The sequence below is a fragment of the Camellia sinensis genome, chromosome 6, assembly GCF_055761805.1.
Source record: "Camellia sinensis isolate YWXY chromosome 6, ASM5576180v1, whole genome shotgun sequence".
Taxonomy (NCBI): Eukaryota; Viridiplantae; Streptophyta; class Magnoliopsida; order Ericales; family Theaceae; genus Camellia; species Camellia sinensis.
The window spans coordinates 192,528,194-192,600,282 of NC_138966.1; the positions used below are offsets into that span (position 1 = coordinate 192,528,194).

The window sequence follows — 72,089 nt, forward strand, 5'->3', positions numbered from 1 at the left end:
TTTTTTTAAAATATTAAAAAACGTTTTAAAAAAATTTATTTTTTATTTTAAATATATAATTTTTATTTAAATATTTTATTTTATTTTGTAAATATTTTAATATTTTAATTTTAATATTTTAAACTCAAAACTCAATTCAAAAATTATTTTCAAACCTCATAACCAAACACATAACTCGACACTCCACACTATTTTTAAAACTCTACATTCAAATCGTAATCAAACGCATAACAAAAAAATAAAATATTTAAAAATATATTTATAAAATAAAATAAAATCTTTAAAATAAAACTATATATTTAAAATAAAAATAAAAGTTTTAAAATTTTTTAATATTTAAAAAATATATTTAAAATATCAAAAAAAATGCAACACATAGATGTATGAAATATAATGCACATTAAAATAAATAAATAAATAAATATTTAAAATATAAAATATTTACCCTAAAAAAGTAAATTCAAGAAATTATTTATATTTGAATTGTGATTCTATGAGTTTTGAAAAGATTGAATTGTGATTCTATGAGTTTTGAAAAGATTTTTGAAAATTTCTAATTAGAATTGTGTATTTGGTTAACACTATGAGTTTTGAAATTTTTTTTGAAAATTTGTAATTGGAATTGTGATTCTAAAAGAAAACCAAACATGTTTCTAAAAAAAAATAAAAATCGGAACATGTTTTTATTACTCAAAACTCAATTCAAAAATTATTTTCAAAACTCATAACCAAACACAAACTTAAAACTTAATTCAAAACTTTTTTCAAAACTCAAAACTCTTTCCAAAACTCAAAACCAAACTTTTTCAAAAACTCTATTTTAAAAGAAAAAAAATTTCAAAAAAAGTTTATTTTATTTTTTAAAATTATTTTTAGAATCATGGTTTGAGTGTGGAGTCGTATTTTGAGTTATGAGTTTTGAAAAAAAAAAATTTGTTTGGTTATAAATTTTGAAATTTTTTGAAATTATTTTTTTAGGATACATATTTATATTTTAAATATTTATTTATTTATTTTAATGTACATTATATTTCATACATCTATGTGTTGTATTTTTTTTAATATTTTAAATATATTTTTTAAATATTAAAAAATTTTAAAATTTTAATTTTTATTTTAAATATATTGTTTTTATTTTAAATATTTTATTTTATTTTATTTTATAAATATATTTTTAAGTATTTTATTTTTTTGTTATGCGTTTGGTTACGATTTGAATGTGGAGTTTTGAAAGTAGTGTGGAGTGTGAAGTGTGGAGTGTTAAGTTATGTGTTTGGTTATGAGGTTTGAAAATAATTTTTGAATTGAATTTTGAGTTATGTGTTTGGTTACGATTTGAGTGTGAAATTGTGTTTTGAGTTTAAAATATTAAAATTAAAATATTTACAAAATAAAATAAAATATTTAAATAAAAATTATATATTTAAAATAAAAAATAATTTTTTTAAAACATTTTTTAATATTTTTTAAAAATAAATCTAAAAATACTGTTCCAAACACTCTAAACTTATCCTCCAATCCAAAAACATTTTTTAATATTTTTAAAGGGAAGGGCAGTAAAGTAATTTTTGAAGGAAAAAGTGACACCGTTTAGCGATTTTTGACAGCAGGGGGGAATCTTGATATTGTCAGGTAAAGTAGGGGAGGTTACTGTAATTATTCAAACCACAGGAGAGGTCCTTGTATTTGTCAGAAACCTCAGGGGAGGTAAATGTAATTTACCCATAAAATTTTGATTTTTATAAAATTTTGATTTTTTAGGTGTATTACCCTAGTATATATAAAATTTTGATTTTTTAGGTGTATTAGCTTATGGCCAAACGTGTGGTGTGTATACTTGTATAAATCTGTGTGTAGTGTGCTCAGCATCTCCATTGGAGATGTCCAAAGGATCCTAATAATGAGCCAAGGCCAGTAGTATTGCCCCAACTAGGAATGGTGTAGGAATAGAACACCACAAATTCAATCCCACTCTACTTCATTGCTATTCCTACTTTTGTTCTAAAATTTAGCCCTATATTCCCAATACATTTCCAAACACAAGATTATATCTCAAGATTTCAATATTTCAAAATTCCACTACATCTTGTGGTTAAGAGTGTATTGAAAAATAGAAAAATAAGGATATTATATGATAAACAAAAAAGGAGTGAACAGATGAGGGTTTTCAATGCCCTAGAAAATCGTATAATATCCACAAACGTGAACTGAGATACACTGAATCGTATAATGCCCTAGAAAAGTGAATTGAGATACAGAAAATCGTAAACTATATCCTACGAATAACAAAATTTGTAACTTTTCAATGCCCTAGATTCAGCAATGAAATGAAAACCCCAAATTTGGAAATTTAATGCCCTAACTTTTCAATGCCCTAATTTCGAAATTTAAGATCCCAAATTTTAAATGAAAACCCTTATTTATGCGATACAAACCTGAATGTGGGTGTTTGATGAAGGTGTTCCTCGTTTTTCCGGTGGTATACTGTTGGCCGTTGTTTGTTGCTTTCTCTTCGTCGTCGGTCTTTCCTTCGGAGTTCGGCTGAGTGAGGGAGAAGAAAATGGGCTGGAAAAGAAAAAACGACTTTCGTAAAGGGAGAAGGAGATGGATTTTGTGTAAAATGAAACGGCTTTCCGAAAATCGTTTTTCATTTATGATAAAATTCTTATTTTAGGCAAACAATATTTATAAATTGAATTTTTTTTATTAAAAATAAAAACGGTTTTACAAAAATCATTTTCTATTTATTTTCAAATTATTATTTTAAGCAAACAATATTTATAAATTGAAAAAAAAAATTAATAAAAATAAAAACAATTTAAAAAAAACCGTTTTATATAAACCATTTTTATAAAGGAAAATTTTATTATTTTTTTATTCATCAAAAATGACTTTACTAATGCCATTTTAATGAAAACAATTTTGATAAAACCGTTTCACCCTATATTAAGAATAAAATAAGAAACACAACCTACTAAAATATTCAAAATGCCCCCAGACAGGGAAATTGGCCCACAGACATAATACTCGCGGCCAAAGCCCATCTCTGTAAAAAGCCCCTTCTCATTCGTTGCTCTCTCTCTCACTCTGAAAAAGAGGAGGAAAGAGATGAGCTTTTCATTTTTAGAGAGAGAAACCATCTCTTTCTCTCTCTAGGGTTCTCCCTCTCGCCATTTTTACGCTTCTCTGTCTTTCATTAATCTCGAGCTCATCGAATTCCACCTGTGATCCCCCGCGCTAGATTCGCTTCAAATTCCCTGAATTTTGATGTGTTTTCGCTCAATTGAGTCGGTGTTCCATGCTGTTGAGACCGAGGTAATGTATGCATGAAATCAATTTGATGATTATATAAAACTTGAATTCATATATGTTTTAATTCAAATTGTAGTACGAACTAGTTAAACTGGATTTGTTCCTTCATTGCACAGTAGAGTTGGATTGAAATTGCTTATGCTAATTACCAAAGGAAGAGAAGGAAAAGAAAGCATGCGTGTGATCGAAATTAGTTGTGCATGTCAAATGCAGATGATATTAGCTTTGTGAACCCTTATTTTCTTTTGAAGTTGCTATTTTAATCTGATTGTGAACTTGATTTGGGGTTTTGGGCTTTATTTGGTTTATTGGCCTTGTATTTGTTTTAACAATATTTATTCAAAGAGTACTAACCAAGTGGTGAAGGGTTTTACGCATATTGAACGATTACGCTTCTTGTCATTGGTGCTACATCATCTAGGCTGGTGTGGTAGCATTAGGGTACCCATTGGATGGGGGACTTGAGGCATAGGACGTGCTCTAGAGGAGGACTTCCTTGGCTAAGCATCGGGGGCGGGGTTTTAAGTGTGCCATGGCAAGTGCCTTTGGAAATAATTTGTGTGTGCGTAGGCCTGAAGCTAAGACGCTGCGGGCATTAATCTCACTTGAAATAGGCATGGCTCGATCCAAAGAGGGAGCTGTCAGGCCTTGTGTTTTAGTGGTTTGCATATCACATCATGAGGCTGGCAAAGAGGGAACGCGTAATGATGCGGAGATGACATAACATAGTGCGTCTATCTACCCACACTGGGACATTTTCCAAAATTGGATTTTATGTATTTATTTTTATTGTTTTTCTTCTGCACACGTGCATACCTATATGTTTTAGTATGATCATATCCAGTCCATTACTCCTTTATGTAATTCTTGCTCATCACTATTTGACTATTTTTTATTCATAATTTTAAGTTAAGCTCTAGTGATGCATTGTCTAGTTGTGCTGCCAATGCAGCCAATAAGTATTTATTGTTGAATGCAGCTCATCCCATGTTCTGTAACATTAGTATTCATAGTTCTGAAATGTATTTCTTTTTGTGCACTCCACTTAAATGCATGGAATTTGTTTTTTTGTGAGCTGACATTTGCTCATGCTCCATAGGTGTACAGATTATATTAGTCCTGATGGTGTGTTCACTTGGAAGTGGGAGGATGGAAGCCATGGCAAGGCTTCTGGCAGCAGGAAGTTTCTCACAAACTATTGCAGGTAGGAGATTTGGTGTATGGTGGCTTGTATCAAATGTTGCAATGTAACTCCGGAGCTGTTAATCCCATGGATTATATGGGTGAACACTTTACATAATATTCAAGTTAAGATAACGGGGTGTTTATGGAAAGTGGTGGAAGAATAGGTAAGGTAGGTGTATCTTGCTTTAGAAGTACTCAGTGAGGCAAAAAAAAAGAACAGATTAACAAAAGAAGAATCTGCATCCTGGTATGATTAACTGTGTAGAAGGCATTTTTTTTGGGAAGGAGCCATCCAACAAGGATCAAACAAACATAGAAAAACTATACAAGGAATCACATTTTAATGAGATTAAAACTAATTAAACAGTAGGTTTACAGGAAGTATCATCGTCGAAAGGCCATAGCTGTCAAAATAAGTTTTTAAAAGGCTAACCATGGCTATCCAAACCGAAGCAACTGGAATGGACATCAATCTAAATGCATCCTCTGTTCTCACTGAAGCCATCTATTTGACTTAGTATCCTTAATATGCCTGTAGTTGATGTAAATGACCTTGCTTATAAGTTAGTGCTTGAAAAGATTTAAAAAGCTGAGCATCCCATCTGCCCTACACCAGTGAACCAGAACATACTGGTCTTCACACAGACACAAATGTATATTAAATAATATGGTTCGCAAGATCATTGTAGTACATGTTGAAAAAACTTTTGTTCATTTGATTTGGACTTAATTTTGCGGCGGTCATCTAGTATGAGGATGGCATATAAAGACCAAGACAGCTGATCTAGGAAGTTATTCTGTATCTATAGTATTGAGAAATAGACATTTTTAATTTAATTTATTTAATAACCTACCTTCTCCCTTGCTTCCTTTGACAGAGGAAGTTGGCAACCAGAAATTAGCTGCTCAGTACATCCAAAGAGAGTTACGTGAGGCAGATGACGCAAATTTGCTTGATGAAGAAGGTGAGTTTTTATTTTTTTGTCAGATACCAATTCATGCATGCTTGCCTTGTCTGATTTAACTATGGTTCCCCTTCATTCAAAAGGTATAGAGTTACTTTTGTATAGGTTGTACATCTTTAAGTTTTTTGTATAGTTGGGAGTTGAGATTGTTTACCCCACTCTTGACCAATTATTGGATTTTGTAGAGTTTTTTGTTAAACTAGGCGATGGTGTATAAGTGATTTCCTGGTTTTATTTCCTTCTTTTTATATATGGATGGTATTTTGTGCCTTCTCTCAATGAAAATATTATTTATCAAAAAAGAATATTAAATTTTGGTTACTTTTGCATTGATTGGTGTTAATACTTCATCAACTATCTTGATAATTTTGTGTTGCAGACATGCATGTATTTGATTTGAAGCCCATGACGGATTCTTTGCATTTGGTAAGTTTTGGAAAATCTCGTTCTTTAAGTAGGTTTTCGCATAGTAGTATCTTAATGCTTTATGATGTTGTGACAAGGGAGCCTATCCTGTAAGTATCTTTTCCTGTTCATATGCACTTTACTTCCTCTGAGATGTCCCTTTGTGAAGCTTGTAAGAATTTATGTATTATTGATTGATGTCTTGATTGATAGATTACAAGATTGATTATATTCTGTATATTACAATTCCTATATATAGAGGAGAAGATGGTAGTGGAGTGTGTGATAGTGGAGGTGGTAGGTGTGGAGAAAGATAGTGGAGGTAGTAGGTGAGTGGTAAATTCTAACAGCCCCCCGCAAACTCAAGGAGGATAGAAACTAACCAACTTGAGTTTGAAGAGAGGAACAAAACAAGAAAATACATAAAAAAAAGGATAGGAGACACTGTATGGTCGTGTCAGACCGTTGGTGAAGACACTGTATGGTGGTGTCATAACGTTGTAGAGGACACTGTATGGTGGTGTCATAACGTTGTAGAGGATAGTTTATGGGGTCATGTCGGACCGTTGTAGAAGACAGTTTATGGGGTCATGTCGGACCGTTGTAGAAAAACAGTTTATGGGGTCAGGTCGGACCGTTTGTAGAAGACAGTTTATGGGGTCATGTCGGACCGTTGTAGAAGACAATGTTGTGACAGTTTACGGAGTCTTGCTGGACCCTTGTAGAAACTAACAGTTTATGGGGTCATGTCGGACCGTTGTAGAAGACAGTTTATGGGGTCATGTCGGACCGTTGTAGAAAAACAGTTTATGGGGTCATGTCGGACCGTTGTAAAAACTAACCGGAATCAATGTCGGGACAGTTTACAGAGTCTTGTCGGACTCTTAAAAAGTTGCACCCTCAAAAGGTGTGCCCAATTTTGTCAAAAGGCGTGCCATCAAAAGGCGTGCCCAATTCATCAAAAAGGCGTGCCATCAAAAGGCGTGCCATCAAAAGGCGTGTCCACTTTGTCAAAAGATGTGCCATGAAAAGGCGTGCCAGTTTGTCGGGCGGCAAGAGGCGCGCGATACGCGTGGCTGCCTCGGCTATTTAACCAAGACGAAGGCTGAGGCTGAGGCATACCATTCTGAAACCTCTGAAACCAACCCTTCGCTGAAAAAACTTTGCCTCTGCGGAGAGAGAAACTGTGGAACACTTTGTTGCCATTCTGTCACCAACCCTTCCGAACATTACCAGTCTGAAATTGCTATTTCGCTGAAACACTTAGCAACCCAAAAACATGGCCTCTTCTTCCCGTCCAGCTACCCAGAACCTGCTCACGCTCTTTCCAGAACTGAACGAGCCCACAAGAGAAATAACTGGTGCGGTGGCCAGTGAACCTCAACCAAACACCTCTGGTTTTGCTCCATTGAACTTTCCGATGCGGTCGGTGGAGCAAAAAATGGCGGTGCAAACTGATATTGAGGCTAATCAGTATACTCTGAAGTCATGCGTGGAAACCATGACGGCGGTCACAAATTTGTCGAACCGGCTGCAGAGTAGGACAAATGAGGTGCAGCATTTAAATTCCCAGCTGGCTCTGCTCCAACGCATGTATAAGGATGCGCGAGCAGAGATAAGTGTGCTGAAAGCAGAAAATAAGGAGCTGAAGTGGAAGGCCACTGTGATGTTCCGATTTGGAGGTCCGCCGTATGCTGCAGTGGAGGAGTATGGAGGAGTGAACGTGCTCGGCGGCGTAGGAAACACGGAGGTAGCACCGTCAAGGGCCGCCCAGGACGGAGGAAAGAAGAAGAGATCTGCAGCAGAGTAGAGAAGAAAAATCCCACTGTGGGTGTTGGGTGTGTTATGGTGGTTTTTTTTTTTTTTTTTTTTTTTTTTTTTTTTTTTCTCGTGTAAAATTATGATCGGGGTTGATCCTGACATGAATAAAATAAGTGTGTTTGGCAAACTCGAATGGTAGGTGTGGTAAGGCAGAAAAATCAACTGGAATGATTTTTTTTTTTTTTTTTTTTTTTGTGAAAATAATAATAATAATAATAATAATAATAATAATATTAATATGGAAATCATGGAGTGGGCGGTGGTACAAAAATATTGTGTAGAAAAAGAGGGAGATGGTGGAAAAGAGAGGCCACTCATGTTATTAAAATAAATTAAGGAATTAAAAAAAGTGATATTGGTTTTGTTTTCAAAAAAGATGGATTAAAATAAATATAAAAAAAGAAAAAGAAAGTGGAGACCATGATGAAAGGTGGGAACAAGTGTGCTGGTGCTGTGTTGTAATGGTCAGAAAGAGAGATAAGAAAATAAAATAAAATAAATTTCAAGGTGCTGTGTTGTAATGGCATTGAAATATCCACCATCATAAAGAGTATCAGTGGTGCTGCATATGTTTATGAGCATTATTTGAGGCCTTTCTTTCTTAACCCACAGCAGACTGTTAACGTCTAGTATGTCCCAAGGAAGAAGGACATCTTCAGTAAGCCAGATGACATTCTAACTGCTGCTGAGAAGTACATAGAAGAACATGGCCCGGAAGCATTTGAGAAGCTTGTTAGCAAGGATAGGGAAACCAAGTTCAGGAGTAGCAATTACACGTATTTTGATGAGGACCACAGCTATTGAGCCTTGTTTGGCTGAGGGAAACACCTTTTTTCCGCTGCTGTTAGGAGTATCTTTCCGGTGGAGAAGCTGCTATGGACTATTTGGGGAGAGTGATGTCGAAAGCCGGAGCCTTGGATCTCGCCACCGGCGTCGGCGGAAAGATCGAGAAAGACGATGTTCTCTCCGCTGTCCAGAAGTATGAGCAGTATCACGGCTACTATGATGCCGAGAGAGAATGAGATGTTATGAAGATATGATGAGGAGGTAGGTATGTAGTAGACAATTCTAGCGGACTAGGTTGAGGTCCGGCGGGCGGCCAAGGCGAGGTTGCCGCCCGCCGGTGAAGCGAAAAAATATTAAATTCTTAACCTTGCTCTGATACCATGTAAGAATTTATGTATTATTGATTGATGTCTTGATTGATAGATTACAAGATTGATTATATTCTGTATATTACAATTCCTATATATAGAGGAGAAGATGGTAGTGGAGTGTGTGATAGTGGAGGTGGTAGGTGTGGAGAAAGATAGTGGAGGTAGTAGGTGAGTGGTAAATTCTAACAAAGCTGTTTGTTTGCATATAGTGGGCCATGATAGGAAGTGTTTCAAGTCCAATTCTACTTGTAATGGGCCCAAGATAGGGTGGTATGCATGTCCACAAATGACAAATGTCTGAAAAATATTTAACTTGAACATAGGAAAATTTATGAGAAGTGTCTGCAAAATGAGAAATGGGGTCGGCATACAGCCATTTAATGGGACTTAAGGTTTGGTTTGGTTTATAGGAAAATTTATGAACATCTATGCTTTATTTTTGAATCTACAAGGAAAATACATTATGCATGTATCACTATAACAATTGTGCTAGAGCAATCTTCCTTAATGAATATTGTCAACAAACATTACACCAATAAATCTATTTGACTCGCAAATTGACTTGAGGAATGCTGAAGCAAATGTGATGGTCATTAATTCTTCTGAGTTGTAACTCTGAATCATTTGTGTGATATTGATACGATAGCCTCTTGCAAAAAAAAAAAAGAAAAAACAAAAAAAGGAAATATATTATACAATTTTGATGCAATTACCCAAACTCTATATTATACAGTCTAGTGAAATGTTGAAATTGATAAAGTTGAATGATGGCGAGTCACTGAATAACAAAGATATATACCTTGTTTTATGCCTGGCTTGCTTCTTTTCTTTCCTTTCCTTTCTTTTCTTCTTCTTCTTGTTTTATGCCTGGCTTGCTTCTTTTCTTTCCTTTCCTTTCTTCTTCTTCTTCTTCTCTCTCCCCCTCCCCCCCTCCCTCCCTCTCTCCCTCAATATCTTCTTACCTTAGCTGCAAAGAATGCCTTCACCCGATGGGAAATTAGCAAATGCTGCAGCTATTTAATTATAATATTTGCTGAATACTTTTTCTCCAAAATATCTGTTCAGTTGAAAATGTGCCCATGAATTGTGGCATCCTAAAGTTCCCTAGTATCTGTATGTGCATGTTCGTGTATGGACTTTGATTTTACTTAATTTATTATTAATATTGTTTTGAAGGTCCGTTGCAATGCTTGTAAGAAGCCAATCAAGGCCAGCCAATACGCAGCTCATGCAGGTCACAAGTGTTTCTTTTTCCATGAACTATTCTATTAAAATCAGACAATGAAAATTTGTTTCAGAATCATCGGAGCTGAAAATCATAATACAACTGAGTTTAAAGACGTTTTGTTTTATTTTGAGATGTATTATTTATACCAATAGCATCAGTGTTGTTTGAAAGTTAAGACATGAGTTGAAGCAAGCGCCGCTGATGTCTGATAAAAAATAAAACCACTGCTTTGATGACTACGTTTTTACTTTACAAGATGTTTCCCAATTAATCTCCAATGGTCCAACCCTAATTAGTTGCACGTTAATTCCTAAACCACAATCCTTCAACAATTGCGCTTCACCGAAATGGGTTCTATTCTTTTTTATTTTTATTTTTTATTTTTTTTCAGAGCTCTGTAAATCTTTAAGTCCAGCAGAAGAAATTGTTGCGGAACTTGATGGTGGTACTGGGCACAAGAAACCTCCAAGGAAGGAGAGAAAAAAGTTACTAACTGCTTATGCTAGTATCCTTTTAACTGCTTTAACAGAAGTTGTTTAATTTTTATAATTATGACAATCATGTCACATTTCATTTTAGAGGACTTTGCTTTCCTTTACTCCATTTGTCTAAAGCTACATTAGGTGGAGAGCAAGGAAGGTTTGAATCTGCAGAAGCCAATGATGTAGCCACATTAGAATTTCATTTGGATGGACAAAATCAACTGACTTCTTCCCTCTCCATGGAGACAAAACGTATCTTCTTTTGCTTTGGTTTCATGTTTGTTCATCTCTAATTGATTCCTTTTTTCCTGTACATTCCATCGGTTAATAATATTTTCTCATAGAAAAACATTGACAATTCGTGGCCAGTATATGCTGTGGTGTGTTTAGTTACAATTCTGTTCCAAATTTAGATCATTATGATGAACAAGTATTGTCCAATTGAAGTCATTCTGTCTTGATGGAATATTAGCATTGTTCCTGTCGCTAGGGTAGGAAAGGTTTTTCATTCCTTTGAAAGGGTTACTGTCTAATTGCTAGCGGTACTGATAGGAGTTGTTAAATTGTTGTGATATTCGAATACTAAAAATTGTGACTCAGGGCATCCTTTATTTGGCATTCAATGGATGGATTTTACTCTGAAAGGTGTCTGCTGGATAGGATTTTGTAAATATTTAGATTCCTCTTGTCCCAATACTGTATCTGGCATGTACTAAAGAAGGAAAATGTTAATTGTGTTTATGGAGTATACTGATCCTTTGTGTTTCTTGAGTGAATTAAATTTATTTTGTTCCTTCATGTCATCTCATTTTTAACTAATGAACATTTCATTTTGTATTACGTTTCCTGATTTGATTTTAAATTGAGAATATGTTGTAAAACGGTGAAATTGTTCGCCGCGTACTTCTGTAAAATATATTTTGCATGGCGTTGTCTTCCTTATATGGTCTTAATTTTTGATTGCCTTCTTTTTCTCCATTTGGAAATTCATCTTGTGTAGATGGGGCATTTATAACAGGTGGTTCAGGAGTTAGTCCTGGAAATACAGATTACTCAGCAGGTGCAATGCCACCTCCAGCAAAGCGTTCTAAAATGTATGCTCCTCTCCATTGTTAATTATGATTTTCCTGCATTGTTTCAGATAATTATTGCACTTTTTTTTTTCCTTTTCCATTTCAATTTCTTCTCTCCATATACCATTCTCATTGTTCCATTTGATGTATGCTAGTTATTCCCAGAAATAAATTATTGTGTGGTGTCTTTTCATGCCTTTAGAGAAGAATGATTTTTAATGACGGAACAACTGATTCCTAATGGTTCAGTTTTCTTCCCTACAGGCAAATATTTAGTAGATAACTAGTGCATAGGCATGTGACTTCTGGCGAATATTTCTTTCTGTCCCCTAATACTACTTTTTACTCCTTGGAAAGAGCTGGTGGTTTGCTCTCCTTTTAGGAATAATTTGAAATTGGGATTTCTTGATTTGGTTCAACAGTACATGTTTTAGATTTCTACTTGAAATTTAAATGGGAAGATTAACAGGACAGTTTCAGTTCGAACTCGTTCTTTCTTAAATTTTCTTCTAGACATACTGAGGACACCTTCTTTTGTTTCCACATTGAATGTAAATTTGTCTTGATCTTGTAGGATGGAATCTGAGGGTCTACCAATGCTAGATCATTTAGAAACAGCCAGTGGTGTAGCCAAAAGTTTGTGCATAAGTACTCAGGAGGCTCGTACCTGTAAGGCTGTATTTATTTTACGTGAATTACAATTTTCACTCAACTTCCCATATAGTTTCTTTTTGGAGTATCATTCAAAACCTTCAATGTGTTTCTGTAATAATTTTTTTTTTCCATTTTTAATCTTCTTTTGGAATTATAATGCAAACTTTCAAGTTCATAGTGTATGTTGCTTTACAGTTTCATTGTCAATCATTGAAAAATTGGCACCTGGGTTTTCAATATAGGTGGGGATTTGTCATCCACACATAGATTTCGTATTCTTTCATACACCCTTTTGCTGTAGAATGGCAGGGGAAACACTACCAAGGATAAGAGAATTCTAAATTTTCTCACTCTTCCTACTTTTCTACTCTTTATTCTCTCATATGAATTTTGGTCCAAATATCTTTTATGTTTGTCTAAGAAGTACGGACACTTCTAAGAAGGTGACGTATCCGTGTCGTGTCCGTGTCGGACACCGCCATTCTTTGAACACTTTCCTGACACGTGTCTGACACTCTTCAAAACATGTCTTATTTTTTATTGTTTTTAAAAAACTCGGACACTCTTTGGATACTTGAAGGACACATGTGTCTGTCACTTAAACACATGTGTCTATTGATTAGACACAGGTGAAACTAATTATAAATTTGAACAAAATAACTTAAGATATAAGAATAAAACAAAAACCATATAAATTTATAGGAGTTTGTCATATTGCATTATATATAACATATAATAAATGTATAAAATTATATATTTCATGCGTATCCTGCACGTGTCGTGTCTTGCATTTTTTGAAAATTAGCATGTTAGCATGTCCATGTCTTGTCGTGTGTCCGTGTCCATGCTTCTCCATGCAAGGCTGGTGGGGATTTTTTTGTTTTTATTTAATTTTCTTAGGTTGTTTGTATTCTGAGAGGTGTTTCTCATTTTATGAAATCCTTGGGTGAAATTCATGTATATGCTTCAGATAGTGGTATTTTATGGGGATTCTGGGTGTGAAAAGCCACAGCACTTATGGTGCTGCTTTTTGATGCATATGTTTTATTAGTGTTTGACATATTTTCCTCTGTTCAGGTGGAGGGTTTCCCAAAGAGTCAAGTGGCAGAAGCGAAAAGACTTTTGATTGTGTTGTTGGAAATCAAAAACCTAGTCAAGTCCATGATCGTTGCGTGCTGAGCAAAGGTATGAGTTTATCAGACACTTCGACCCAATCTGTTTATTTCTCATGCCCTCTTTTATTGACTGGAAAATGGGAAGTCATGCCTCTGACTTTCTCATAGGAAGTTAATTGAGATAATTGTTCAACTGATCAGAATTTCTATTCTGTTGATTTTGGAAAGTTCTCCTGAAACAAATTTTTTTTTTCTTTTCTCTTTGCTTTGTAATTTTTTTTTGGGGGGTAATTATTGTCATGCACTAAAATCAGATGCTCCAGCTCCCCTTGCAACCAAAGTGTTTTACTCTCAAAGGAATCATCGTCTCCGATCAGCACTTACATATCTTTATTATGAGGCATCCTTTGAGGAGCACTCTGGTGATTTGGTGAATCAGAAAACATTAAATGCCATGCCGTTACAAGTTTCATCTCCTAAGAATTTCTCTTATGAACAAATTAATGTCCAGAGGGGAAAGGTTTGCCATTTTTTATTTCTCTACTCTCTGAAATGGTCTATTCTACTACCTTGGCACGTTTTCCTGGACAATTATGTGGCATATTACATGCAGATAACATGGATGTACAAAAACGGTATCCTCCCTTTTTCAATAAGAGAAAGTAATGTTAATGAAATTTAACTTCGAAAACTTGCCACAAGGCTGTCTATGGTGGGTTTGTGGTGATGTAGGAATATATTATAGAATTAGGGTTTTAAAAGGTAGAAGAAAAGTTGTAGGGTTTGTAGAAGGAAAAGGCTGTAATTGATTGGGTTCAAAATTGGCAGCTTGCTGAAATTTTCAAATTGAGGCTATTTGATGGCCTAAACATTGAGTAATTTGGGGTTTTAGCATTTAATTTGAAGGCCAATGTTTGAGGTGTCAGGCTTGATTAGAGTTTGATTGAGGAGGGTTTTAAGACTGAAAAGTTCACTTTTTAGGGGTTGAGAACAGTTACCTAAGTATGTCCAAAATACCCTTAACTACTAGAACTGAATAAAAATCCATTAAATCTGTCCAGCAATATTCTAATCTATAAAATACATAAAAATAATACTCGGACTAACCCCAAAACATGATCACATAAGTCCTAGCCCGTAGGTGTAATTGTGAAATTTCATATTTGTTCTTTTCTTCGTTCTATGCTCGCCATCAAGAACATAGAGGGAAATGTTAAAGTGGAAAGAATGTGTGCAGTGGTTAACTAGATACCGCTGTCAGACCCCAACCCCAAATCAAAGGAGAAATTCTAGCATAACATATACCAGTATTGGCAATTTACCATGTTAGGTTGAAGGAGTGTGGAATTAATATTCTATTAATACCAGGTTTTAAGTAAAGTACATAAATCAAATGGAAATGTAAAGTTAATACCCTCGCATCTTCACCAAACATAGCCTAGCATGAGCAGCATTATCATATGAAATGTATTAAATGAGTAATAATCAACAATGCATATTACCAATGTGTTATCTAATGTACACAATGTAGTTTTATTTCTCCTTTGAGATCGTGTATCATGCTTCATAAGCTATGAAATACCTTGAAATCGTGTATCTTCTTCGTCTTCTTTTTTTTTTTTTTTTTTTTTGGCAAGGGTATTGGTAGTGTTTGGTAGTTACACTCATTTTTAAAATTCCTGTAGTGGGCCCATTAATTGACTAGTTCTTTTCGTACCATTTCTTGTAACATGCTTATGGATATCAAATAAATATTGCTTTTGAATGTTCATGAAGTGATGGCCTCTTTTACTTGAATTCCTCATAATATTTGCTCGTGAAGCTTTTGTATGTAGTTCACACCTTCTCACCCCCTTTCAATTAATGAAACGGAATAGAAAAAACAACGCAATTGATATTCTACTTGGAATATTTAGTGATTGAGAGATTCATTAGTATTCGTCTAGATTTATGAAGTGTTTTAATGTGATATGTTTGCATGGCAAATATTGCTGAAAACTTAGTTAGGTACAGTATCGTATTTTCAATTGAATAGAAAAACGAATTACAAGAAATATATATATATATATATATATATATAAGACAACTATGCTAACCTTAATTGCTACCAATGACTAAACTACCCTTAATACATATGCTTAACACCCCCCGGCAAACTCATGATGTAATAGCAGGAAGCATCGAGTGTTTGTCAAGCAGAAAACGGAAATGCATGATAGTATGAGACTTGGTGAAGAAATCAACAAGCTGCATAGTAGAGGAGACAAAGGGCAAGGACAACGTGCGAAGCTGTATGTGATGGCGCACAAAGTGGCAGTCAATCTCAATATGTTTAGTCTGCTCATGAAAAATAGAATTATGAGCAATTTGAATGGCACTGGTATTATCACAATACATAGCAGTAGGACTAGGGGTGGAGACACCAAAGTCGGAAAGCAACCAACGCAACCAGACAATTTCAGTAGTGGTAGTAGCCATAGCACGATATTTAGCCTCAGCAAAAGATCGAGCAACAACAGTTTGCTCTTTGCTTTTCCAAGAAATAAGAGAACTACCCAGAAAACACAAAAGCCCGTAGTAGACTTACTGTCCATAGCATCACCAGCCCAATCAACATCAGAAAAAGCACGAAAATCCAAAGAAGTAGCAGAGAACAATAAACTCTGATGCAAGGACCCATGAAGGTAGCGCAAAATACGAAGAACAGCAACCCAATGAACAGTAGTCGGAGAAGAAACAAGCTGACTAACAATATGAACAGCATAGGCAATGTTGAGCCGAGTAATGGTAAGATAGACAAGGCTGCCCACTAGAATCCGATATAAAGTAGGATTAGGCAAAGGGACATTGTTAGTGGAAGTATAGTGCACATTAAGTTCGAGAGGAGTGCCAACAGTGCAGGAGTTGGTCAACTTGGCTCGCTGAATAACATCAGTTGCATACTTGGACTGAGATAGAAGATAATCCCGAGGCGAAAAGGCCACCTCAATGCCCAAAAAATAACGAAGCGAACCAAGATCTTTCATCTCAAACTGATGATGCAAGTGAGCCTTGAGAGCAGAGATACCATCAAGATCGTCGCCAGAGACCACCATGTCCTCAACATATAATAAAAGAATAATGAGCCCCGCAGAAGTGGAGCGTAGAAAGAGAGCCAAGTCATGATCACTGGTACGAAAACCTAAGTCACAAACAACAATAGAAAATTTCTCAAACCAAGTTCGAGGAGCTTGTTTGAGACCCATATAAAGCTTTGCGAAGGCGACGAACTTCACTAGGTGCATGAGGGAGCCCAGGAGGAGGGACCATAAAGACTTCCTCAACTGTGTTACCTTTGAGAAAGGCATTCTTGACATCCATTTGAGATAGATGCCAGTGACGCACAACAACAACGGCAATCAAGGTATGAACAGTGGTCATCTTGGCAACCGGAGCAAGGTCTCCTCATAATTAAGACCATATTCTTGAGCAAAACCTTTAGCCACCAAACGGGCTTTATAGCGTTCCACAGAACTATCGGCTTTGGTTTTAATCTTATACACCCACTGACAACCAACAGTATATTTACCAGAAGGCAAAGCAACAATATTCCAAGTACCAGTCTTATGTAAAGCAGAAAGTTCCTCATTCATAGCCTGTTGCCAAAGAGGGTCAAAAATAGCCTCCTTATAGGAGATGGGCTCAGAAAGAAAGTGAATGGAAGATAAGAAAGTACAAAATTCAAAAGAATAACTAGAGTTAGAAGATCCATAACGAGTAGGACATGTACATACCCGTTGAGGATACTAAGAAATAGGAGCCTCATTAGCAGCAGGTAATGGAGAGACAGTCAGAGGAGGAAGGGGAGGTGTACCTGCAAGCAAAACATGTTGTTTCTTACGAGCATAAGTGTGAATAAGAGGAGGGGGGACAGTAAGAGTGGGAGACGAGGAAGAAGAGGAGGGAATATCAGAAGGAGACAAATTGTGAACATAAGAATCAAAAGGGATAACATTAGGAAAATGATCGAGATAAATAAGATCAGATTTAGGCTAAGTTTGGGAAGTCCCAAATAAGCTAAAAAGCTAAAAAGTTACTCAAAAAGTTAAAAAGTTAACACTATTCACCAAAAGTCAACAATTACGGCTGCACAACTCCCAATTCAAATTTTCCTCTACAAACCAATTTTTACAATTTTTTATTACACATTTTTCCATAAAAAGTCAAAAAGTTAACCCAAACATCCATATTTTCAATCTCAATTTTTTAGTCCAAAAAGACAAAAAGTGCACTTATTTAGTCTTCCCAAACTTGACCTTAGTGAAAGGAGCAGATGCAGAGGGAATAGAAAAGAAGGGGATATGTTCAAGAAGAACAACATGGCGAGAAACATAGAGACGTTGAGTTGTGGGGTCATAACAGCGATAACCCTTTTGACCGTCACCATGCCTAAGAAAAACACACATGGCAGAATGGGCAGACAACTTGGTATGGGTTGCACAATGAAGGACAAAACAAGTACAACCAAAAACACGAAGAGAGAAATAGTCAGAAGGAGTACCATGTAAACGTTCTAAAGGGGAAATGCCGCAAGTCACTTCGAAGGGTATGTGGTTAATAATATGAACAGTAGTAAGAAGAGCCTCCCCCCAAAATGAGCTAGGAACAGAAGAAGAAATCAAAAGAGAGTGAGTTGTTTTCATGATGTGACAGTGCTTGTATTCAGCCACACCATTTTGCTTAGGAGTTTAAGCACAAGAAGATTGTTGAAGAGTACCATCTGATTGTAATAAGTGAAGGAAATCACTATCACGATATTCCCCACCTAAATCACAGTGAAAACATTTAATAACAGAAGAGTATTGGGTTTGAATCATGGCACGAAAAGCAATATAAATAGGGTAAAATTCAGATCGGTGCTTCTTCAAATAAATCCAACAGTGACGAGTATAATCACCAATAAAAGAAACATAATATCGGGAACCCCCTTTAGTGGGAATGGGTGCAGGACCCAACACATCAAAATGCATAAGATCAAAAGGTTTAGACGAAGTAGTGAAACTTTTATTAAATGGTAAAGCAGTAAACTTTGCTAATTTGCATCCACTACAATCGGAAATATTATGACTACTCAAAGAACCTAAGACACCAGTAGAAACTAAATACTGTAAACGAGAACTAGACACATGACCAAGGTGAGAATGCCATAAATAAAAAACAGACGACTTAGGACTCAACCAAAAAGAAGACAAATCAATTGAAGATGCAGCAAGGGGAGGAACATGCATCGTCTCCAGAACATATAAACCTCCCAACCTACGGCCGGTCCCAATCAGCTGCTTGGAATGAGGATCTTGCACAACACAACCAGATTCAAAGAAATAAACACAATAATCAATGGCACAAAGTTGACTAACAGAAATAAGATTTAAAGTTAACTGAGGAATACAATAAACATCCGAAAGAGAGAGAGTATCAGTCAAAATGGACCCAACCCCAGCCAAAGACATAGGAGTACCATTGGCGGCCATAATAGTAGTAGTAGAAGGAGGAGAAAAGATAGACAATAAGAGGGAGGAATCATGAGTCATATGATGTGTAGCACCAGAATCAAAAACCCATATGGAACGAGATATACCTGGAGGAGATGAGGGGAGGAAGACAAACCAAGAGGTGAGGAGACAGTTAAGGCATTTGGTGTATGAGTAGAGAGGTGTTTCTGCAGTTGTTCAGCAATAACAGTCAAAGATGGAGAGGAGTCATCCACTGAAGAAGTCGTGGCAGCTGTATGTCCCTTTTTCCAAGAGGATGATTGGCCAGAATGCCTATCAAAATTCTTTCTCCAAGTCGGTGATTGCCCAAATGGTGGACAGCCCAAAAGCTGAGGACACTGAGCCTTCTAATGACCTTTTTGATGACAAAAGCTGTGTTTATCCATAGGAGCATGAGCATAGGATTTGCTGGGAGAAGTAGAAGAATGACTAGTAGGAACGGCCAGAACTGTCTGAGTTGGCAAAGGAAGCAATCCTTTGCCAGGTGCTCTTTTGAAGCAAAGTTCTTCAGCCAATAACTCATTAACCACAGAATCAATAGAAGGGAGAGGACTCCGATGCATAATAGTGCCGCGAAGCCCCTCAAAATCAGTCCTAAGGGCCATTAAGAATTGAACCAGCCGCTGCTCCTCCCGATAAGTACAATATGCCGCATGAGTGCTCAATGACTTAGGCTCGGTAAAAGCTAATTGATCCCACAAACCAATCATGGTAGAATAAAATTCTTGGATACTCTTATCGCCTTGTTGAGTAGCACGAATCTCATGTTCTAACTGATACCGTTTAGCAAAATTTGATTGAACATACAACTGAGATAGATGATCCCAAATTTGTTTCGCAGTAGTAAAGTTGGCAAAATGAATCCCAATAGACTGATCTACAGAATTATTAATTCAAGTAATAATCTTGGCGTTAGTAACTTGCCAAGTAGAGAGCAAATCTTGAAACTTTTCAACATTGGCATCGGTGGGCATAGCAGAATCACCAGTAACAACATCCCAAACATTTTTACCCAGAACAAAATTTTTTATGACATAGGCCCAATAAACATAATTATCTCCCACTAACTTCATGCTAATGGCTTGAAGTGAATCTGACATTCCACTAGACATGATATTAAAATATAAAGAACTTCATAGAGAAGACCATAGAGAAGTCACAAGGAACCGACAACACAAAAAAGAAGAGAAGCTGAAGCAGATTACCTAAGTATCACACCTTCAAACCAAACGAGCCAATATCAGTCGTGGTTAGAAGAACCAAACGCGATTTTGAGATAAGAGGGAGAGTCGTGAGGAAGAAACGGCTTAGACTATGAATCGCGACTTCGTGAGGCACAAACAAGCCCACTCGACTTCGACTTCGCAAGGCACCAACGCGACTGTGAATCGCGACTTCATGAGGCACAGACAAGCCCACTCGACTTTGACTTCGACTTCGCAAGGCACCAACGCAACTGTGAATCGCGACTACGTGAGGCACAGACAAGCCCACTCGACTTCGATGCAAGAGTGTATAGCGGCAAACGAAGAGAAGCAACCAATGCGACTGTCTTCAGTTCATACCAACACCAACGAGAGGTTAGCTGTCAAAACCTGGCTTTGATACCATGAAAACTTAGTTAGGAACTACGTATCGTATTATTCAATTGAATAGAAAAACAAATTATAAGAAATATATATATATATATATATATATAAGACAACTATGCTAACCCTAATTGCTGCCAATGACTAAACTACCCTTAATACATATGCTTAACAATTGCTAGTAAGAAAAGTGATGCTCATATTATCTTTATTTTGACATCTTATATCATAAATAGCTGATTATGTTTGTCTTCTGATATTTATATCTGAAAATGCCAATGAGCTACATCTGCTTTTGAGAAAAACTTACACCACTTTTGTTTCCTGGGGTACAGAGAGAAAAAAGCTCTTTGCCTTCTGTGCAAAAACCTGATCAAATTCTTGCAGATAGTTCGGATGCATACTTGGGTAAATTAGGAGGATGCATGCCAGCCGTGAACTGCTCAAATCATGTTTCTTCTGTGAATAATATCTTAAGACCACAAACTGCATCCATCGGAATTGCGAGAAGCAATTATCATTCAAAGCCTTATTCTTTTGCAGGAAACACAGGTAGACCATTTCAAATTTTACTGTAGCTTCATATACTTTGCTCTTTATTTTTTCCAGGGAAAAAAAAGGAAAAAGACTAACGTAGACTAAGATATGAAAGCCATATGAGAATAAAGTTTCTAATGGTAAACATAATGTTTAGCTGATAAACCAGTGTTATATATGTACTATAAGATGGGATAACAATACTCATCATTGACTTTGATTTTAATTGAACTGCAATAAAATTGATAGGTCATCTAAAAAGAACATCTATAATTTCTAAAAATGAAGAAGAATAATTTCCACCTATTTTTTTTTAATATTATTATTATCATAATTTTAATGCAAGTAGATGGGAGATTTCATTCTTGCCTTTTCTATTTTTACGTTTCATTTAACTGATTTAAACTATTGTGGAGATGGGGTAGAGTTTTTCACAGGAGTGATGGCTTCTGGTTTTGTAGGAATGCAGCAGCCTAAAGGAAGTGTTCCTGTTATATAGGAGTCCTGGTTGGAATTTTTGGTAGGCGAAATTTATATATATTACTCCAATTTGTGAGTTTAGGATCGTATTTTCGACATAGAAAAAACAATATGTTGAAAATTTTCATTCTAGATTTTGCACTAAAGTGGAAAACCATACTTTGTTATAGTTGCCTGAAATACAAAAATTAAATTTCTCTGCCTCGGTCTTAAGTTACCTTTTTACTTCACTATTTTTCTGGGATTGGGGCCTAGAGATCTCTTAAATGTAGAATATGAAGAATCTTGGGAATGCAGCGACATAGACCCCCTTCCTCCAGAAATTAAGTTTTGCTTGTGTGACAATGATGATACCAAAATGCAGGGCTTGATCCCTTGTTTTTATCATGAAATTTCATTTTTCCTGAAGGAAAAACACAGGAAAGATATGATTAGAGGATATGATTAGATATAAGTCTTTGTTAACCCTTGTGAAAATCCTTTTTCCATGCTTGCATTCTATAGGCTCTTCTTCTAAACATGACAAATACCCAACTTGCAGGAATGGTTTTAGAATGATTTTGATGTTTTTGAATTTGTATAACCGTTGTTTTAGGTTTTAGAGGTTTGGTGGGAGTGATGGCCTGTTTAGAATTAATTTTATTTTTTATGTTTTCATTGTTATTTTATTTTTATTTATTTATTTATTTATATTTTTTTTGTGGAAACAAAAACCATAGAAGTTTCAAAAACACATTATTTTGATATCATTTTCATTATTGTGTGAAAACAATTTTAAAAAATTTAGAAAAACAACTTAAATGTGTTAACAAAAAATTGGGTGCTGTTCTACAGGAATATATATATATATATATATATATATTTCTGAAAACAACTTCCACAAATAGTTTTCTACACAAGTTTTTTTCTGTGTCAGTTTCATATTTTCTGTTTTAGAGAGAGACAAATAGAAAACTGAGGACTTTAACAAAGGTTTTGCTTGTGTTTCAATTTAAGGGGGAGTTGATTATTGTCCCAAGTAATAATGTATGTGTGCTTTTCCGTGATATTGCTTGCAGTGTTCACTTTGTTATATTGCGGTACTACTACTAAATTTTCTATAGTAATTTTTTTTCTTATTTATTGATGTGACATATAGCATATTATTGAAGCGGGTTTTGTTCAGTTAGGAAAGTTTATATTGTTATAAGGTTCAAATTTTAGTTTTTTTTTTTTCAACAATAATTTTTCCTTAAAAAAATTAAATAACAATGAAATTTTGAACAAAAATTCAGGGAAGTTGACTATTTCGCTATTTTAGCTTGATTAAAATAGTTGTTTTTGGGAAGTTGATTATTTTTTTTTAGTAATTGATTTGATGGTTGTGAGAGAAAAAATAAAATGAATATGGATTAAATGTGATATTTTGTCGTATTAGTTATTTTAGCTTATCTTATCTTTTAGGGGTTATTTTAACTCAATTCTCTTTCCAACGTTTATGAAAAAATCTTTGTGTGGCTCTTATGTGCTGTTGTTGTTTGGTCCAGACATTTTATTTTATTTTATTATATACACATATATATATATATATATATATATTTAAATTTAAAAAAAATGTGTTATGCATTCATGTTGTGCGGGTGGGCGGTCACTCTCATGGTCTCTTGTGTGCATAATGAATAGTTGACAGCCACCTAACAAGAGAGACTCCCACAACAAAATAAATAAAAGATAGAATCCTTCGTTTTCAGCCAGTCTGCCTGTTTTCGTTATCATAACTTCCATTGTGTGTGTGTATATATATATATATATATATATGTATATGTGTATTATATTATGATTGAATTTATTTATTTTTTAGATAATATATGTATATAGCATGTACTGAATTGGCAAAAGTTGAAATGAGTTTGTCCTTTGCTATTGCAATAGGCCATTAGGTACACCTAACTTTGTTGTGCTAAGGGGTTACACCCCACTATTTAATGGGCTAGTGTTTGATTTATTGGAAGAGAAGTTGAAATGGAATCATTAATATTTATTTTTATGTTTGGTTTGGAGTAGAAGAAATGAGTCCTCGTTTGGGAACAGGTTAATTTAGTAACTTTTTGGCTATTTGGCTAAAAAGGTAGGTAAAAAAAACTTGTATATTTGGGATGACTTTTTGGCTAATTACGAAAAAATGTGCAAAAAGTAGAGAAAAAAGAGAATCTTTGACTTTTTGGTATGGATTGTTAGCTTTTTGGCTAATTTTAGTAACTTTTTGGCTAATTGGCTAAAATAGTCTCTTGCCAAACGAGGCCTGAATATACATTCTAAGTGCTCGTTTGGGAAAGAAGGTTTTGGACTCTTTTTGGTTAAAATAGTCACAAAAAACAAAATAAGCTTTTTAGCCTAATAAAAAAGAACATCACATTCAATCTATAATCATTACATTCTTTCTCTCACAAAAAAGTCAAAAGTTATTTTCAAACAAGATTTTTAAGTCTCAGGCTAAAATAACAAAAAAAAATTAGAAAGTCAAAAAATCAATTTACTTTTCAAACGAAAATGACATCACTACACTTAGATGAAGAATGATTATTTCAATAGCAAATTTCGATTACTGATATTTCATTCCATCTTAAGATCTAAGGCTTTGTTTGGTAAGTAGTGACAAAAAAATCAAAGATTTTTTTTTCTTTACTTTTTTTTTTACATCTTTTCGTAAAAAGTTAAAAAGTCTTTCCAAACATATTAATTTTTTTTACATCATATTTTAATTAAAATATCAAAAAATTATTAAAAAAAACCTTATTTCCAAAAGAGGCCTAAATATACATGTTTGATTGCCGAACTAAACATTGCATGTTGTGCACATCCTCTTGTACAAAATGCAATTGCACTAATCTTGAATCCCCCATGTGGAGCATTCCTCAAAATAACTCACTCACTCAACCATTTTTTTTTTGTTTTTGTTTTTGTTTTTGTTTTTTTGAAAAAAAAAACTCCACCATGTTTATGCTTGAGGAATATTTCATAGTTTGCACCCACCAAGTATTAGTGTAATGATTGTGATATACTTTAATTAAACTGGAGATATTTATCTCAAAAAAGTATTCCATGGATGCATTGTTGTGATAGTGACAAGCTTTGACATAGAAAAAAAAACTTAGGGTACACCACCAACCCCACTACCTCTTCTATTCTACCGCCTACCCCTCACTTTCCAGTTATTTATCAAAATCATTTTCTAAAAAATAAATAAATTTTGCTAAATTTAAGTGATTTTAAGTTTATTTTTTAAACACAAGTAGTGTATTAAAATTGCATTTTAAAAACACAACTTAAGTCTTAAAGTCGTGTTCCACAATATAACAAACTTTACAATAAACTAATTGAAGTGTTTTTAATGAAACTGTGAACGCTAACTTCACAAAATAACATGATTTAAAAATAAATTAAAAACTGATTGGGTTTTAAAAATTGAGTTTTAAAATAACAGAGTAATATTCTCCAAACTAATAAATTTTACAAGTTTTTTCTAGTTACATTCGGTTTATTTAGACAAAAATTATTTTTAAAAAATATTTTTTGGTGTTTGGTACAATGGAAAACGAAAGTCAACGGAAAACATTTTTCATAGTCAATGGAAAACAAGTTTATTTGGATAAAAAATGTTTTCCACTTTTAAAAGGTAAAAAATATTTTTCAGATCAAAATTTTACCAATATTACTACACTACCTCCACCACCATCACCATGGCCACCATAACCATCACCGCTACTGTCGCTCCATCACTATGCTGCCACCTCCACCTTCATTCCACCACCATCAAACATAGTAAACATTTTTTGAGAAAAGTTTTCCGTCAAAAATATTTTTCACCCAAACAAATGGAACTTATAGCATTGTTGTTTAGCCTCTCACTTTCTGTTTATTTATTATCTTACCTTTTACAATATCTTACCTTTTACAAAGGAAGTGAGCTTGTTTGGCTAAAAATGCACAAAAGATAAAATATACTAAATAAGTTAATAAGACAAAATATCACATTTAAACTAAAATTATTTTATTTTTTCTCTTACAAAAGTCAAAAAAGTCAGAAAAATCAAACAAAAAAACTTTTAGTCTCAAGACAAAATAATCAAAAAATAAAAAAATAAACTAAAAAAGTCAATTGCCAAACGACAACTTATTTTGTATCATTTTACCTTTCACAATGGGATATGAGATGAGAGCATAATATCCCATATTAGGTCTCTATATTTAGCTTCAAATTCAATCCCAATAGATTGTTATAAACCAGTTATTGATTTATTTAAGAATTATCAACCAAAACCAACCCTGCTACATCAATATAAATAAATTTAAAAATTACAGTTTCTACTATAACTCTTTCAACAATCTCTTCAGTATCGTAGGACGCAATGACATGATGTTGATGTTGAAATTGAAGCACCAACAACATTCACCTTAGAGGTTATGCATTCATTCCAAGCACATGCCTTGCTTTTTCAAAAGTAAAAATAAGAAAGCAACCATTTTGTGTCATTGCCATCATGGTTTTATTGAATGTATCAAACTTTCCTCCTAAATCATAGGATTCAATGAAGCAAGTATTTCTTACATGAAAATATGAATGTGTTGTTTGCTGTTGTTGTTTAATATCTTATAATGAGAATATATCTTTTTAATTGAAACACTCTCTTAGGGTACTTATTATTATTATTATTGCTATTTGAGGTAATTTTGAGTCAATGTGTTGTTACATTGGCAATAAGAAGATAAAATAGTTCTTTCAATAATCATTTTCCATAATGAGATGTTTTCATCAAATTGCCTTGATTTAAAGTTAAGATAGGATAATTAGCCAAGTTGTCTCAATTACTTGGGTTATTTTGAAAGAAAATGTACATGTTGGCTGGTGCTGCCCTTGCATGTAGTGAAAGTTTGATGACCTATGTTTGAATTATTAGTTTGGATAGAGATTTGAAAGAAAAAAATGTAAGTAAAATATAAATGAAATATAATTATATTTTGCTTATATTTTATGCGTCGTTTTTCTTATCATTTTCAAATTTCTTTCCAAATATATGTTCCACACACAACTTAAAGAAATATGTAAATCCCACACACATCGGTTTTTTATAAAAATGTTAGTAAAGTAATTTCTAATTGTAGTAAAACTATAAAATTAACGTCCTCAAGAAAACTTGACGTATCATTTTCACATGATAATTAGAGATTAGATCACACTCACATTAATAATTAGGGATTAGTTCACACGTGGAGGACTTAATCCTATCTCATAATGAACTTGCTCCCTCCTAATGATGATGAAGTGCAATATTGTTGAGAGTGATATAATTAGTAGCTAAAATATAGTGCATAATTTATTTATAAAAAAACTAAGAATTGCACAAAATGACAAGTAAAAAAACAAAAACAAAAACAAATAAAAAAAATTGTACTTTCACCTCGTATTGTTTGTTGAAATTAAACTTTGAAATAATCGAAAAACTTTATTCCTTTTAAGTTTTGTTATTGTCTTACATGGCAATTTGAAAAGAATAAAGGTTTTTGTTTTTAATATTAGGCAAATAATTATATTGATTTCAATAAAGTATATTGAAATGAGTGAAAAGTGTATTGTATTTTATAAATATTTTATCTTTTACTTATGCATTAAGGTCTCATTTGGGATACACATGTTTTAGCTTAAAAGTTAAAAAGTTACTAAAAAAAATTAAAAAAACTTATAACTTATACCAAAAATTTAAATATTCTCTTTTATCTCTAATTTTTTACACATTTATTTGTAAAAAACTAAAAAATCATTCTAAACATATTAATTTTTTAATCTTATATTTTAATAAAAAATTAAAAAATTACTAAAATAATATGTTGACAAATAAGGCCTAAGGACACTTATTAATAAGGCTCTTAACACTGATTTGGCTTTTGTCACACCAACTTAACTACTTTGGTTATACTTTTTGGAATTTTAAAAAGTCAAATCTACCATGGCAATAGAGGGATTTATGAGGGGAGAAATACATGGTACACACTATTCAATGTGTATTTTATAACTAAAAATAATAATATAATTTTAATTTTCTTAGTTATAATTAAAAAAATATCATAACTAAATATAATATGAGATATAATTAAAGAATTCATCATTTATAATTGAAAAAAATTAATAATAACTAAAAAAATAATATAATTAAAAATGCATAAGTTATACCTTTTTATAATGATGTATATTAAAATTTCCCTCATAAAGGTCACAATGAGATATTGACATGGCAAAAAAGACAAATCTACTCTCTAATTGCATCTTTGTGGACCCCTCTCACCTATCATATGCTTAGGTCAAGTTTGGCAACTTAAAAATAATTCATCTTTTTATCTTTTTTTTCATTACATCACCTCTTCACTTTTCTGTACATCTTTTCGTAAAAAACAATCCCTTACTAGAAGTCTAGAACTCTAATATTATAATAATTACATTTACTTATCATATTAAAATTAAATTAATAAAATAAGTTTTATCGATCAAATCAATTACTATCTTAATACTGATACATCAAATAATAAACAATATATATATATATATATAAATATAATAATTAATTATTTTAGTTATTTTTTAAATTTTTTTACAAAAAAAAAATTAAATAAAAATAGGGAGAAATTTTTTTTTGGGTAACTTTTTTCATTTTTTTGATTATGATATTATCAAGAATTATTACATCATTATTACCAATTTAATAATGATACATTGGCAAATAAAACAAAATAAATAAATAAATATAATCATTATTGTAATATTATTAACATGAAGCAGATTTATGCTAGTTGACGTGATATGTGTTTGATTTATGACAAATTATTTAAAATAAATCAAATTTAAATATTTTTAAAATTTATTAAAATTTAAATAATTTGCTACCCTATTTGATTTGATTATATATTATATTAAAAAAATCCAATTATTCCAAGTCATAATCAACATGATTAAAGTAGGTCACTTAAAAATAATTAAATTAAGGTAATTAAACATACTTAAAATTTTATTAATATTGTAAGTTAAATAAATCGATTCGACTATTTCTCTCTCATCATATATACGGCATTATACACACGCCACCACCCGTATCTATCACCCCAACCCAGCCGTCTCTCTAGAAATCGAAACACACACCAAAACGCATAAAATCTCACACTTCACTCACACTCACACTCACACTCACACATCAAAATTTTCCCGGGAAAAACGTTCACGATTCTCGGAAAACGCTCGTGTGAAATCCAGAGTGTTCTCTCAGCTTCTCTCCTCACGCGTAGAACCAAAAACGCATCGATCCGAAGAGTCTCAAATCAGTTACCTTTTTTGATCTCCCAAGCATATATGTATATTTGGTGTTTGTATGTAAAATTTTCGAATTTGTGACTCGGATCTGACTTAAAGTAAATGATTTAGTTTTCAATTAAGGGTGATTTAGATGTTAGGCATAGGAAGAAGAAGTTTCGATATGAGGTTAGGTTATGGATTGAAATCGAGGTCGCGCCGTGTGGTTCAGGACAGTTCTATGGCGGCTGCGGAGGCGGAGATTGATGAGTTGAAGGGGAGTTGTTGGGAGAATTTGCCGGAGGAGCTGTTGAGGGAGGTGTTGACGAGGATAGAGGAATCGGAGAGTAGTTGGCCGGTGCGGAGGAATGTGGTTGCCTGTGCCGGAGTGTGCCGGAGTTGGAGGGAGATCATGAAGGAGGTTGTCATGACGCCGGAGGTCGCTGGAAAATTGACGTTTCCGATATCGGTTAAACAGGTTAGATTCTTGATGCTCCATTCGAATTTTGACAGTTTATTGTGCAAGTGTTGATTTTAGTGTTTGTTTTTTCTTTAATTAGTGTTTGCTTGTTGATTTGATGTTGTATAGATTAGTTTTTTTGATAGGTTAGAACATGAATTGTTAGCTTGGATGAGCATAGAATTGCCCCTAATTGTGTTGTTTCCTAGGCCAAGTTACATTCCATGATTATTGACTATGTGGAAGCGCGGTATTGGCGTGTTGAGCTGGTGCTCCTGAACTACTGAATAAATTACAGGCTAACTACTTGTAAAAACCTGTGATTGATGAGAAAAGGGTTGAACTAGAAAGAAAGTCACCAAGTTTTGCACTTGTGGTTAAACTATACACCTATGGCAATTTGCTCAGCTCTTGTAATGTCTTAATGTTAAAAAGGTTGTAAAATTGTTTATATATATATATAGTTTCTGCTGAGTGACTTAGAGTTATGTGGCTAATGTGGAATGAAGGAAACATCGTCTTCACATTGTCTGATCATTTGGATTTGAAAACATTATCCACCTTTTCAGTCATGCCTTTGGGCTCACCCCTTCCTTTGCCCTTCCTCTTTGGTTTGCTACGCCCGAAGCCCCACTTCATACCAGTTTAGCCCTTCAGCCTTTGATTTGTGTCGAAAACGATCGAACTCATTGTCTCTGGGGTGAAATCACCTGCAGGACTCACTCACCTGTTTAGGCAGTTCTCTTCGTCTACCCTTGACCTTTTCCCTTTGGGTTCTCAGACCTAGCTATGCTTGTTTATCTTTATTATGTTTGCACTTATGGCATGGTAAAACCCCTGGTGTAAAATGTTTACTACTTAATGCTTTGCTAATATAATAATTAATAAAGCCTTTTTCCCAGAATTACTACAAGCACTTTTAGAAAAAGGTGGGTTAACTAAAGAAAGATGAAACCAGATGCATTCTTAAGAGAAAGTACTTTGCATTACCTATGATGAAAGGAAAAATAGACTTGCATTACTAAAAGGAAAGTTGCACCTCGATACCGGGGGGCTTTTCTCAAAAGAACTTGACCATGAATTGAATGAACTCATAAGAAGATGACTTATGGGAATTAGATTTATCCTCTTCACACCTCCAAATTCGGTCAGTTAAAACTGGTTCACATGTTTACGACTTGAAACTAATGAGACATGGCAGGAACGCCTGGAACCACTTTGTACTAACCATTTATGAGAGCCCCAAATCTCAATATTGATTGGTTTTGTTTGTATTAGTGAACTTGCTCAATAATCTCTAAGAAAGCTAGTATGAGCCTTTTGGGGACCATTTTAAGCTTGTATAATTTAGAACCAATTTCTAATTTTCTGTTTGACTGTTTATTATTTTATTGGAGCTATCTTACCCAGTCTTATACAACAATTTCCTGTTAACTGTTATGGTTGTGAGAATTGTAGCTGTTCTTGAGATGCCATGAAGTATACATGGGACAATCATAAGATTAGTGAGCCAGCTATAATTTAAATCTTGTTTATTGTAAGAGACTATTTCTTTTTCTTTTCCTTTTTTTTTTTTTTTGAAGCTGGGATCTTTGTAGTTAAGTTATTCAGGATCAACTAATTGCTTTTGTTGTTTGATTTTGCACTTGTGTATGCTTATAAGCACTGGCTATTTTTTCAGCCTGGTCCTAGAGAGTCTCTCCTCCAGTGTTTTATAAGACGGGATCGGTCTGCACATACATATCATCTTTACCTTAATTTAACTCAAGGTGAGCAAAGTATCTTTCTTTGTGCTTCTGTGCCGTAATGACACTTTCTAATAGGCTTGTTTTGCTAGGCATATTTGATTAATTGGTAGATTCTCTTTTCCCAGTCTTTTGCATGGACCAATTGGAGGATAGTTGCCCTATTTTCAGTGGCAGAGCCAGAATTTTTACAGTGGGTGCAAATCAAGAGCTAATTATTTAATAAATTTTTAGTTTAAAGTTTAGGAGTTCATGGATGTTTGTTATTTTACCAAACAACTAAACACACTTTCTCACTCTTTCTATTTGTCTTTCACTTTTAACACACAGATGGACAACAACATAAATATTATGTGCATGTATATCCTTTAAAATAACTTAATATTATTTTAGAACAGTAATTTGAAAAAAATCAAGATGTTTCAAAATTTTCTTTAAATTTTGATTCAAAATTTATGAAACCAGCATGTGTCTTTTGGTTATAAATAGTTAAATAGCATGACACTTTTCGAAATAAATTCCCCCCCCCCCCCCCAATACCTTTATTTTCAATAAATCATTAGTGGGTGAGTTTTTTTTTTTCCTTTTTTTTTTATTTTTATTTTTAAATTTTAATTATAAGTTGATTTATGAAAAATAAATCGGCCTAAAATCTTTTTAAATTATTGAACTAACGTTAAAATTTTTTAAAATTTGAGTGGGGTCCGGTAAACGTACTAAAATATATGTAGCTCCACCCTTGCCTATTTGTTTTACGGCTTCCACTTTTTTCCATCTCTTTGGCAGCATTGGCTGATGATGGGAAGTTTCTTCTTGCTGGTCGTAAGTTTAGGCGCCCCACTTGCACAGAATACAACATCTCTCTGCATCCCGATGATATGTCAAAGGGAAGTAGCACATATATAGGGAAATTAAGGTGTGTTCTCTCTAAGTCCTACCTGGCTTACTGTTTGGTCATCAATTTTTATGTGGGTTATAATAGTGCCATTCTTTTTAGGGGAAAATACAGAACAGTGGTAGTTTGAAAAAACAATTGCAAATTCATGAAACAGTTTTAAGATTTTAATTATTAATATTTATAAAGTTTACCATTGATTTGTAATAATTTTTTTAAAATGTCACTGATGTGATATTTCTCCTTTTTACTCTTGCCTAGATCAAACTTTCTGGCAACCAAGTTCACAATCTATGATGGCCTGCCACCTCATGCTGGAGCCAAAATGATGAGAAGCCGTTCAACTAGGCTAGTGGGCTCAAAACAAGTTTCCCCCAGAATTCCTGCCGGCAACTATCCAGTAGCTCACATCTCATATGAGTTGAATGTGTTGGGATCCAGGTAACAAAAGGGCTCATGTGTGTACTTGTAGACTTTGTATTAAGCAATTGAATTGTCTATGTATGCAAAGGTTTGGTCAGAAATAATAAAATCATTTTTAAAAATGTATATATATGGATGAGACTTTGCTCCTCATGCTTTTTAGCATAACCGCTAGTGGAAATTTGTGGATTGTAATGATTTGTTGTTTGGTTTTACTTTACATAACTTCATAGAACAATCTAGCTAATGCTAAATTAGTTTTTGTTTCATATTTTTATTTTTAACAAACAGGGGTCCTAGAAGAATGCACTGTGTCATGGATGCCATTCCTGCTTCTGCTATAGAACCTGGTGGTGTGGCTCCCACACAGACTGAGTTCCCTCTTAGCAACATAGATTCCTTTCCATCACTCCCATTTTTCCGATCAAAATCAAGCCGCAAGGAGAATTTTCTTTGTGAATCAACTGATCAGAGAAATGGGGAACTGGTTTTGAAAAACAAGGCTCCCAGATGGCATGAGCAACTACAGTGCTGGTGCTTAAATTTTCATGGACGGGTAACAGTTGCTTCTGTGAAGAACTTTCAGTTGGTGGCTTCTGCGGAGAATGGACAGGCAGGCCCACAACACGAAAAGGTCATCCTCCAGTTTGGGAAAGTAGGGAAAGATGTGTTTACCATGGATTACCGGTATCCACTATCTGCATTTCAGGCATTTGGAATCTGCCTTAGCAGCTTCGACACCAAGATTGCTTGTGAATGACAAATTGATAGGTCTGGATCTGATTACTCTATTATGTACACACAGTATCCTATTGAGAATATTCACATGTTTATCTGTTAACTTTTGTGTCAGGTCAATTAGCATGTAGTTTGATTATAACTGCGTTGGAATATATGTGTGTGTATACATATTTATAAAATAAAAAAATATTTTAAAAAAAGCTGGGAATAGGTCAATCAACTGATCTTTTACTGCAAAGTTTTATCACTTTCAGATAATGAATGGTTTAGGATTATCTCTGGAGTGTTGGTTCTAACCTTGTACATCATGTTGCATTTTAAGCGAGGGTCGTGTTGGAGCTAGTTCAGACTCTTCTTTGCCACCGTCATCTTGTTTTTATATACACTTCAGTAATTTGAGTTGCATGATATCTAATCTTTTCATTATACTTTGAACTTGTAATTGTGTGTTAATCCTCACCACCATGACCGCAATCTTGCTGCCCCAATCAGCACTACATCACTCGACCAGTGCCGTGACTACCACCACTCCATCCACCTACCCAAGCCATGCTGCCCCAATCAGCACTACATCACTCAACTAGTGCCGGGAGTAGCACCACCCCAGCCACTCACCCAAGCCATTCTCATCCGCACTACAGACTCAGAGCACCGTTACCTCCCCCATTGCCGCCATTTAGGACATTTCTCATGCACTGCATCTGTGAATGCTCTAGTTTTATGGCTTTCAATTGATTCAGATGAAACATAGAGAAGATAGCAAGAAACCAATAGCAAAAGGTTTTGAAAGGCACCGTGGTTGAGCAAGAAGGGTTTCTACTTCTATTGGGAAATATCAATACTCGTGTTTTGAGAATTTTATATAAGTGGTATATCAAACCAATAACAAGGGTTAAAGAACTACATAACCCTATAAACAAGAAAATGATGGAGAAATAAGAAAATATTATTGAATGGGCACACGACTACGCTGTCTTCTTGACTCATAAGATAATTTTTTTTTTTTTGAGAATACAATAATTGGATAGAGTCCTCTTATATGAGTGAATCTACACCTTTGATGGAACTTAACTTAAAAAATTTCGTTTGAATTTTACTTAGATTTTGAATTTGTTTAGAACTACAATTTAACCTTTTACAATAGGTATTGTTGGGTTGATTAAATTTGATACCCCAAATTTTCAATATATCTAATGTGCCATCAATAAATAAATCCGTGGTCTATTAAACCAATGTATTGATATTCAAATTTGATGATGGAAGCATTATTAAAATTTTAACATTTTGTTTAGAATAATGTTGTAAATGTTAGACGAATCAAATATTTCATAAATTTTTTTGTAACTTTGTTTCACTTAAATTTGATAGACTTGTTAAAAATTGATGGAGATCAGTATGTTATAGTCGACGTATTCTAAAAAGTAAACAATTCAAATTATCGAAATCAATTTTGAAATGAGCTCATACGACCACACAACAATGGTTGTTGTGCCTCCACACAACAGTTACCAAATTTCCTTTTGTATTATCTTCGTTTAATATTCAATAAATAGGGTAAGATCATAAATAGTTTCCTTTTGTATTATCTTCGTTTAATATTCAATAAATAGGGTAAGATCAGAAATAGTCATGCGGACGCATTGGCCAGCTTGGCCTCGGCCATTGAACAAGCAAGAAGCCGAAGATCATGGTTGTGAACCCTTGAAGTGAAAGTTGATCAGTGGATATACCCATCACATACCCAATTCATGTTCAATTCTAGGATTAACTTGATCAAATGGTCATCATTAGCCTTCTAGAATATTCCATGATTCTTTTACCCTTCCACTATATCCTAAAATTCTCTAAACTATTATAGTACATAGTGAAGTATTCTATACTTTTTTTAGAATATTTTACAATCTTTCCGATTCGTTTAGACTTCTATAATGTTCTATTAAATTATAAATTATTCTAGGGAGCTTTTTAGAATGTTCTAGATACTCCCAACATCATAGAATGATGTGAATACTTTAGATAGTCTGTGTCGATTCCAACCAAAAAGAACATATATTATTTTTCTCCAACTCAGACTTCATTTTTGGAAAGCAAATACTCTACCAATCAACTCCAGATAATGATGATTTTTTGAAGCCTTTGTCTAGCCCTGAAATTTTACAAGCTGTGAAAGACATTGGTGCTTTTAAAGCATCAGGGATTGATGGTATCCAAGCAACTTTTTACCATAATTATTGGAGTACTGTTGGTAAATCTGTGTGTGATTTTGTTATTACTTGTTTTAATAATAATTCTGTGCCTGTGTCTGTCAATGAAACTCTCATTGTTCTTATCCCTAAGATTGATAATCCTGAAAGCATCAAGCAATTTAGGCCCATCAGCCTCTGTGATGTTACCTATAAAATCATTTCTAAAATTGTTATAGGTCGTATTAGACCACTCTTGGACAGCCTAGTGAGCCCAAACCAATGCAGGTTTATTCCAGGAAGGAATACAACTGATAACATCATCATCACCCAGGAGATCTTCCATACTCAGAGGCATAAAAAAGGTAAGAGTGGAGGTATGATTTTTAAAATAGATTTGGAGAAAGCCTATGATAGATTGTCTTGGGAGTTTATTAGAGACACGCTCTCTGAGTTTCATTTGAATGATAGTTGGATAAACCTTATCATGAACAGTAAGTCTGCTATCCTATGGAATGGTGAGATTCTGGGAGGTATTAAGAATGAGAGAGGTTTGAGACAAGGGGATCCTCTCTCCCCTTATATTTTTGTTCTTTGCATGGAAAGACTTTCTAATATGATTAATTCCAAGGTTGACAGTGGTCAATGGAAGGGTATCAAAGCAGCTCATAATAGTCCTCCTATCTCTCATCTTTTCTTTGCCGATGACCTTATTTTATTTGCCAAAACTGATAGCTCCAACTGTGATGTTATTATGGAAGTGCTCTTTGATTTTTGTGCTGTCTCTGGGCAAAAAATCAATTATTCCAAGTCCAAACTTTTTGTTTCTCCTAACCTTTCTCATAACAAAGCCTTATCTTTGAGGTTCCAGAGTGGCATCCCTCTAACTCAAAACCTTGGTCATTATCTTGGTTCTCCCATGATCCATGGTAGAGTCAATAGAAACATGTTTAAGGGTATTATGGATAAGTTAAAGAGTAGACTGTCTGGTTGGAAAGCTAGAAACCTTTCCTTAGCTGGCAGAACCACACTCATTCAGTCTGTTACATCTGCTATACCCAACTACATCATGCAAACCATGGAGATTCCAAGGAGGCTCTGTGTTGATATGGATAAACTTAATAGGAATTTTTTATGGCGTGAAACTGACTCCATAAAAAAAGTTCACCTGGTTAACTGGGATAGTGTTTACAGGAGCAAGGCTAAAGGTGGGCCTGGCTTGAGAAAAGCAAGGAATCAAAATGCAGCTCTATTGACTAAACTTGGGTAGAAAATGCTGAGTGACACTGATAAATTATGGTGTAGAGTTCTGCAAACTAAGTATTTGAGGAGGAATTCTCTTTTTAATTGGTCCCTTAAGAGGAATTCTTCCCATATTTGGAAAAGCATATGTAAAAACAGGAAATTTCTCAAGAAAGGTGTCAAATGGAATGTGGATAATGGTGAAAAAATATATTTGTGGTGTGACTGGTGGTGTGGTCAACACCCACTAGCTGAAACATACACTTCCCAAAAGGATAATGTTCTCCCAAAAGTTAACACAATTCTGGATGAAGAGGGCAATTGGGACATAGAGGCTTTGGAAAATATTTTAAGTCATCAAGATATCCAGAAAGTCATTAAAGTTCATAGGCCCAGATTTGTCACACATACTGATACTCCTGTTTGGGTTGGATCCACCTGTGGTAATTTTACTATAGCGTCAGCCTATAATCTCATTGTGGGCCAGGTTGTTGATAGCAGAGATTGGAAATGGATCTGGAAATTAAAAGTTCCCCAGAAACTTAAATGCTTTATCTAGCTTATGCAACAAGGGAGACTCCTTACTAACCACTTGAGACTCTTGAGGAATATGGCTATATCTAACCTGTGTCCTCGATGTGGTTTGGTAAGTGAGGATATGAGCATCTATTCAAAGACTGCAACACTTCCAAAGTCATTTGGACTGCAATCAAAGATCTTAATTGGTGGGAGAAGGGTTGTGATCGGCCTTTATTTGAATGGATTACCTCCAATTTAAAATCTAAAAACAAATTTTTTAGACAAAATTGGCAGCTTGTGTTTTTAACTACTCTTTGGCAAATTTGGAAAAACCGTAATAAACTTGTGTTTGAAAATGTGATCTCTCCTATTCAACTCAGTCTCAAGAACATTTTTAACTATGTTCATGAGATTGATGAGACCAATCAATTTGCCCTTCATTCCAGACCATATCAACACAAACTAATTCATTGGTTTTATCCACCTGCAGGGAAGCTTAAACTCAATGTTGATGGATGCTCAAAAGGAGACCCAGGCCAAGCTGGATATGGAGGGCTGCTGCGAGATGAAATGGGTCTATGGATCTGGGGTTTTTATGGAAAACTTGGACACTGCTTAAGCCTTGAAGCTGAATTGTGGGCTATATACGGAGGCCTTACAATCTTATTCCAGAAAGGCAATCAGGGAGTGGAAATCGAATCTGATTCAGAGTTGGCAATCAACCAAATTCAATCTGCTCCATGTTCGAATATGGCATATAAAGCTCTCGTTGAGGATACTAAGTTCCTGCTAAAGAGATGTGATTGCTCCCTGCGGCATACTCCAATAGAGGGTAATAGATGCGCAAATAAACTTGCAAACATGGGAGTTGCACAAGATGACCATGTTCTGCTGCTGGAGGATCCCCCGAAGAAGTAAAGACTCTGGTCATAGATGATATGACTGGAGTTAGAGTGCTGAGGGACTAGTTTTTTGCTTGTCTGTTGACTAGCCTAGCTACTTTTCTTTTCTGTTCTGTTGTTTAAACATTTCCTATGAATTAAAAAAAAAAAAAAAAAAAAAACTCCAGATTTTTTTCTAAAATTAAAATTAAAAAAAAATGGACAAATAATTTAGATGGAATTGTTAATATTAAATAAAAAGATGAAATTAGTATAAAGAATTAAAATGTTTCAAAATATTTTGTGAAAAATAGAAAGTAATAGTCCATAATGAAAATCATAATTTTTAAAAATAAAATAAAATATATTAATAACTTTCCTATTTTAAGTTAGAACGAATTACACCAACAGTCCCTATAGTTTGGGGTTCGTGTTTCTTTGGTCCCTGACTTTTTAATTATGACATATTTGACCATGAATTTTGAATCTTATTCTAAATAAGAACAATTGAAGATACCATTGTTTAATTTCAAGGGCAAAATATGACGAATTACACTAACAGTCCCTATAGTTTGGGATTCGTGTCACTTTGGTTCATGACTTTTCAATTATGACATATTTGATCCTAAATTTTAAATCTTGTTCCAAATAAGGACAATTGAAGATACCATTACTTAATTTCAATGGCAAAATTGTTAATTTGATAAAATATAAATTAATTTGACAAAAATATATGTCAAAATTTTTTTTAAAAAATTTAAAAATTATTTATATTTACCAAAGATAAAATTATGTAAAATTGATAAATCTTTTAAACATTTATTTATTTATTTATTTACCAAATTAATTTTTAGGGTAAATTATACTGACACCCCTGAGGTTTGGTTCGATTACATCTCACCCACTGATGTTATAAAAATTACATTCTCACCCTGTGGTTAATAATCTCATTTCACAAACCCCCTACTTATATAAAAAGCAGCAACTCCTAATAGAAAAACAAAAGAAATTACATTGAAAAAAAAGAAAAGAAAGGAAAGAAAAATAAAATAAAAGAAGTAAAGCAAAATAATAAAAGAGAGAGTGTATGAATTCAATATTTTTCATACCAATGTTAATTTCGTCTAAATAATTACAATGACAAGGGGTCAGTATAATTTCTCAAACATCATGGGTGATATGTATGAAACCCAAATCTCAGGGAATGTAAGTGTAATTTATCCTAATTTTTATTAGTATGTGTTTAGATGATGATAAAGTAATGGGTGATTGTTATGATTTTAATGTGTAATCGATATATTTAATATATAAAATATTTTTAGTTTTAGATTTTTTGATCTAATGGATTGGTTTACTAATAATATCAAAGTTGTCGCCATATTTGACTTTTGAAAAAAATAGAAAATAATTTAATAAAAATAAAAACAACCATTCATTACGTGATTATCATCCAAATCCATAATAAAAATTAATTTGGTAAAATAAATAAATGTCTAAAAAATTTATCAATTTTACATAATTTTATCTTTAGTGGGTAGATATAATTTTTAAAAATTCAAAAATATTTTTTGCTATTTATTTTTGTCAAATTAATTTATATTTTATCAAATTGACAATTTTGACATTGAAATTAAGTAATGGTATCTTCAGTTATCCTTATTTAGAACAAGATTCAAAATTTAAAATCAAATATATCACAATTAAAAAGTTAAAAACTAAAATGATACAAACCCAAAAGTATAAGGATAGTTAGTATAATTCGTGATTTTAATTTAACAATTTATTAGTCCACCACCACAAGGACTCATTATAAACATTAGATCTAGAGAATAAAAATCCTTTTTTCTTGTGTATCACTAAAAACCTATAAATATACTATGGAAAGTAACAAAAGTAGATCAAGAGAATAGAAATCGGATTTTATTGGAGTGAGTTGGGATTGATATATATAAAAGTAAAAGAAATTTGGTTTGTGGTTTCCAATTCCAGGTATATGGTGAAGCAAATCGAGAACAGCAAAGCTCGAAGATTGACTTACAAGAGAAGATTGAATTGTATCAAGAAGAAGACTATGGAGCTCACCACTCTGTGCGGCATCAATGCCTGCTTGGTCTGTTTGGGGCCGAACGGAGAGGTCGAGACGTGGCCCGAGAAGCCGAGCGACGTGAGAGATGTGATCTCCAAGTATAAAGGACCTTCTGAGATTGAATCTGAATCTGAAACTGATGTTTTGGATGAAAAAATTGAAGAGGTCGAGAAGGAGATCGAGGCCATCAAGAAGAAAAATTTGGGGAAGATTTCGATGTTGATGCAGTTAAAGAGAATAGAGTTGCCCAAAAGAGCAATCTAGATGAGGATTTGATGAGATATTGGAGCAGATTAAAATGGATGGTTTGAACCGCAATTATATTAGTAAGCCACTTGTTACTGATAAAATTACGGATGAAAAAAAATTACACAGTCCATGTTTTGCATTTCATCAAATAAGGGATGAAAAAGAATTAAAGATTCCATCTTTTATATTCCATGATATGAAATACTGGATGAAAAAGAAACAGAGATTCCATCTTTTACATTCCAATGTAAAGAATCCGTCAGAATTTGGGAGTTAATTCATTCCATACATGTTTGTTTAGTTTAGTTACAATTGTACCTATTAGTTTGATATTGAATTAGTTTTGATGTTATGTAGAAATCATGTTCATGTTACATGGTACTCTCATTATCTCGTAATTGTAATTATCAGTGGTCATTATCAATGGTCTATTCCATCGTGTGACAATAAGACTCAAATTTAGACATTACACCGGTTTAATATAGAAGAAAGACAAAAATAAGACTCAAATTTAGACATTACACCGGTTTAATATAGAAGAAAGACAAAAATAAAGGTTCTTGACATATTTATTAGAATTTGAACTAGTTGCCAACACAAAAGGATAATTAAAAATTAACATGTACAATGCTCAGTGAAGCTTCTCGCCAATCCAAAAAATAGGACATAAAAGAAATATGACACACAAGATATTTTACTCTCTCAATGCAATTTAACAGGTATTCTGGTTTGTATTAAAGGCATACTGGTCCAGCAACACATGTAAATTCATGAATTGTATCTCCCGTAAGAACCAGAGATTATATTACAACCCTTCATTCCCCTTGATCCGAGCAGACTTCTTATCTTTCTTTCTTCTGGGAGCACCGACAGCACCAGGGTCCACCAATGGGCCAGACCAAGTTTGGATGGATGGTTTTGAATACAAGAAATTCATGGAACTGAATGGGACATCAGGAGGGTCAAATGCTGGATCCATGTGATGTGAAGAACCTAAAGGGTAACCGAGTGTTCCATCCTGGTGTGGGGGAGGAAATTTCTCACTTTTGCTCTTGGCATTTGCATGCGTTATTAGACGCCGCCTCTGTTTTACAAATAAACAAGACACAGCAGTGTAGATCAATCAATTAGTACTTAACAATAAAAACCCAAGTTTGGAAGGAAAACAAAAAAAAACAAAAATTCCATGATAGATACCACATGAATGAACCAAGACATTATTTTAGCATTAAAAAGCAATTCCTACTCAATGTTAAAATAAGTTTCATCCATAAAAACATCTGAAGCCTTAGTGTTGGTAAATTTAAATAACCAAAGCATGAAAAAACAATATAGCTGAAAGAAGAAGTTTATCAGACATACATCAAGATTAGCTTGCAGCTCAGCATTGGCTTCCGGAACAGGGATTGCTCTTACAGCTCGATCACGCGTACGAATTTTCTTCACAGCATCAGCATTGGATTTACCAGCTCGAAGTCTAAATTCATGAAACTCATTTCAGCTACCCATGAGAGAGAAAACTATAAATGAACACTCATTCACTATTGTCTTAGCTAAGAAAATTGAAGACATAATTATCAACTGACTGGAAAGTTTAAAATAACAACAATGCTACAGACCCCCAGACGACCCCCACCGACCCCCCCCCCAGTGCCACGTGTCGGCCTAGGATTGGCCGGAAACTTTAAAAAAAAAAAAAACTGTTTTTTTTGCCCAATCATGGGCGACCCCCAGCACCCCCAGCTGGGGGTCCAAGTCATTTTTCTTAAAATAAATAGAGAAAACTGATACATGGGTGAATAAATAGTCACAAAACTTATGCAGGGATAATTTCTTATCAATTGCTGAAAATTACAAGAACTTATGCAGCACAATTTTCTTAGTAAATTCCTTATGAAGGTTTTTTCTGTAAGTGGTTTGTTATACAGTTCATTTGTTCATAATTTCCCATTATAGCAACAAAAAATATACTTTTTATTTTTATTTTCCTTTTCTATGCATATTTTTGGAAAAGAAGCAGGGATAATGAAGATTGCAATCAGAATTTTAGAATATCAAGATTTAATAATTAAAGTCCTCTACCAACCTTCTAGCTTCTTCATCCCGTCGTTTAGCATCCATCTCCTTGCTGGGAGGATATTTTGGAAGACTTGAAGGATCACAAGCATAAGGTTTGGTTATGAAGAACTGTCAAAAAGAAAGCAACTTATACAAATTTGACAATCCACTAGTATGAATAATAGTAGGCTCTTTTTAACTTTTAACCCAAGGATTTTTTCTTCGATTTTTCAATAAGGACCTTTTTTGGCTCCTTTCCTTATAATATAATAAAATTTTTTTTTTAAAAAATTCAAAAATATAAGGTGATTATAGCCCCTCACAGAATAAAGTAAATACCATGTTGTCAAAATCCACAGCCTAGATTACTAGAGAATCTTACCTGAACAAATATTGTCTACAAATTTGCCCCGAAAGGCTTCTTATAGTACAAAGCAATTCCCTCTATTTGTGGCAAGAATCTTTTAGCTAAGGTAGCATAGCATGTGAATGTGTATCCCTTCAAGAATAAACAACATTCTTGGTGCAAATCATAAGTTGATGTAAAACATGCACGTCATCGATACAACATTGTTCTATACACAAGATAGTAACAAGAGAAAGACTTGACTTATTGAATGTACCTTCATGGGGGTGACTAAAAAAGCACCAACTCTTAAGCTAAAAAATTAAGGCCCTGTTTGGTAACACAATTAAACACTTAAAACTGAACACATTCAGTGAATTCACATTTAAGTGCGTTTAATAACATATAATTGTTTACCACTTAAAATCTGAAGATTGACTCAAAATAGGTCCAAGTCAGAAAGACTCGACTTAAAGATTTTCATTTTCATTCTCAACTAGTAACACATTTAAATATTTCAGCACTAGATATTCAGTAGTAAACTTTTCAGCACATAAATTTCAGTTTTATCAAAAAGACTCAGCAAGGACTTCAGAAACTATTTGGCAATCCTGGGCCTCAGTAATTGAATTAATTCATTTCACTAATCTGTTAGTCATATCCTAAAAGGAGAACCTCACATATTTTGATAAGTGATTAACATGAAAAAATAAACTCGAAAGTTATTTGACCATAAACCAGTTTAAAGCAGAGGAAAAACAAGCAGAAACCACCCAAACAAGAGCCTATATTGCAAATACAGAAAATAAAAAGGGGCAATAATATAAAAGCTCACTTCACTCCTCAATGCAGATGTGGCAGTTTGACGTTCAGCAGGGTCAATTGTAAGAAGTGTCTCAATTAACGGCAGTGATGACGGTGGAAAATCTTTAAATGTCTCTGCTATACATCTTTTGTATGATTGTTGGGGCTTAAATAAGGTTGCATGTGGCAGCTTCGACTTTTTCCAGTATTCTTCAGAAGGAGAGCCACATAGCTTGAATATTTTGTGCAGCTGCTCCACCTAATTAAAAAAAGAGAGAAAAAAAAAACATTGTCATGGAAACAGTAGGACTCACAAAAACCATTTAATCGTCGATTTTAACATTCAGCAACGAAATCAAGGTGTATAATGTTATTAAAACCCTGTCCTTTTTTAATTGCTAAATATGCAGCCAGCTTCATAAGCATACCCATATCCAGATAAAGCCACTCTATATATCTTAAACTGTGAGAAGCAACAACATCAAATGGTTAAAAGCACACGCATCTAGAGGAATATCATGGTATTATAAAAAACTAACTCTTAATAAAATAAAATAAAAAAACAAGCACTAATCATAATGCTTACGAGAATGTATTCCTAATGTTCCGTTTCATGTTCTAACAAACATTGGTGAAGATTCAGTATACCTCGTTCGACTAAATTGATGTCGGGCGAGGCTCAATAATATCATCATCATCACAATGACAAACATCATAAAACAGCAGAAACACTTCTTGCAATTATTCTTTTTGTATTAAAACAAATGGAGATAAGACATACACAAGACACTTTTCAATATCATCAACCTTCTCAAATAGTCAAAACAAATTGTCATTTCATTCATTTGTCAACCAGGACTAGGAGTAGAATAGTGAATTACTCAGAGCAAACAGCATAACCCAGTACTCTCCAAAGAGTTAGAATGGTTAAGCTGAGGTATTACTCAAAAGGGGTAAAGTCAAGAAGTTTCAAAGTTACCTCTGTTCGACCAGGCATGATAGGCTTCCCAGCCAACAGCTCGGCAAGAATGCAACCTGCACTCCATAGGTCCACACCTACACTGTAGTCAGTGGCCCCCAGAAGTAGTTCCGGGGGCCGATACCATAGGGTAACCACCCGACTAGTCATTGGCTGCTTGTGATTAGGGTCAAAAAATGAGGCCAACCCAAAATCAGCTATCTTAAGAACCCCTCCATGGTCAATAAGAAGGTTTGAGCCCTTAATATCACGATGCAGCACATGTCGATTGTGACAATGTTCAAGCCCCGACAATAGTTGATGCATATAGCACTTGACCTGCCACATATCACAGACAAAACATAACATACACAGCTACACTTAAACACTGTAATCAAAATTTAACCTTGAAGAACTATCAAACAAACAAATATAAGCTAACCTGAGCCTCGGTGAATTTGATTCCTGGGCTCGAAGCGAGTCCAGCCAAATCATGATCCATATATTCAAACACAAGGTACAAACTACAAGACATCCTTGATGTCACTAAACCTTGCAATTTCACAACATTGGGGTGATCCAGCCGTCTTAGAATCAAAATCTCTCTAGCCATAAATTTCACACTCTCTGGCTCCAAATTGTCAAATCGAACCTTTTTCAATGCAACAATTTTCCCACTAATAGCATCCCTAGCTTTGTACACATTACTATACGTGCCTTGCCCAATCTAATCACAAAATTATGAAAGCAATCAACAAAGAATAAGACAATAAACCTTTTTAAAAAAAAACAATAATTGGCAACTAAACTAAGAAATACAAATACTTGCCTTGTCAATTTTCTCAAAAGTGTCAGCTCGCCGAGGCGTCCACCCATTAATTGCCTCACCGGCAACAGCGGAGAGCCAAGATGGCCACCCAGCAGCCACTTGCTCACCACAGACATGCTTTGGTGGGTTGCTCAGCCTTGGATTCGGCTTAGACCTCCTTCTCTCTCCTCTTGACTTTGTACTCTCATCCTTATGCTCCTCCTTATGATCACCACCATTCTCAACCTCGCCGCCCTCCTCGGCTTTCACAACCGTAATCCTCTCCACAGATGGCACTGCCACTGCCAAATCCCTCTGCCTCTCCTTCTCTCTCCCCTTCTCTACTACTACAACCTCCAAGCTAGGCTGTCCGGACGACGAAATCTCTCTCCCAAACACACAACCCATCTCTCACCCACCAAAACCCTAGCCCTAACCCTCATTTCTCATCACATTCCACACTCTTCGCCTTCATTCACGAAAACCCAGATCAGCCTAAAATCCCAACTACACAAGTCTTCTCACCCACCAAAATCCTAACCCTAACACTCATTTCTCATCACATTCCACTCTCATTCAAGAATAACCCAGACTAATTTTAAAATCCCAACTACACAAAATCTTCACAGGAAAGAAGCTTAATCTCGGCAATGTTTATGATTAAGACAGGAATATACGCTAATTCATGAACCCTAGCTTTTTGCCTGACAAAGTACGAGCAGCAATGATTTCTGGGTTAGCCCCACAATCAATGGCAGTCAAAAATCAGCTATAGCAAAGCCATGAAAAAAGGTGATGCACAGCAAAAAAAAAAAACAAGCTTTATTGTGCTTTTTTTGTGTGTGCATTGTTTTGTTGGTGGGGTGAGTGGTGATTGGGAGATCAGAAAAGTTGAGTTACATCCAATAGAAAAAGGATTAAACTTACTAGCAGATTGAGCATTTTTGCATGGAAATGTAGAGCGAGAAAGACTACAGTTGTTGGTCTTTTTCTGCTCTGCTTTCTCTCTCAAAATTTATATAATTGCATACATTGGGATTTTTTTACCATGTAAGAAAATTTATAGAGAGAATTGATTGAGAAAATTTATACAAAAACAGTCTCTAACTTGTTTTCTTCCTCCCACACACACACTCTCTGTCTGTCTCTCTCTCTCTCTCTCTCTCTCTCTCTCTCATGTTCTCTGTTTTCTCTCTCTACTGTTCTCTGCAGCTTCCATGTCTATGCAAGGAAAAATTATTACGTGTATATTTTTACGATTCTATTGGTCATTATAGGATTTGGCTATTTCAGTATCAAGTGCATCATATAAATACTTGACACTTTTTACCGATAGGAATTATTAAATAGAAATTTTATTTTATTTTTTAATAAATAAAATATTTTTTTATCGGTAAGAGTTTATGAAATTATAATTCAATTAAAATTTTTAAAATTTTTTTATGAAAAATTTTCCGTTTAATAATTGTTGCTAGTCAGAGATCCCAATTACCTGTTCAGTTAAAATTTTAACCAAACACTAGCTATTCTTTTCATCATATTTCTTATTTTTTCTTTTATAAATTACACAACTAATAGAATTTTAAAAAAACACAACCTAATTAAATTTTTTGAATGACATGATAATTCCTCCCATCCAAGCTGCTCTGGTCTTTTAAAAATTGAAGAGTTTAATTACATCAACACCCCTTAAATTATTATTAAATATTACGCTTCATTTATTAATTTGTATTTTTTACCTCTTTTAATTATAAAAATATATCACATTTACACTCTGGCAACTTTAAAAAGGAGTGTATTTGTATAATTTTCAAAATTGAATAGGTCAAAATATACTAATAAAAGAGTAATGTGATATTTGTTAATAATTAAAAGATTAAAACAAAATTGAAATGATAAATGGTAAAATCATTTTATCCGATAAATATCTTAAACACATGAAATAAAATAAATGGTGAATTATACTAATGGTCTCTATAGTTTGAAACTTGTGTCACTTTGGTCCCTAACTTTTCAATTGTGACACATTTGATCTTAAATTTTAAATATTGTTTTAAATAAGGACAATTACCATTGCTTAATTCCCAAGGCAAACTGGTCAATTTGATAAAAATATAAACTAATTTCACAAAAATAAATGTCAAAAAAAATATTTTTGAATTTTTAAAAATTATTTTTACTCACCAAAGATGAAATTGTGTAAAATTGATAAATGTTTTAGACATTTAGTTATTTATTTTTTTATATGTTTAGATGATGATCATGTAATAGGTGGTTGTTTTTTTATTTTCATTTAATTAGATTCTATTTTTTCCAAAGTCACATATGACGACAATTTTGATATCATTATTAAACTAATTCATTAAATCAAAAAATTCAAAAATAAAAATATTTCGTATATTAAATATATCGATTATACATTAAGGTCATGTTTGTTTATCGGTGTGGGAGGAGGGATTGGAGTGTTATAGCTGTGGGTCTCACCCACATCTTGTTTGGTAATGATGTGGGAGGTGGAGTAATAGTACGAGGGGCTTAAAGCATCCACAATGGGATGGCTAAAAAAGTGTATTAAGATGTGTGTTATATGACAAAAAGTAATAGAAGTAGGGCCAAAAAATGTTTGTTAAGATGTGTTAAGAGTTTGTTAATTTTAGACAGTGAGTGATGGTGCAATAGATGTGTTAAGGGGTGTGTTAATATGTGTGTTATATATATATATATATATATATGTGTGTGTGTGTACATAATAAATAAAATAAATATATAATTTAGTTTAATCAAAAATTTCCAGCTCAAAATTAAATTTCAAGTCCAAAAAAAAATCCCAACAAGTAAAAAAAAAAATATTTGCCGTTGACCGGTTAACTGGCCGATCAGCCCGCAAGAACACAAACACACTCCCCTCCGCTAGCTAAAACCATCGCCTCAGATAACAAACAAGTTAACACACATCACTAACACACACACTAACTGATCCACTGCAGCACCAAACAACAAACCTTGCTAGCTAAAACTTACCAACTGACACTAACACTCTCCTTAGCAGCTCCACTGTGAATGCTCTTACTAATCCCATCTCAATAGGGGGATTACCTTGGTGTAATTTTAGATGAGATTAAGAAAATAGTGAGTAAATTGAGTATATTTTACATAATTTTTATTTTTTTATTTTTTATTACCAAGTGCACAAGTTTGTTTTAGTTTTTTTAATATAAAAACAATTTAACAATCTTATTACTAATCATCTCTCATACTATCATTATAACAAACACAATTTACTTAATCCCTTTACTAACAATCCCTACATTAACAATTTTTTCACCAACCATCTTCTCATTAACAATCTCATTCAACTTAATTCGTCAAACCAACGTAACTTAAAAATCTAACAACTACTCATTACATGATCATTATCCAAACACATAACAAAAATTAATTTAGTAAAATAAATAAATAAATGTCTAAAAGATTTATCAATTTTACATAATTTTATCTATGATGGGTAGAAATAATTTTTAAAAATTTTAAAATATTTTTTTGACATTTATTTTTGTCAAATTAGTTTATATTTTATCAAATTGACTATTTTGCTCTTATAATTAAGCAATAGTATCTTCAATTGTCCTTATGTGAAACAAGATTATAAATTCAAGGTCAAATGCGTCACAATTGAAAAGTCAGAAACTAAAATAACATAAATTCCAAACTATAAAGACTGTTAGTGTAATTTATCCAACAATAAAATAAAATTATTAGAAAGAAAACTAAACTATTATAAACTGGTTATAGACACAAAATATTTTTCCTTTAATTATGATATTTATAAAAAAAAAATTCTCTAGTGTTTGGTAGATTTTTTTTTTTAAATTAAAACTAATTTGACAAAATAATTTTTTTTAAATACTTAAAAATTATTTGTGCCCCATAAAAGAAAAAAAATCCTGTTCCGTTATTTTCACCAAATTACCTTTGAAAATAATTGTAAATTATACTCGATGTGTAAAAAACAAGTGATTTTTTTAGTTAAAAAGTCAACAACTTATACAAAAAAGTCAAAGATTCTCTTTTATCTTTACTTTTTACACTTCTTTTCGTAAAAATTCAAAAAGTCATTCAAAACATATTAACTTTTTTTACATCATATTTAACTAAAAAATTAAAAAGTTACTAAAAAAACATGTTCTCAAACGAGACCTAAATGTTGAAAGTTGAGTAAATTTTTGTTTCTTTGCATGTGAATGATTCGAATGCCATTTAATCGAAAGGTGTATAAATTATGAAAAATGTCATAAATCTCAAATAATTTACAATTTTTTTGCCAAATTTCTCATATGAGATTCATACAAACTTATATATGTGTGGGTCTCACACCCATATGAGAGGTTTGATAAAACATTTGATAGATAATTTAGGGTTCCTAGAATTACTCATAAATTATTGTATCAAATGATATTATTAAATATTAAAACTATGCTTTGTTTGTTTTTGGTTTTCCAAAAAAACATTTCAAAAAAATATTACTTTCTTGTTTTTCTTGTTTTTTTTTTAAATTTTTATTGAATTTTTTTAATATTTTAAGTAATTTTTTTAATCTTAGATACATCTAACATAAATACACATAAAAGTATTATTTTTGTGAAAAAAAATCTTTTAAAAATTGACTAAATATCAAAAATATAAAAAAATATGAGAATTCAGTATATATTTTTATATTTTTATGTATTTATTAATTTTTAAGATATTTTTTTACAATTTTTTTACTTTTTAGACATATTTAAATAAGGTGCATCTGAAAAAGTAAAAAAAAAATACTTAAAATTTTAAAAATATTCACTAAAAACAAAATAAATACAAAAAATAAAAAACTCAATTTTAAGAAAATTTAATCAAAAAAACTCAAACCAAACACACACATCCTAAGCTATGTGCAATTGTTTGACAACAATTGTTTTGAGATTTGGGCCAACCCATTTTACATTGGAAATTTTTCTTGAGATTTGCTATTAAACTCCTAGATTTTTTTTTTTTAATAAATAAATAAATAAATACAAATGTCATGTCCTAGACTTCTTGATTATACAAAACAATTAAATAAAGGAATGCCCCTATACCCACTTTTGTTCTTAAAAGAAATTGTTACATTCATCAAAGTTTCTATCTTGTTATTCTCATAATTAACTTCGAGATTTGGTCGCTTTATTATATTATAATTTTTAAATTTTTTTTTATAAATCATGAATTTTAGTAGGAATTAAAAACTAAAATTTAAAATTTCTATCAAAATCTATGACATAGCAATTCAGAAAAAGGAAGAGAATTTTGATCATGGATTTTTACTCTTTTTTTTCCTTTTCATTTTGAAATTCATATCAAAATTTATAATTCAAACAAAGTCTAATAAAAAAATGATTCTATACCGTCTAATGTTTAAATCAGAAAGCGTTATTATACAAATTTAATTTTAAAAATTTAAATTATTTATCTTATAAATTTAATAATTATAGCTAAGCTAAAACAATAATATTGTAAAGTCATATCAAGTATGTATAAGGACAGGGTGGTTAAGTTGGTAAGCTTATGTACTTTTTTTCTTTTTTTTGAACATGAAAAAAAAAGGGTGCTAGATAGTTTTCTCATCACATCTGTAAGTTATGATTTCAAAATAATTGATTGTCTATCAAATTTAATTTGACTCGTAAGAAAGGACTCACTATCGAGATACTAATGAAACTTAGTCACATGTCATAAAAGAGTTTAGGATCAATCGGAGTACAGTGTAACATTTCAAAGAGAACCAATTAAAAATCAAATCATTTTTCACATCCCCCAAGATTTGAATTTAAGTCATCTCTATAGAGAGAAATGCTTTGTCCATTAGGCCACCAAGCAAGGATTCTCTCTTTTAATTCCCTACTTAACTTCCTATTTGATGGGTCATTAGGCTGACTTTTGGGTTCAATTTTGATGATTCGAACAGTTCACATTTTAAAATTTGTCATGTATATCATACCTGTAAAAAATCAAGTCAATCTGATATCAAAAATCACGTGAACTAAAAGTTTTATTAAATAATAAAATTGTTTATTAAATTTTTTTTAATAAACGATTTTTAATTCTTTTGATATTCAATCAATTTGATTTTTTACAAGTATGATGTACATGACAAATTTTAAAATATGAACGGCTCAAATTATTGAAATTAGATTTAAAAGTAGATCCAATAACCCATCAAATAAGAAAACAATGAGAAAATTCGAGAAGGGTATCCTAGCTCCTAGGCCACCACCCTCGTGGTAGGTAAGGTTATGTTGACCACACATTCTCAATCTCTTCCTCTCTAATGATGCTTGGATTGGAAGTGGATTAATGGAACCAAATGATGTAGAGAGCTATGAGAGGAACTTAGAACAATGACATTGAAATGTTAAATTTTAGGTGACCAGAGGATATCTAAATTTTGACATCAAGAATGAAAACAACTTAACAAATTAAATACTGAGTTGATATCTGGCATAAAATTTTAATATGTTAAATTTAACATGTTTCATTTTGATGTCAAATATTAATTTCATCAAATAAAATAATTTTATTTTTAAAAATAATAAAATAATAGATTTAGCATATCGGATATACAGTTTTTATGTCAAATTGATATATTTCAATTTACTACCCAAGCTTTCAAAAAAATTTAGCACACAAAATTTTAAAAGTTTGGATAAAAATGTTCTTATATATTAAGGATCATGTTAATTACAGTTTATTGAATTGTCTATAAAAGACATAGAACTAAAATTTAATATAATTTTTATACAATTTTTTTAAACATATTTTATATGTTTATCAGCATTAATGACAGTTTAAAAAGACGGTCATTAGCATCTTTCATATTTTAATAATAATGGTTTCTTGTAATTAGTTAAAAATGTATACACTATAAATGGGAAGAGTTTAGAAATGAGATGGGCTTGGATTTTGACAAGTCGAAGATTGTGCATTTTTATTTTTTGTTTTGTTTATTGAACAAAAGCTAAACCATTACAGTACCATGAAATCTTACTTAAATATATATATACATATCATATATTATAAAGGTGGGAGGAATCGAGCCATTAACTTTTTACTACACAATACATTTTTTCTACTTATGAGTAAATTCATATACTGTAACAAAACATGGTTTAAAAAAAGTTTGAATACTAAAATTAGTTTTAAATTTTGATGGTGTATTGTTGTGACTTTATGAAATGAGGAAGACCAAAGTTCAAAATGTGATATGTGTGTCGTTACTTTTTATATTTTATTTGAATTTTAAATTTATATTTATAGAGAAAATAGAAAAATAAAAGAAAAAATTGAAATATAAATTAATTATTTATTTATTCTTTCACAAATCACTCTGCAAAAGTGAAGTTAAATTTTTTTATTTTTTCTTCACAAATTCAACATTTTAACACAAACATCAGATTTATTTAATAATTAAAAAATAAAAAATTAACAAGGGCTATTTTTTGATAAATCACCTTTCTCTAAATTAAATGTTTTATTCCATTTAACTCATATTTTTTTTAGTATTGCATTAAGTCTTGTTTAATGTAATATGACCAAATCATCATTCCTAATTTTTGACACAAGTTTCTAAAATCCAAAACTAAAAATATTTTTCATATATTAAATGTATCAATTACACATTAAGATCATGTTTGTTTATGGGTGTGAGAGAAGGGATTAGAGTGTTATGGCTGTGGGTCTCACCCACAACTTGTTTGGTGATGATTTGGGAAAGGGAGTAATTATAACGATCCCGGTTTCGATCCTTCTTTCACGTTTTGCCACTTCAACTAGACTGGTCGGGGGTCGAGCTGCCTAGTCAGCTCGCGGGGGTCGAGGGGGTAGCGCCTCGTGGCGGGTTCGGGGCAGCGCCCCTCGAAGCAAAAAGGAAAAATGCATTCAAAATTGCTTGTCTGCTCGAGCGGCCGTTTATGTGCTTAAGCGGACTTCACAAATTTTGTTCCATGCTCGAGCGGGAATTCGGGCGCTCGAGCGGGGACTGTGTCTGCAAAAAAATACTGGGAGAGCGTATTTCACGCTAGAGCGCAGGGTTTCACGCTCGAGCGGGGCTTTCCACGCTCGAGCGGACCGCGTTTTATCAGCTCGCGAAAGTGACATTTCAGATCACTTTTTGCAATCCTCTCTCTTTCTAAAAGTCTCCAAGATCCAGATCTAGAGCCTCTCTCTCTAGAAACCATCTTCTCTCTTTGATTTCTTCAAATCCATTAGGTTTTAGACCTAAGTTCTTCACCAAAGTTGTATAACTTCTCAAGGGCTTTATTGTGTACGGTGGAGATCGAGTTTCGACACCGTAAATTTTGGGGTTTCATCTCTATTATTCTTCAATACTTGAGGTAGGGATTTTCTACACTCTAATATGGTTTTTAGCTTAGTTATTGCTATTGTGTATAGATGATGAGATTTGGTTGTGGTTTGGACAAATCTAAGATTTTGGTGTGAAATGAAAATAGGGGTTTTCAATGTATGAGAGATAAATGAGTATGGGGTTTGAATATAGGATCTTGGTGTACCAAAATAGTTGATTTTTGGTGTTTGGGTCAATATTGGAAAAATGGAGATTTTTGCCCTAATTTGATAAAATGATTATTTTGTATAAATAATTAGAATTAATATTGAATATGTTAAATTGGATGATTATTGATATAAATGGTGATATTGGATATGTATTATCTCACTTATGAAAGTTTTGAATAAACTATTAAATCCGATATTGAATATATCTTGGACATAATTGTATTTGGCTATCGATGGAGGATAGCAATATTTATTGTAGAAATTGTATGAGGATTAGGCAATTTAATGCTAATCTATGGTTGGTGTCATTGAATATGACCATGTTATAAATACATTGTATATGTATGTTTATTGGGAGGAGATAGTGGATGTACTCTATATATGATTATGTTTATAAATACATTGTATATGTATATTTGTTTGGGAGGAGAAAGGGGATGGACTCCATTTAAAGCAAATTGGCGGGAGTGTTCTGGGTGAAAGACTCAAAGTTTCATATATAATGGGTGCTGGTTCTCGCAGACGAAATATCCGTAAAATGGCAAGGTTTGAAGTGTTTATGTGTATTTTGCATAATTGAAGAACCATTGAGTTGTAGTCTCATTTTGGTTGATTGAAAGATAATGAATTTAACTCATGAATTGAGTAACACATATGAACTGGATATGAATCGAAGAAACAATGAAATAAGATTGGCTTTAGTGGCATATGGATATGTAGGCTTTGGGGATGCTTCCATATCGGTCTTGTTTATATACGTGGTATTTATACCTTTGCTAAACTTCATAAATTGTGTTAGATTATCTCTACTGGGCTGTTGGCTCACCCTATATTGAAATATCATTTTCAGGTGCAAGTGAGGTGTTACCTCAAAGGCAATAGCATGGATGGACTTTTGGGAAACAAGAGCTTCATATTTATGCTTGATGTGTGTATGTTTGTTATTTGTAAAGCCAATGGCTTAAGTTGTAAAGAGCAAGACTCTATTCGTATAACCAAGTAATGACTTGGAAAGATATAAGCCTTTGTGACATTTACTTGTTTGTTAAACAGTAAACTCTGACGTGTGAAAGTATGTTGCTTCTCATATTTATTCTGCATATGAGTTATCTTTATTGTATTATTTTGGGAGCGTTACAGTAATAGTTTGAGGGGCTTACTAATCCCCCTCAGTAAGGGGATTAGTTTGGTTGAATTTTAGGTGAAATTAAGAAAATAGTAAGTGAATTAAATCTATTATATATATATATTAACCCAGTGCACAAGTTTGTTTTAGTTTTTTTTAATATAAAAATAATTTAACAATTCCATAACTAATCATCTCTCACACTATCATCATAACAAATATACTTTACTTAATCCCCACATTAACAATCTCTTCATTAACCTTCTTCTCACTAACAATCTCATCCAACTTAATCCGCCAAACAAATGTGGCTTAAAAGTCTAACAACCACCCATTACATGATCATTATCCAAACACATAATAAAAATTAATTCGGTAAAATAAATAAATAAATAAATGTCTAAAGATTTATTAATTTTACATAATTCTATCTTTGATGGGTATAAATAATTTTTAAAATTTTAAAAATGTTTTTTTGACATTTATTTTTGTCAAATTAGTTTATATTTTATTAAATTGACTATTTTTCCCTTATAATTAAGCAATGATATCTTTAATTGTCCTTATGTGAAATAAAATTTTAAATTCAGGGTCAAATGTATCACAATTGAAAAGTCATAGACTAAAATAATACAAATTCTAAATTATAGGGACTGTTAGTGTAATTCACCCTAAAATGAAATAAAATTATTAGAAAGAAAACTAAACAATTATAAACTGGTTGTAGACACAAAATATTTTTCCTTTAATTGTGATCTTTATAAAAAAAAAAAATTCTCTAGTGTTTGGTAGATTTCTTTTTTTAAAATTAAAACCAACTTGACAAAATAAATTTTTTAAAAATATTTAAATATTTAAAAATTACTTGTGCCCCATAAAAGAAAAAATCATGTTTCATTATTTTCACCAAATTACTTTTGAAAATAATTGTAAATTATACTCCATATGTAATTAGGAGCTGATAATAATGTTGAAAGTTGAGCAAATTTTTGTTTATTTGCATATGAATGATTCCAATGCCATTTAATTGAAAGGTGTATAAATTATGAAAAATGTTATGAACTCAAATAATTTATCAAATTTTTTTATTAAATCTCTCACATGAATGTGAGATCCACACAAACCTACATATGTGTGGGTCTCATGTCAACATAAATTTCAGAACATAAACCTTACACTTTGGATCATGCATATCATGTGTCTTATTAGCATCAATTGGCTTTCGGTAGTTCAGGCAACCCTGCATAGAAACACATATGTGAGTAGTAGCACCAGAATCTACCCACCAAGTGTTTCTTGGTACTGAAGCTAAATTTATTTCAGAACAAACCAAAACATGAAATGTACCTTTCTTTACACGCCAGGCGACGTATTTGGCACAATCCTTCTTTCTGTGTCTAGGCTTGCCACAAAAGAAACAACCATCCTGCACTTTCTGTTTCTTTGGTTCCGGACCCTGAGGAATAGCAACTTCCTTTCCCTTATGCTTTCTTTTGCCCGTATGCTTGGAGGTACTTGCCAGATGAGCACTTTCAGTCCTTTCTTGCTTCAATCTCTCTTCTTCTTGCATACAAAATGAAATGAGCTCATTGAGAGTCCATTTCTCCTTCTGGCAGTTATAACTGACCTTAAATTGGTTAAATTGTGCAGGAAGAGAGATGAGAACTAAATGCACGAGCAAATCATCAGATAGGTCGAGCTTTAGTGCCTTAAGTTTTGAAGCAAGATGAGACATTTCCATGATGTACTCGCGAACATTACCCTTGCCTTTATACTTTATTGAATCAAGCTTGCTAAAAGCGTGCTTGTTTCAGCCTTATCGTTTTTAGCAAAACGCTTTTGAATTTCGAAAAGAAATTCACCGGCAACGGTAACATCCTCTGTTATTGCACCCCGAAAAACTTCTGGAATCCCACGCTTCATGATCATAAGACTTAGCCTGTTAGAACGATCCCACTTTTCAAAGTACACAGTTTCCTCAGGAGTACTTTGTGCAGTGAGAGCATTCGGTTTTGGCATCCTTAATGCCAAGTCTATGTCCATGCAGCCGAGAACAATCAATATGTTCTCTTTCCAGTCCTTAAAGTTTGTTCCATTTAACATTAGAACATTGTTCATGTTGGCAGAGATTGAAGTAGTCGACATTAAAGCTGAATAGAAAAGAAAATAAAAGGAATAAACAATTATGCTCACATTAAGTTACCAAACAGATAATCTCTAAATAAATTAATTTAATGACAACATCTCAAGATACCTAGCACAACATTAATACCAAGCCTTTGGGTAGTGATATTAACTGTAAGTGGTATTCTTGTTGTAACGATCAAACATTGACAATAAGTTATGTCAAATAACAAATCTATCTTTTGATGGATTTATTATTCACATTAGGTTTTTTTGACAATTGGCACATGTTTATCACCACAAAATGTGTGTGTAATTCTGCCAAGTCTTAATCATGTCTTTGGACCGATAAATACCCGCATGAGATACACAGACATGAACTTCAAAACATTCCATATAAAACAATCTAGACAAGAGAGATCACTTTTGTGACATCTTGTTTGAATTGACTTATATTGAGAGTGTTAGAAAATTAAATTTCTATAGACGTTGTATGAAATTACATTAAATTTAAAGATTTATAAATTTGTGACCCCGTATATGTTATATAATCTGCAGCAATTCCAATTATATATATACATATATAAATAGAATTGACGGGTCCAAAAAACAAATAGTTTTTTTTTTTATGATGTTCAAAATTAAACCGATCAAATCGCAAGATATATCTATATATATATAAATACATGATGTTCATCCATTTGAGAGAAAAAAAAAAAAGAAAAACTGCCCACCGAATCATTTTACAATTCCAAAAAACAGATTGCCATTTTCACAGAACAAAACAGGAAAAAACAGAATTTACATCCATAAGAAAATTCAGAATCTGATTCCAGGAAACTAAATAGAATGAATAAAGCATATCAATTCTGATAAGACACATGATATGCATGCTCTGATACCAATTGTCAACATAAATTTCAGAACATAAACCTTACACTTTGGATCATTTACCATGTGTATTATCAAGAAATCAAGACAAAATGACATACCTGAATCCATTGATGAACGGTTAAACGGAAGCGTGATTATCAATGAACTCTTTGTTATTGATTATGTTATTGCCTTCTAATCCTTTCCCCTTTGGTGCCTTATGTTTCTCCTTGAGAGGATTTAGAAAGAAAAATGGCAGTATTCTTATTTTTCCACTTGGGAAAGAATAGGGACCATAACCTTTTAAAGGTTGTAATTGATTTTCAAAACTGAACGGTTGTGGAAGTTCAAAAGGAATGAAAACCAACTTTAATCATTATTGGTTTTAATTTCTATTTATTGGTTTTCAAAACTGAAAGGTTGTGGAAGTTCAAAAGGAATGAAAACCAACTTTAACCAATATGTTTTAATTTCTATTTCTGCCCCTCATAGAAATAGAAATTATACGACTAGTATCTACACATTAGGTCCATAACACATATACCCTTAAGCCTATTAACTAAATTGAATCACTTAAATTGTAGGCTTCTTATAAATGATAACACCACATTTAATTATGTGGTCCCATTGAGACATTATCTAACATCTCACACTCATATAAGAAGTTTGATAAAACATTTTAATAGATTATTTGAAAATTCCTAGCATTACTGATAAATTATTGTATCAAATGATATTATTATATATTAAGACTATTGATATTCTAAGTTATGTGCAATTGTTTGACAACTAGTGTTTTGAGATTTGGGCTAACCCATCTTAAATTGGAAATTTTTCTTGATTTGCTATTAAACTCCTAGATTTTTTTTTTTAAATAAATAAAAACAAATATCATGTTCTAGGCTTGTTGATTATACAAAACAATTAAATAAAGGAATGCCCTATACCCACTTTTGGTCTTACAAGAAATTGTTACATTCATCAAAGTTTCTATCTTGTTATTCTCATAACTACGAGATTTGGTCGCTTTATTATATTATAATTTTTTAAAAATTGTTTATAAATCATGAATTTTAGTAGGAATTAAAAAACAAAATTTTAAATTTCTACCAAAATCAGTGATATAGGAATTCAGAAAAGGGAAGAGAATTTTGATCATGGATTTTTTACTCTTCTTTTTCCTTTTCATTTTCAAATTCATATCAAAATTTATAATTCAAACAAAGTTTAATAATAAAAAAAATGATTCTATACAGTCTAATGTTTAAATTAGACAGCATTATTTGACTCGTAACACCTATAAATTTAATTTCAAAATTTTAAATTATTTATCTTATAAATTTAATAATTATAGCTAAGCCAAAACAATAATATTGTAAGGCCATATTAAGTATATATAAGGGCAGGGTGGTTAAGTTAGGTAAGGTTATGTACCTTCTTTTTTTTCTTTTTTTTTTTTGAACATGAAAAAAAAGAGGATGCTATGTAATATTGTTATTACATCTGTGAGTTATGGTTCCGGGATAGTTGATTGCTGATCAAATTTAACTCAGCTCATAGGAAGGGATCCATTAGCGAGACACTAATGAAACTCAGCCATATGTAATAGAAGAGTTCAAGATCAATCGAAGTACAGTTTAACATTTCAAAGAAAATCAATTAAAAATCAAATCATTTTTCATATCCCAAAATTTGAATTTAAGTCATTCCTATAGAGAGAAATGCTTTGTCTACTAGGCTACCACCCTGGTGGTAGGTAAGCTATGTTGACCACACATTCTCAATCTCTCCCTCTTTAATGTTGCTTGGATTGGAAGTGGATTTAATGGAACCAAATGATGTAGAGAGCTATGAGAGGAAAGTGACTTGGAGCAATGCCAATTGAAATGTTAAATTTTAGGTGACCGGAGGATATCTAAATTTTGACATCAAGAATGAAGACAACTTATTAAATTAAATGCGGTGTTGATATTTGGCATTAATTTAATATGTTGAATTTAACATGTTTCATGTTGATATTAAATGTTAATTCTATCAAATAAAATAATTTTATTTTTAAAAATAATAAAATAATAAATTTGACATATCAAATAGAGAGTTTTTTTGTGTCAAATTCATATATGTCCATTTACTACCCATGCTTTCAAAAAATTTTAACACACAAAATTTTAAAAGTTTGGAATAAAGATGTTCTTATATATTAAGGAATATGTTAATTACAGTTTATTGAGTTGTCCATAAAAGACATAAAACCAAAATTTAATATAATTTTTATACAATTTTTTTAAACATATTTTATATGTTTATCAGCATTAATGACAGTTTAAAAAGACTGTCATTAGCATCTTTCATATTTTAATAATAATGGTTTCTTGTAATTAGTTAAACATGTATACACTAGTAAATTGGAAGAGCTTAGAAATCAGATGGGCCTGAATTTTGACAACTTGAAGATTGGGCTTTTTTATTTATTTTTTTTTATTGAACAAAAGCTAAACCATTAAGATTCTATTACATTAAGCACCATGAAATCTTAGTTACATATATATTGTGGGGATATATTTTCTGAATACCAATACGTGACATGATGACGCCGACGTGTCAGCCGAGGTGCCATGTGTCGTGGTAGTTAAGCCGAGGTGATCTCAGAGTTGCCAAGGTTATCTCCGAAGATATCGGAATCCGAGATAAGCAGATAAGGGACAAGAGTCCTAGGACAAAGAGGGGCCTTAGCCTAGATAAAATTCTTAAGGGAGTTTATCTTTATCTCTTAAAGAGTCCAGAGTAAGCAGTAAATTAGAGTTCATAGAAGTCATACTTCTAGTAGGACTTGGATTGAGTATATTATAAAAGAGAGGCACCCCCGTGGATCTAAGGTATGCAATTTATATTTTAAGTGTTAAGTTTTGCACTTGATTATCTTTGAGAAACATACTGACTTGATCGTCGGAGTGCCCCCGGGTGGAAGAACCACCGCCGGAGCCTTTTCCTTCTGTTTCAGGTTGCTGAAGCCATCTATTCTGCCTGTGCTCTCCAGTTGATCACTAAGCAAGCAGTGTGGTCAGATTTTTACCCACACAATTTGGTGCCGTCTGTGGGAACGAAGGAAGAATAGATGGCCAGTAACGGACAGCAGGAAAATATTAGGGATGACGCTCCCGCTGGGAGTGGCAGACCAATTGACCTTGACATTGAAGGAGACAACCACAATACGGAAGCCCGCAACCAGGGTCACAAAGAGAACGACGTCATCCCGGAAGGCGACGCGTCAAAAAGGACAAACCAAGGCCAAAGAAAGTACTACAATGAAGATAACCTCCAGGTATGGAGGGACAGGTGCCTGCGGAGGGATGAGGAAGTAAAAGAATTGGCGAACAAACTGGCTGACCTTCAGTCAGTCGTCAACTTCATGATGCAAAATAATGTTATGCAGCCACCATACCCGCTACAAGATACGCCGATGCCAGCAACCAACGCCCAGAGGGGCGGAAGAAAAACAATCCCCGACGTCCCTCAGCATACCAGGAGCGGAAGGCATTCTCACTGGCCTTCCAGGGAAGTCGGACGAGAAGAACCGAGGCAAGAGGAGTCCCGAAGGACGCACCCCACGAAGAATCCAGAGCCCAAAGAACATCGACATGTTCAAAAGCAAGCACTCTGCTTTGACACAACCCATGAAGAAAGATCCAAACGAACCCACCATGAGGCCGAAAGCAGTGTACCAAAAAGACTAAAATCCAAAGACAGTCGAGCTCCAGGGAGGAGCAAAGAAGACCTGAGGGACTACCTCAAAAGGAGGCAGCAGAATGCTGAAGCCGAGGTAAACTCCCCAGTAAAACCGAAGACAGCCTTCTCGGTGGAACTGGACAAATTCGAACCACCAAAGAGATTCAGCATGCCGAGGTTCCAAATTTATGATGGCAAGTCAGATCTAAACTTTCATGTTGGACTATACTTGAATTCAATGGCGTTATATAGCGGGAACGAGCCGTTGCTCTGCAAAGTATTCCCCTCATCCTTTGGGGAAATTGCATCTGATTGGTTCCATAAATTACCAAAGGGAAGCATAAAGACATGGGAAGGCCTGGCCTAGATGTTTGTGGCCAGGTTCGTGACCAACAAGCTGCAATCCCTGAGAGTTGATGCTTTGATGGCTCTAAGAATCGCCAAAGAAGAAGGCCTTAGGGCCTATGCGAAGAGGTACTACGAGGTGTTCAACCGAATACCCGAATGCAACCAAGAGGTAGCGGTCGTGTCTTTCAAGAACGGCCTGAAAGATGACTACCCGCTACGGAAGTCTTTGGCACAAACATTGCCAAAAAGCATGGAAGAACTCATGGCAAGAATCGAGAAGTATGCCAGAGCCGAAGAATATACATCGGGAAAAAAAGAGATAAAACAAGAAAAGGGGAACGGCTCGCCGAAGTGAAGCCGAGGCAACAATGGACCGACCAAACAAGAAACAGAGTTGAGAAATAAACAGGCGGTAACAACAGTATTCCGGATCCCAATCCATAAAGTCTTAGATCAGATTCGAAATCAACCCTATTTCAGGGCTCCGGCAAGAGCACCAGGGGAATTCATGGGAAGGAACGTTGGTAGACGTTGTGCCTACCACAATGAAGAAGGGCACCCAACTCAAGGTTGCAGAGCCTTGAAAGCACACTTGGAGGACCTGGTAAGACAAGGCCTTCTGAGGGACCTGGTCGATGAGGCCAGGACCAGGGAAGAACAGGCAAGGTTGCCTCAAGCACCAGCAGCACCGCCTCCCCCAGCACAACTACCACCAGCAGGAGGACCGAGAGTAGTTAATGTGATCCACTCTAGGGTCAACGAAAATGAAGTCAGAGGAGAGACCCAGAGGGTAAGACATTTACAGCATATCTACCAAGTCGGGGAGAAGAGACATTGGCCAGAAGAATGCCAAGGGCCAATGATAGCCTTTACTGAAGCCGACCTGGAATTGGTCCAACATCCACATAATGATGCCTTGGTAGTATCCCTCCAGGTTGGGGAGTGCCAAGTAAAACGCATCCTAATAGATCAAGGCAGCTCCTGTGACATCATGTATGTCAGATGTTACAAGGAACTAGGCCTTCACCCTGATGACTTAGAACAATCCAGCGGCCCGATGGTCGGCTTTAATGGAACGCCGATATGGCCACTGGGTGCAACAAGCTTGGAGGTACAAGCCGGCACTAAGAAGATCCAGACGGAATTCCTGGTAATTGACACGTCCTCACCATACAACATCATCTTAGGAAGGCCGTGGTTGCATGCAATGGGGGCAGTTCCCTCAACGTTGCATCAACTACTACGGTTCCCAACAGAGCATGGGATTGAAGAAGTCAGAGGGGATCAACTACAAGCAAAAAATTGCTCCATGACAGCAATGAAATCCACCTGTAGTATACGGGAGCCAAGGAACGCAGAAGTTGAAGATGAGGACATGGAGGTCCTAGAAGACGTCGGGAAGGAACCAGCCGAAAAGAGCGAAGAGGCGCTAAAAAAAGTTTTCGTCCAAGAGGACGACGAAGAGCGTTTCTTTCTTCTCGGCTCAGGCTTAGCTAGAGAAGAAGAGAAAGAACTGGAAGATTTCTTAAGGGCAAACATAGAGGTGTTCGCCTGGACACCTTATGAAATGCCAGGCATTGACCCCGAGGTCACTTGCCACAAACTGAATGTCGACAGATCGGCAAAACCTGTGATTCAACGAGCCAGAAGACCGACGTTAATGCATGTCGAAGCAGTAGAAGAAGAGGTTGACAGACTCCTGGAGGCTAGGACCATCCGAGAAGTTCAGTATCCAACATGGCTGTCCAACACAGTAGTAGTAAAAAAGAAGAATGGTAAATGGAGGGTTTGTGTAGACTTTACCAGCCTTAACAAAGCTTGCCCCAAAGACAGCTTTCCTCTGCCCAAAATCGACCAACTGGTAGACGCCACTTCAGGACATGAAAGGATGAGTTTTTTGGATGCATACAGAGGGTACCACCAGATTGCCATGTACCCTCCAGACGAGGAGAAAACCGCGTTCATCACCCCTAAAGGCCTGTACTGTTACAAGGTAATGCCTTTTGGGTTGAAAAACGCAGGAGCAACCTATCAGAGGTTAGTAACAAAGATGTTTAAGCACCTGATTGGAAAAACAGTAGAAGTCTACATCGACGATATGGTCGTAAAGACAAGGGAATCAAAGGGTCATCTTGCCGACCTAAAAGAGGTCTTTCACATACTCAAAAGATATCGGCTCCGACTCAACGCCTCAAAATGTGCCTTTGGAGTTGGATCAGGTAAATTCTTAGGATATCTGGTAACAAGAAAGGGCATTGAGGCCAGCCCAGACCAAATCAAGGCCATCCTGGACTTACAGAGCCCGACATCGGCAAAGCAAGTTCAAGTGCTTCCTGGAAGGGCCGCAGCCCTAAACAGATTCATCAGCAGAAGCTCAGATAAGTGCAGACCCTTCTTCAACCAGGTGAAAAAAGCCACGGACTTCCTATGGACAGAGGAATGTGAAGCTGCTTTAACCGACCTAAAAAAGTACTTGACCACAACTCCGGTTCTTTCCAACCCAGTACCAGGGGAGGAACTGTTTTTGTACTTAGCAGTCTCAGAACACGCAGTCAGTGCAGTACTAATCCGAGAGGAAAAAGGAGAACAAAAGGCTGTTTATTATGTAAGTAAAACTTTGACCGACGCAGAAACAAGATACCTACCACTGGAAAAATTAATGCTAGCCTTAGTAATAGCTTCAAAGAAATTGAGCCATTACTTTCAGGCACACAAGATTGTGGTCCTAACAGAGCACCCACTGAAGTCCTTGTTGCAACAATGAGATTTAACAGGAAGGATAGCAAAATGGGCAGTAACACTGGGCCAGTTTGATCTCGAGTTTAGGCCGAGAACAGCAATAAAGGGCCAAGTTTTGGCTGACTTCGTCGCAGAACTCACACCTGAGGCCATCACACATCGGGCTCTGTCGAGCCAAGATGAGCATTGTCCCAGCAAGCAAAAAGAATCCCAGCCAAAGACAAAAAAGCAAGAGAAAGAGAAGCTTAGACCCTGCAGCATCTACATCGGCGATTCATTCAGACTATTCGTCGATGGAAGTTCAAACCGCCAGGGAGCAGGGGCAGGAGTACTGATGATATCTCCAGATGGAGAAATAGTAGAACAGTCCATCCGTCTGGGGTTCAAAGCCTCCAACAATGAAGCAGAATATGAAGCATTAATTGCAGGGCTAAAGCTAGCAGCAGCAGCAGAGGCAGACGAGGTAATTGTTTTTTGTGATTCACAACTCATTGTTAACCAGTCAATAGGAGAATTTGCAGCCAGAGACGAAAGAATGTCGGCATATGCAAAGGAAGTCATCCGACTGGCAGCCCTATTTCAGAACTGCAGATTACTCCAAGTTAGCCGAGATGACAACACCCACGCCGACGCGTTGGCTAACCTGGCCAGTTCAATTCGAACTGGAAGAACAAAGACAATTATGATCGATTACATGTCGGCCCCGAGCATAGACAAACAGAGCATCGAACAAGAAGCAATGTGCGTAGACTTGGGACCAAGCTGGATGGATGCAATCATTGCATTCCTAAAAGAGGGGAAGCTGCCAGAAAACCATAAGGAAGCACATAAAATCAGACTGAAGTCGGCTAGATTCAGCCTAACAGAAGAAAGCCATCTCTACAGAAGGTCCTTCACTGGACCGCTTTTAAGGTGCGTACACCTTTTGCAGGTTGAAGATTTTCTTTACGAAATCCATGAAGGAATTTGTGGAAGCCATGCTGGGGGCAGATCATTAGCCCACAGGGCCATTACCCAGGGGTATTGGTGGCCCTACATGCAAAAGGATGCCGAAGCCTATGTGAAGAAGTGCGAACAATGCCAAAGGTTTGCACCTTTGATACATCAGCCAGCTGCTGACCTAAATCCAGTATCCAGCCCTTGGCCGTTTGCCCAATGGGGCATGGATCTGGTTGGACAACTTCCCCAGGCAACTGGACAGAGAAAATACTTGTTGGTAGCAACAGACTACTTTACAAAATGGATAGAGGCAGAACCTCTTGCCAAAATCCGAGATGTGGACGTCAAGAATTTTATATGGAAAAACATTATCACCAGATTCGGGATTCCAAGAGCAATAGTTGCCGACAACGGAACACAATTTGACAGCAAAGTCATCAAGAACTTTTGTGCAAAATTCAAGATCAAGAATTATTTCTCAACACCAAGTTTTCCCCAAAGCAATGGGCAAGCAGAGGCATCCAACAAAGTAATTCTGGATGGAATAAAGAAAAGGCTGCAGGCAGCAAAAGGAAAGTGGGTAGACGAATTGCCCAATGTACTTTGGGCATATCGGACTACGCCGAGAAGATCAACAGGAGAATCCCCCTTTGCCATGGCTTATGGCACAGAAGCAGTCATCCCATTGGAGATCGGCATCCCAGGGATCAGAACCCAGGGAGTAGAGAATGGCACCAATGACGTACTCTTAGCCCGAGAACTGGATTTATTGGAAGAACGAAGAGAAAAAACTGTCGTTCAGCTTGCAGTATACCAGCAACAGCTTGCCAGAGCCTACAACAAGAAGGTCAATCCAAGAGATTTTCAAGTCGGCGACCTAGTCCTGAGAAAAGTCGTCGGAAACAAGAAGGACCCCAGGGAAGGCAAGCTTGGCCCAAACTGGGAAGGACCCTACAGAATTACTTCAATATTAGGCAATGGAGCATATCGACTTGAGGACAATGAGGGCAAAGCACTGCCCAGACCTTGGAATACTTGTAATTTGAAATTTTTCTATCATTAGATGTACATCATATTTTGGCCGATATCATCAATAAAGTCCTTTCAGTATTCTTTGAACACACATGATTAAGAAAGTTATGCATTGATATTTATTGAAGACATAATTAATGTGAACCCAAGTCAAACTCAGGTTCACATTGGGGGCAAAGAAAAAGCCGAGATTATTCCTTAATTCACTTGTTGAAATTTGTAGCAATTTACAAGTTGGAATTAAGCTGATTCCTTATCTTCACTTGTTGAAATTTGTAGCAATTTACAAGTTGAAGTTAAGCCGAGGTTATTCCTTAATTCACTTGTTGAAATTTGTAGCAATTTACAAGTTGGAATTAAGCTGATTCCTTATCTTCACTTGTTGAAATTTGTAACAATTTACAAGTTGAAGTTAAGCCGAGGTTATTCCTTAATTCACTTGTTGAAATTTGTAGCAATTTACAAGTTGGAATTAAGCTGATTCCTTATCTTCACTTGTTGAAATTTGTAGCAATTTACAAGTTGAAGTTAAGCCGAGCAATTTACAAGTTGAAGTTAAGCCGAGGTTATTGCTTAAGTTCTCATAGCAATATGGTGGTTGTTTAAACCCTAAGGAAGATGCTTAACACTTGTTGAAATTTTAGCAATTTATAAGTTTATGTTAAGCCGACATATGGTCACCAGCCGGGGTATACAGAAACTTACAAGTTGAAGTAAAGGCTAAGTATATTGTTTAAACGCTTGTTGAAATTTATTTATTTAAACTTAGAAAAGTCTACAGTATATGTTAACACTTGTTGAAATTTGTAGCAATTTACAAGATTGCAGGTCAGTATTTTGCCGAAGTAAAAGTTTTGTAGTTATACCCGAGGTATGTAACCCCGACAAGATTACATAAAGGATGCAACATGAAAAAGCATACAAAAATTTCTAAGTATAGAACGATGCAGAAACAATCAACAGAACATCACAAGATTAAAAAGCATCTATGGAAAGAGCAGTTGCAGTTACATATTGAAAAAGTTACATCGGCCACAAAAAGGAATTTTACATTGTCTGGAAACTAAAAAAGTACAAAATACAAAGTACAGAAAAAAGAAGGAACAATGTACAAAAGGCATTTTAAATCAAGACTCTTCAGTATCAGCAGCTACAGGGACTGGGACCTCGGACGATTCTGGTGGTACCTCGTCGACTACTTTTTCCGCTTGTATCTCGGCATCAATCTCTGCGATTGTTGTCTCAACACTTCTTTCTATCAAGAGAAGATCGGACGATAGCTGCCCAGTGACAATTTCCTTGGTTGCCCCCGCAACCTCATCACCCTCCTCATCCAAGGTTAAGTCCATAACTTGCTCAGCAGGAGGAGGGGACTTGGCTTCAGCACCATCCTTGGATTTCTTCACCAAGGCTTCCTCATCATTTTTCTCCTCATCCTCATCCTCAGCATCTGCCTCAGTCTCTGATTCGCCTTCAGGAGGAGGTGGAGGAAATGGTAAAGGAATAGCGTCGGCCTGGCGCAATGGCGAGTCAGCAGGAAGATCAAGCTTCTTTATTAGGGACATCCAACCAAGGGAAAATCCCCTGTTGCATGCCTGCCTAACTTGAAGTTTGTAGTCCTCTGCGACGTCGGCCATGCCCTGGGCATAGGCCTTTTCGTCGGCCTCTTTGACTTCGGCCTCTTTGGTGGCCAGAGCTTGCTGAAGTTCTTTCTCCGCTTGGGCCTTCTTAGCCTCAGCATCTCTTTTCTCGGCCTCAGCAACTTTTTTCACAGCCTCAGCGAATTCGGCCTTCTCAAGAGCTAAAGTTTGGGCCTTAGTAGCCGCCTCGGCCTGATCTTCCAATTTTTTCATCCTTGATTCAAGAGATCTGATCTCCTTCTTCATGGAAGATGCTTCCCTCTTCATATCAACTAATCTTTGCCGGTTTTCAAAAGATTGCATTGAAAATGAATGGGCATGCTGAATGGCCTAAGGAAAAACAGAAGTGTTAGAAAATATTCTCAGTATGAAACAGAAGGAAAAATCGCAAGTGCAAACAGGAACACTTACTTGAACGAAGTGTTAGAGCATGAGAGCGTAATTCTCATACTCGCTAAGCTTAGCATTTCGCTCCAAATCATTTGGAAGGAGAAGAGCAGTGCTGAGGGCGACACCAACATTAATATCGTCGGCACTTTCACTGGCCATGATGGGTCTATCCTCCAGAGTTAGTTCAGGAGCCCATGGAACGTCGGGCCTTTTTGATGCCGAGGTCGTTGCGGACGATGACCTTGGCCTCTTAGATTGTGTAGACCCTGAGGGTTGGCCCTCAGCAGATCTCTTGGTGGCAGCTGAGGTTGATTTTTTGCTTTCTGCCAGCTTAGAAATAGGCAAAGCATCCTCAGTCTCGGCGTCTGTAGAGTTGGCTTTGGGCTGAGCCTTTTTAACTCTCTTTAGCTTTGGTGGGAGCGTTGATTGCGGTGGTACAGCCTCGGCATCAGTTGGAAGGTCGACAAGAAGATCTTGAACGACAGGCCTTGAACGAACCATCTCGGCAGTCTTTACAAGTCTTCGTCGACGTTTACGTTCCGGAATTGGTATTAAGTAAGGGGCCGAAGTTGATGGAAGATCGGCTGGGTCAGAGGTGGATCCTTGGTCTGTTCGGGATGAAGAAGCGGTTACAGTTGTAGCAGTAGGTGGAGAGAGACTTTTTTTCTTCCTTTTTGGGATGTCGGGCAAAGTGGATTTATATGTAGGGATAAAGTTTAGTAACAGTGGGGCTTTTCGTTTGTGGACTGGAAGGTCAAGGAGTTTTTTCAGATCTGTTCCTGGGATGAAGGATTGGCGGAAATTTTTCGGTGGCTGATGAAGATCTGCAGGACAAAGAAACAGATGTCAGAAACAGAAAGTGTTAAAGACTTAAATAAAAACAACTAAGTGTTGACTCAGGGCTCTTACCCTTGCCCTCTGAAATTGTTCGAGGAAGAGGGTAGAGGTGGACATCTTCGTCTGGGCCAAATTCCCAATTTCCCGACGCAAGAACAAAGTCATCTCCAGCCCCCTTGTTGGAGTCTGGAAGGTCGGCTACAATTTTAAACTGGGTGGATCTCGGCTTAAGGTAATAAACGAAGCCCCTATCCTTCAGGTTGAGGGGACACATGGTATAGCAGTACTGAAGGTCGGCCAGGGTGATTCTAAGATTCTCCTGCCTAGCTAAAGCTATAATACCGTTAATCACCCTATATGAGTTGATAGTAAGTTGCATGGGGTTCAGCCTATAGAAATAAAGAACTTCACGAAAAAGGGGGTGAAGTGGAAGCCGAAGTCCACATTCGGTAAAAGCTACTATAGGAAAAGGCATTGTATGATCTGTGGGCATGATGGTATCATTATCCCCAGCTAGCTTAAGGTGAACATCGGCTGGGATAGAGAATTCCTGCCTAAAGTATTCAAGTTTTGTTGGGGTATTTACCCTATGCCTCCACATACCCATTATGTCAGCTTAAAATATGTTTTAGAAGATGAGCGTTTTTAAAGGGTTACAAGAACCTCGGCAAAGACCTAGGAAAGGGCTGATAAGGCTTGTTTCAGTTTTCCCTAAATTTCAAGGTTCTACGCACAAATCCCAAACCTAAGAACTATAAAGATCAAGATCGAAGGCACAGATCTGGGACAGATACAAAAAAGAGAAAACAAAGACGAAGTTTCAGATTCGAGAACAAAGATGGACTATCAGAAACACGAATAATACAAAGGGACAAAGGTCAAGAATTATGGCAAGAAAAATATTAAAACAGTACAAATGTTCAAAATATGGGAGAAATCGAGCAACAAAGCAGTAATGATAAAAGCGCATAAAGGAAATTAAGAATGAAAGGAAAGGATCTTACCAGAACAAATGAAGCCGGGGCAATGTTCGCCGAGCTCAGAAATCGGTTGCAACAGCAAAGAAAGCTTCACAAGAATGGGAGATTAAGGACAGTTCCAGAAGAGAGATCGAAGCAATGGCAGATTCGAAGAAGAAAGAGCTTTCGGAGAGAGAAAGAGCAGGAAATCAGAATGAAAAAGTGAAGGAAAAATGGAGGCGAAAAAGAGTTTTGTCAAAAATTTGAAACGGCGGCAAAATTAGGGCAATTATTACGCCTGGAGCAACGCAGGCGTCAGACGGCGCAGACAAATGACAGACAGCTTTCAGGCGCGTCGCAGACACGCTCCAATGAAGACAAAACACGTGGAAAGAAACGGTTAGATATGCATGACAGCTCATGCGCGTAGGAAAGTACGATCGAAACCTTGTTCTCCGAAGAGAACACGTCGGCTGGAAGAGGATTATCTCGGCTAAACAGTTTTTGAGCCATTACTAAGAAAAGAAATGTTGAAATGTCGATATAGGTTCCATCACCTCAGAATGCCGAGGTAATAGAACCTAGGGGGCAGTTGTGGGGATATATTTTCTGAATACCAACACGTGGCATAGTGACGCCGACGTGTCAGCCGAGATGCCACGTGTCGTGGTAGTTAAGCCGAGGTGATCTCGGAGTTGCCGAGGTTATCCCCGAAGATATCGGAATCCGAGATAAGCAGATAAGGGACAAGAGTCCTAGGACAAAGAGGGGACTTAGCCTAGATAAAATTCTTAAGGGAGTTTATCTTTATCTCTTAAAGAGTCCAGAGTAAGCAGTAAATTGGAGTTCATAAAAGTCATACTTCTAGTAGGACTTAGATTGAGTATATTATAAAAGAGAGGCACCCTCGTGGGTCTAAGGTATGCAATTTATGTTTTAAGTGTTAAGTTTTGCTTTTGATTATCTTTGAGAAACATACTGACTTGATCGTCGGAGTGCCCCCGGGTGGAAGAACCACCGCCGGAGCCTTTTCCTTCTGTTTCAGGTTGCTGAAGCCATCTATTCTGCCTGTGCTCTCCAGTTGATCACTAAGCAAGCAGTGTGGCCAGATTTTTACCCACACACATATATATATATATATATATATATTTTATAAAGGTGGGAGGAATCCAGCCAATAACTTTTTACTGCACAGTACATTTTTTCTACTTATGAGTAAATTCATATACTGTAACAAAACATGGTTTAAAAAAAGTTTGAATACTAAAATTAGTTTTAAATTTTGATGGTGTGTTGTTGTGACTTTATGAAATGAGGAAGACCAAAGTTCAAAATGTGATATGTTTGTCGTTACTTTTTATATTTTATTTGAATTTTAAATTTATATTTATAGAGAAAATAGAAAAATAAAAGAAAAATTGAAATATAAATTAATTAATTATTTATTCTTTCACAAATCACTCTGCAAAAGTGAAGTTAATTTTTTTTTTATTTTTTCTTCACAAATTCAACATTTAAACAGA

At 34.7% G+C, this 72,089-nt stretch overlaps 3 protein-coding genes across 8 annotated transcripts; 2 read left to right on the top strand and 1 right to left on the bottom strand.

Moving 5' to 3' along the window:
- Window positions 1-2,959: 2,959 nt before the first annotated feature.
- Window positions 2,960-21,734, top strand: LOC114306079 (uncharacterized). 6 transcript variants are annotated; one of them, XM_082875729.1, is made up of 13 exons: window positions 2,960-3,315; window positions 4,412-4,516; window positions 5,376-5,462; window positions 5,842-5,888; window positions 10,022-10,079; window positions 10,465-10,578; window positions 10,688-10,807; window positions 11,556-11,649; window positions 12,203-12,297; window positions 13,360-13,467; window positions 13,712-13,917; window positions 20,853-21,069; window positions 21,516-21,734. In XM_082875729.1, exons 2-13 carry the CDS (start codon window positions 4,435-4,437, stop codon window positions 21,551-21,553), a joined length of 1,266 nt encoding a protein of 421 aa, XP_082731855.1. In that variant the 5' UTR covers window positions 2,960-3,315; window positions 4,412-4,434; the 3' UTR covers window positions 21,554-21,734. The 6 variants fall into 6 exon arrangements, 4 of the variants coding, with proteins under 4 accessions (XP_082731855.1, XP_082731856.1, XP_028107047.1 ...); XM_082875730.1 differs by having other exon boundaries at window positions 3,003-3,315; window positions 11,574-11,649; XM_028251246.2 differs by having other exon boundaries at window positions 3,010-3,315; window positions 4,420-4,516.
- A 6,458-nt stretch (window positions 21,735-28,192) lies between these two features.
- On the top strand, window positions 28,193-33,249 carry LOC114306080 (tubby-like F-box protein 3). The gene is made up of 5 exons (XM_082875734.1): window positions 28,193-29,327; window positions 30,991-31,078; window positions 31,841-31,970; window positions 32,211-32,390; window positions 32,664-33,249. Exons 1-5 carry the CDS (start codon window positions 29,004-29,006, stop codon window positions 33,130-33,132), a joined length of 1,191 nt encoding a protein of 396 aa, XP_082731860.1. The 5' UTR covers window positions 28,193-29,003; the 3' UTR covers window positions 33,133-33,249.
- Window positions 33,250-40,820: 7,571 nt separating this feature from the next.
- On the bottom strand, window positions 40,821-46,529 carry LOC114306082 (putative serine/threonine-protein kinase At1g54610). The gene is made up of 8 exons (XM_028251248.2): window positions 46,175-46,529; window positions 45,269-45,951; window positions 44,882-45,166; window positions 44,461-44,778; window positions 43,513-43,740; window positions 42,360-42,460; window positions 41,636-41,750; window positions 40,821-41,357 (listed from the first exon to the last, which is right to left on the bottom strand). Exons 2-8 carry the CDS (start codon window positions 45,653-45,655, stop codon window positions 41,079-41,081), a joined length of 1,713 nt encoding a protein of 570 aa, XP_028107049.2. The 5' UTR covers window positions 45,656-45,951; window positions 46,175-46,529; the 3' UTR covers window positions 40,821-41,078.
- Window positions 46,530-72,089: the final 25,560 nt, after the last annotated feature.

Excerpts from the sequence above, each read along its gene's own strand:
- LOC114306082 (XM_028251248.2), bottom strand. The coding sequence starts at position 45,655 with ATGGGTTGTGTGTTTGGGAGAGAGATTTCGTCGTCCGGACAGCCTAGC. Across the intron at positions 43,741-44,460 it reads TCATGCCTGGTCGAACAGAG|GTGGAGCAGCTGCACAAAAT; the intron begins GTAACTTTGAAA and ends TTTTTTAATTAG. Across the intron at positions 41,751-42,359 it reads CGGGATGAAGAAGCTAGAAG|ACTTCGAGCTGGTAAATCCA; the intron begins GTTGGTAGAGGA and ends TCATGAATTTAG.
- LOC114306079 (XM_028251246.2), top strand. The coding sequence starts at position 3,268 with ATGTGTTTTCGCTCAATTGAGTCGGTGTTCCATGCTGTTGAGACCGAG. Across the intron at positions 11,650-12,202 it reads CCAGCAAAGCGTTCTAAAAT|GATGGAATCTGAGGGTCTAC; the intron begins GTATGCTCCTCT and ends TTGATCTTGTAG. Across the intron at positions 21,070-21,515 it reads TTCTTTTGCAGGAAACACAG|GAATGCAGCAGCCTAAAGGA; the intron begins GTAGACCATTTC and ends CTGGTTTTGTAG.
- LOC114306080 (XM_082875734.1), top strand. The coding sequence starts at position 29,004 with ATGTTAGGCATAGGAAGAAGAAGTTTCGATATGAGGTTAGGTTATGGA. Across the intron at positions 29,328-30,990 it reads TTCCGATATCGGTTAAACAG|CCTGGTCCTAGAGAGTCTCT; the intron begins GTTAGATTCTTG and ends CTATTTTTTCAG. Across the intron at positions 32,391-32,663 it reads TTGAATGTGTTGGGATCCAG|GGGTCCTAGAAGAATGCACT; the intron begins GTAACAAAAGGG and ends TTTAACAAACAG.